The sequence below is a fragment of the Prosopis cineraria genome, unplaced genomic scaffold, assembly GCF_029017545.1.
Source record: "Prosopis cineraria cultivar Desert tree isolate PC_DT_omini unplaced genomic scaffold, ASM2901754v1 PC3, whole genome shotgun sequence".
In the NCBI taxonomy this organism is placed as follows: Eukaryota; Viridiplantae; Streptophyta; class Magnoliopsida; order Fabales; family Fabaceae; genus Prosopis; species Prosopis cineraria.
This window is the reverse complement of record NW_026555334.1, coordinates 24,959,291-25,031,379: the sequence shown is the minus strand read 5'-3', so window position 1 is coordinate 25,031,379 and position 72,089 is coordinate 24,959,291. Positions and strand designations below refer to the sequence as shown.

At 34.1% G+C, this 72,089-nt stretch overlaps 7 protein-coding genes across 9 annotated transcripts in view; 5 read left to right on the top strand and 2 right to left on the bottom strand.

Annotated features, from left to right (window-relative positions):
* Positions 1–14,727: 14,727 nt before the first annotated feature.
* Positions 14,728–17,202, top strand: LOC129304600 (uncharacterized). Its single transcript, XM_054944311.1, has 2 exons — positions 14,728–15,629; positions 16,567–17,202. Exons 1-2 carry the CDS (start codon positions 15,044–15,046, stop codon positions 17,190–17,192), a joined length of 1,212 nt encoding a protein of 403 aa, XP_054800286.1. The 5' UTR covers positions 14,728–15,043; the 3' UTR covers positions 17,193–17,202.
* Positions 17,202–19,506, top strand: LOC129304601 (uncharacterized). Its single transcript, XM_054944313.1, has 3 exons — positions 17,202–18,037; positions 18,731–19,084; positions 19,176–19,506. Exons 1-3 carry the CDS (start codon positions 17,414–17,416, stop codon positions 19,188–19,190), a joined length of 993 nt encoding a protein of 330 aa, XP_054800288.1. The 5' UTR covers positions 17,202–17,413; the 3' UTR covers positions 19,191–19,506.
* Positions 19,507–21,535: 2,029 nt separating this feature from the next.
* LOC129305884 (cellulose synthase A catalytic subunit 8 [UDP-forming]) lies at positions 21,536–27,759 on the top strand. Its single transcript, XM_054946056.1, has 13 exons — positions 21,536–21,875; positions 22,260–22,336; positions 22,469–22,520; positions 22,614–22,761; positions 23,147–23,413; positions 23,712–24,057; positions 24,327–24,464; positions 24,981–25,106; positions 25,194–25,406; positions 25,786–26,023; positions 26,116–26,315; positions 26,435–26,788; positions 26,888–27,759. The coding sequence occupies exons 1-13, from the start codon at positions 21,698–21,700 to the stop codon at positions 27,473–27,475; spliced, it is 2,925 nt and encodes a 974-aa protein (XP_054802031.1). The 5' UTR covers positions 21,536–21,697; the 3' UTR covers positions 27,476–27,759.
* Positions 27,760–32,712: 4,953 nt separating this feature from the next.
* Positions 32,713–34,570, top strand: LOC129306548 (receptor-like protein 51). The gene has a single exon (XM_054947205.1). It carries the CDS (start codon positions 32,851–32,853, stop codon positions 34,147–34,149), a length of 1,299 nt encoding a protein of 432 aa, XP_054803180.1. The 5' UTR covers positions 32,713–32,850; the 3' UTR covers positions 34,150–34,570.
* Positions 34,571–36,483: 1,913 nt separating this feature from the next.
* LOC129304403 (pentatricopeptide repeat-containing protein DOT4, chloroplastic) lies at positions 36,484–39,934 on the bottom strand. Its single transcript, XM_054944040.1, has one exon. It carries the CDS (start codon positions 39,826–39,828, stop codon positions 37,192–37,194), a length of 2,637 nt encoding a protein of 878 aa, XP_054800015.1. The 5' UTR covers positions 39,829–39,934; the 3' UTR covers positions 36,484–37,191.
* Positions 39,935–60,483: 20,549 nt separating this feature from the next.
* On the top strand, positions 60,484–61,810 carry LOC129306836 (uncharacterized). 2 transcript variants are annotated; one of them, XM_054947594.1, is made up of 3 exons: positions 60,484–60,634; positions 60,802–61,143; positions 61,224–61,810. In XM_054947594.1, exons 1-3 carry the CDS (start codon positions 60,532–60,534, stop codon positions 61,529–61,531), a joined length of 753 nt encoding a protein of 250 aa, XP_054803569.1. In that variant the 5' UTR covers positions 60,484–60,531; the 3' UTR covers positions 61,532–61,810. The 2 variants fall into 2 exon arrangements, with proteins under 2 accessions (XP_054803569.1, XP_054803570.1); XM_054947595.1 differs by having other exon boundaries at positions 60,495–60,634; positions 60,785–61,143.
* Positions 61,811–68,801: 6,991 nt separating this feature from the next.
* The window catches only part of LOC129306119 (uncharacterized), a 5,172-nt gene continuing 1,884 nt past the window's right edge, over positions 68,802–72,089 (bottom strand). Inside the window, exon 2 of one of the 2 annotated variants that reach the window (XM_054946496.1) lies at positions 68,802–69,537. In XM_054946496.1, coding sequence (XP_054802471.1) covers positions 69,315–69,537 — 223 coding nt within the window. In that variant the 3' untranslated portion in view covers positions 68,802–69,314. Of the gene's footprint in view, positions 71,310–72,089 lie in introns of both variants that reach the window. The other variant, XM_054946497.1, reaches the window with a different exon arrangement.

The following is a 72,089-nucleotide window of genomic DNA, read 5'->3' as shown; positions in this document are numbered from 1 at the left end:
AACGTGAGAGGGAGAGAGAGATAGGGAAAAAATAATATAAAAATGTGATTGTGGGTTCTACAATTATATTAAAAAAATTATAGATTTAAATTTAATTATTCAAATCTTTGGGCCATTGGTTGCAATTTTCACAAATTGCTCAATTTCCCTTTTTGCCTTAACTGATGCGCGTGGTTTCCTTTATACATAAGGGGACATTTTCTCTTCTCACATCTAATTGATGTAGGACCTAAAAAAAACAAGTCTTCCACCTCTTTTTTTTTCTTTGGGTTACTCACACACAAAAAAAATTATTTATATATTCTAAATCTTAAAATTATATCTTAACTAAATATTTCTTATATAATTTTAAACCTAAATTTTTAATTCATAATTAAATACCTAACCATATTATTATTTTCAAATAACCTCAAATAATATAAATTCCTATTATTATTATTATTTTTAATCTGAAACCTAAATTCTACAATTTTTTTATTATCTAAAAGTCAAGATGTTACAAGTGGCTTTGTAATATCCAATAAATAAATTTGAATTTGAAATAAAAAAAGACAAAGCATGAGATAAATCCTATTCTAGAGGAGCATCTGGATGCATTGAAGCAATAGTTGAATGAGGATCCTTAAGAACTCTACTAGACCTGACATTCTACAAAATAATATAAAAAGTCTATTAATAAAGTACTCTAACATATTTTACAAAAGACATCAAACATGACAAATTTGATGTGATATAAACCTTATTTCTTTGTCTGTCAACAACTTTTGACTTTTCTCTTGCTTGCACTAAGGTATGTTCTTGAATTACTTCTTTAACTAAAGTTTGTGATGCATTTATAGAACCCCCTGTAAGGAAAAATGTGTAAATAAAAGTAAAAAATACTATATATAATTGTTGGTGAGAAATTAAGGTGTAATATTTTACTTATCTTTTTCTCTTAACTTTAACCAGAGCTCTTTGACAACTCCTTTTATTGTGTCCCAACCATTCACAATTAGCACACTTGACAGATGATAACCTTTATCTTGCATTTGATGGTATGCTATCATCTTTTTCTCTTCTACTAATTCTAGGCCTCCTTGGGGGAATATCTATTTCTTCCACCATACTTAACTTTGGTAAGGGTTAATTGTACCAAAATATGCGACCATGTAATTTGTTTTGCTATAATAAGCATCACAATAGTCTTCTACTTTTTCCTTTATATATGCAATGGCAGCTGCACCATGTTTGCAAGGCAACCTACTATGTTGCCATGCTTTGCACTCACAAGTATGAGAATTTAAGTTCACACGAAATCTTGTAAACTCATCATATACCTCAAACAAATTATTGCCAACTATCTGTACTTTACAATGTCTCCCATCTTGCATGATCTTATTTATTTCATCCATAATTTTCCAAGATGCTGCAAAATGAAACTTCTTGTAAAATCTCATCATGATTTTTGACCTTAACCCATATAGTAAATTTAATACATTCATATTTCTCGAGTCATTTAAAAAATTCAAAAACATTATCAATGACAATTGGACTTTTGCAACTCTCATGAAATGTATGTCAAATCCAACTATTTAAGGGAATATACATCAAATCAAATAAGGGTACACCTTATCATCATGTCTTCTCAAATTTTTCCATCACTTTCTTGAAACTAAATTCATTTAAAGCTTTAACAGCTGTCTAAAAAAGTTTTCATAAGACAAGTAAAGGAACTTTAGCCTTAAAATTATTAAATAAATGCCTACCACAATGTCTATGCCAGGAATTTGGAAAAAAGTTTGCAGCCGCTTGTGTCAATTCCTACATCCAACAAAGACAAAATCACATAAATATACAATCATAGCACATGATGGATGATAAATATATATAATTTTAAAAATAAAAATTATCACCTTTTGCTTGTCACTCATAATTATATAATAGTTGTCCCCCATTGCATCATTCAAGTATATCAAGAAAAAACTCCAAGATTCCTTAGACTCTACCTCAACCATTGCATATGCTAATGGGAATAGTCTATTATTTTCATCAAGTGAGAATGCATATAGCAACATACCTCTATATGGACCTTTTAAGTAGCAACCATCTAACCTTAAAAAAAAAAAACAAGAAGAAGCCTACAACCTTTCAAAAAGCCATCTCTACAAGCAGCCAAGCATACAAAAATTCTTTTAAAAGTAGGGCTTTCTTCAAATGAGAACCTATCATGATAACTTAATTTCACTATACTTCCCCTATTTTTTTTCAATAATAATTTTGCATATTTTGGTATCTCCTCGTAACTTGCAACATGAGAGCCTTCACAATCTTCTCTTCCTTTTTTTCTTGCCCTATATAGCTACATTTGATTAGCCTTAACTCCATATATGGTAATCAATTTATTATCCATCAATTCATAGCTCATATTAGAATTGGTATTCAAAGATCCTTTCAATTTATCTACTATCTAAGTAGATGTGGCATTAGGTTGATTAGTTATTCTTATATAAATGTGACTAGATTCATATGTCTTTATCATAAAAGTTACACCAACTAGGGTGGGAGAAGCATGGATTCTCCAAGGATAATCATTTGAAGCGCAAATAATAGTCACTCTTGCTTTCTCATTTTTTACTCTAATTATGTCAAAATTCTCTTGAATTACATAATCCCTCAAAACACTCCTAAGCTCATTCACATCGATAAACAACAAATATCTTTCTAGATGCACTTTTTCATTTAACATCATACTTAAATCTTTTTCCCTTAACATTCTTAACAATGTCAAGGATTTGAGACTTTTTTGCATCACTGTCACTTGTAGAAATTTCAATACCATTAATGTCAATTTCAGGATCACTACCTTCATTATTCTCTACATTATTCCAAATACAATCATCAACAATCTATTCACTCTCTTCATTGTCTACTACTGCATGATCATCATAATCCTCTTTAGTATCAATAAACAATTTATCAATAGGAGGCTAACTTTTATCTTAATTATCAATATCTTCAACATAAGTTATATTATCCTACATTGAATGGAAATTTTTAAGTTAAAATAAAATAAAATCAAACTTAGGTGTGTGTATATGTGCATAAGATTTTCAAAGATAAATCATACTGCTTTATCATTATCAAAATAAATAGGTCAAGCACCACTGATCTCATATTTGATCAAAATCTTGTCTAATTGATTATCAATATCCATTAATTGATATCATATGCATATTGGCCAATGACTCGTGACCAAAAAGAGGTAGGGAGTATAAAAAGTTTCACTCACCATGCCTTATGAAAACCAAAGCAACATTTAATTAACATAATGCTCAATGCTTATTAACTAACAATGGAGGCAATAATGTTCAACGAAGGCAGACATGCTCAGTGCACTTATCAAGTGATAGTCTCCTTCCTCCCCTCTCTCTCATAAAGCGCTCAAAAACCTAACTCGCTGACTTAAGAGAAAGGGAAAAGAGTATGAAAATATTTGATAGGCACCTTCTTCTCTTACATTGTTTCTGCTGCCTTCATGGAGTCTTAAGTTTTTCTTCCTCAGTTACTTTTTTTCTTCTTCTCTATAATGAAATTTATAATGCTCTCCTTGACATTATCAGGACAACACACTTACACACCTTGTAATAACCAAAATTAAATAAAATTTCAAGAAAAAGTTATCACAACCCAAGAGTTTAAAAGGTAATTAGTTTAAAACAATGGGATCCCAATAAAATCCTTTTAAAAATATTGTTTGAGTTTAAACTATGATTTACAATCAATCAAATATGATCACAGAAGCATGTAAATTATTAACATCTAAAAATAAGATAATAAAATTTAAAATTTTTTTAGAATCTGGCCTATCCGCCATGACACAAGCCACACTCACCATGGTGGATGGCATAGAGGGACGAATCCCTCATCGAGCATTATGCTGCAATACAACTACTATGTGCCACAACGTGCATCCAGATGACAGCACTTCGAACTTCCAAAGCGTGCTATTTTGCCATCCAACGTCCTATTTGAGCAGTCTAAGTATCCACATGAAACTCTTCGAGCCCTCTAGCTAATGACATTGGTCTCATGCTCAAATAATCGTTTGTTAAAAAGATGGACACTTAAATTCAAAATGGTTTATTTTTACCTCAAAACACATTCAAAGGTGTCCAACTCATAATACCAAATGACATTAGTTCTAGAATCACTTTGACCATCTCAAATAGACCACACACATCATATCAAGCCAATCATATCACATAAATAAATAATCATACTCAAAATGAACACCAAACTCTTAATTCATAACAACACAAGGGGTTGTAATAAACTTAACACAAATATTATTTTGGTCACTTTCACAGATAATCACCACAATTATATCATTTATAATTGTATATTGGCCAAACACACACATTTAATCATAATAATATCAATCTTAAGCCAAGATACACACCCATTTCACATATTCTCATATAAGTGATAACAAAATCATGAAATGCTCCTAAGTTTGCATAATATTATGGCATATTTGTACAAACTTAGAAAAAAAAAAGAAGAAAAAGAAGAGCTATACAACAATGCTCTTCACTCTACAGTTGCCCCTTCCTTCTCCTTACCCCTACTAAAACCTTTACCTGTAAAATATAACCACAGGATGAGATAAACATCTCAATAACAGAATAATTCACTACTTATTAATTAACATGCACAACCACATAGGAGTAAAGCTTTTAAGCACTAAAACATACTTTTAGCATATTATAACATAACCTTTTTCATAAACACAAGTCGTTTACTACTAGCATAATCATTCTACCATCCTCCTCCATATCACCCCAATTAAAACTATAAACTCTTGGACCAAATACACATTTACAATGGCCCAAGCTCACCTTCAATGATAGGATCACCCAGTTAAAGGTATTCTATCCCACTATTGAACAATGTCTCCTCCTATTACACACGAATCGAGGTGTTGTTATTCCAATACTGCATCACTGATGCTAAGGAGCATCACTCTTCAACATCGTATCCTACATGGATACTAAGGAGACTTTCTCCAACATCATGCCTCACTAAGCACTAAGGAGATACATTCCATATAGACTTCCACTACTCATTCCTATAGGTGAACTTTCACCCCTTAACATAATCATGCTCACACTTATCATATATAAAATACACACACACACACACACACATTTTACATTCCTCAAGCAATCTATATAAAATTTTCACCATTTTCACTGTTTGCAAATAAATTTACATACACAAAATTACATTTCATAATATGCAAGGTTATCAAATCTCAAGTAACAAATTAATGTATCTACTCACAAACAGTTAAGCAATATAATCAAATAGTGTAAATTATTCCGTTACGTCAACCATTTATCACACAAAAGGATTACTGTGGCTCAACGTTAGCTCCACACATTCTATATGCATGACAAAACTCAAGTAACACTCAATCTACACAATGAAGTGACAATTGTCAATTATCACTCTAGATAAATCCTGAATTCACTAGGTTCTAAGTACCCATAACACTCAAATTCCTTATCTAATAATATCAACTATTTTCAAACACTTTAACCATATTATTAAATATCCCAACATACCAAAATTACCATCCAATTATCCACATTGTCCAAAAATTCTCAAATTATGCCTAAGATTCATCCAAATCCTTAATAAAAATTTTAAACCACCATAAAACTTATAAACCTAGGGTTAAAGGCTTGATTTAACTCCTCAAGATCTTAAATAAATTAATGGATTCAGTCTAAACCTAAAGAAACCGTGATCAAAGACTCAACCATAGCCAAAAGCATGAGAAATTCACATGGAGGGAGACGAAGAGGTGTAGAGAGCTTACCCAATGACAAATCTTGCCCTAAATGCATTCAAAAGGGTCCAAAGATCGTGCCCTATTAGTCACAAGCTCCTCTTGCGTTCACCCTTTCCTTTCTTTTGATTTTTAGTCTGGTTTACGAATCTAATAAGTACAGATTTTACATATATGCCGAGACGCATGGCACAAAGAATCCCTTATCAATTTAAACCTTCCTCCATGTCATGGCCCGTTTAAACTTTAATCTAGCCTTCTTCTAAGACTATTTAAAGATTCAAAAACTATTAGTCTTCCCAAAAATACTATCAAGTAATAAGTTATCTAAATTGACCAAAATACCTTTGAAAACACTTATAATTTCTAATTTAAAAACTTAAGATGTTGCAAAATTCATGGAACTATCAAAATAATGATTTAGGGATTTATTAAGGTAAGAAGTAAATTAGTAAATATAAGTTATTTTAATATAAATTTTACTTTAAAATTAAGTTTTTAGAATATTCCCAACGGAGTTAACAAATTGAACTAAATTGTATGTTTTCAAAATAGAGGGAAGGTTCATGTACTTAAATCAAAAAAAGAAGGGTAGTTAGACTATTTTACTTATAAACTTAGAACATCACAATTAGGATATTACAGACAGGGTCGGGTTGGAATAGGTACAAGGTTGAACACCCTTAATTATATATATCAATAAAATTTATTAAATAGAGTTTAAAATATTAACTTTTGTATAAGCTCTCAAAAAATACCCTTTATTAATAAGAAAGGAGGAGATAGAAATATATTTAAATGATAAAATAAAGGCAGGTAATATTAAAATACCCATCATCAAATGAAACTTTTTTTTTCCCTTCAAAATATAAAAACACCAAATTATCTTTAAAATATCTTATCAAGTAGGATGGAGTGGTAGACGTGACACTGGTGACTATAAATTATCAAATTAAATTTAAACAACGAATAATCTATTGGTAAAGCATGTTTTTAAGAAAAGGTCCCAATGGATTCGGTGGGAATTGTCCATTCTCCATTATCTTGACCAAAAGGAAAAGGTAAAAAAGAAAAGAAAAGAATATCAATGAAATATTAAAAAAAAATTGATTAGGACTCTAGACAAATCACATAACTAAAACATTTGTTAGTTTGTCAACATCTAATGTTAGAATTTTTTTTTAAATTAAATTATTTTTAGGGTTCTTTACTGATATTGTCCCCAAGACAAAAAACAAAAACCCAAACAATGGGTAACTTGGCACAACCAGAAGCAACGTCCAAATCACAAACAGTTTTTCAAGGTACTTAGCCACTTAGTAGATATTTGTGACAGGATTGGACCACCCATGACGGCCTCACACGCATAGATATCTGCCATCTGCGATGTAATAGATAGTAGATAAGATGAAATATCATCATAATTCAATTTAATAGTTTCCAAATTTCAAATTGGTTCTTATATACCTCAGAGGTGGCATAACCCTGCTTCTCATTGATTCCGCAGGCGCGTACTTTCCCCGGTATTTAAGCAGAGCACCGCCGTTGCCATCGCTTCACGTTGCAAGTGTGAAGAAATGATACTGGTGACGGTGATAGCGGAGCTGCTAGCGGAGTACACGGCGTTGCTGTCGACGGCGGCAGAGCAGTTCTTCCACTCCGCTCCCCTCCCCAGACGCGTTCGTTTTCTCATCCTCCGTCGCCTTCCTCGCCCTCGCTACATTCCACCTCCTTCTCCCAATTAGCTCCGATCACGAAGCTCCCCTGCGATCCCCCCCCTTCTCTCGCTCTGCATCATTTTCCTGTATATACATATGTACGTCGTTTCAATTTCGCTCTCATATTTTTGTCTGTATTGATCATTTGATCTGTATGATGAGTGACAAGGGAGAACTCGAGTTCGAAATTCCTTGAGTTCGAGCTTTGTGGAATCCATGAGGGTGGGGACCAGAGGGCGTGACCAGCGTGTCTGTTCTCATTTTAAATTTATCGTTAATTTGTTTAAACTTCAATTAACCCCCTTAGCTGTTTTAATTATTATTGTTATTATTTTATTATGGCTGTTCTTATTAATTATTATATTCTATTCAAAAATTGTTTTTAGCTGATTTAGGATTTAAGTTTCTACTGAAATTTATTTGTGGATATTTTATCTAGATATTTATAGGTATTATTGACAAAACTGGCGCAACAGTCCTGATTTAGACATCTGATCAGAGATTCAACTGGCGGGACTTGTCAATTTGCGATAATTTTTTCTTGACAAGAGACAATTATTTGTTTTATCTATTTATTCATTTATATTCACCACTTTTTTTACATCTTGAAAATCGAGCATATAATCTTCTCATTAGAGCTGGTAAAATTAAAAAAAAAAAATCTTCTCATTAGAGGAGGGTTGTCAAAGCTAATGGACTACAAAACCTCGGCTCAATTTGCGATAAGAATTTTAGAAGAAAAGGAAGTTTGGACATAATTGTCAACCAGAATAGACACTTCTCGATTAAAACCTCGCTAGCTGCGCCATTACCACAAGCAAAGATGAGGAAAGGAAGTTAAAAATTTCGTAATATCTCTAACATTAACATGAACTACACTAGGGTTTTTTTTTTAAAAAAAAAAAACGCCATTGCGCACATCTCAACTTTTTTAAAATATATATATATATATATATATATACTCTTTTAAATTCTTAATATAAAGCAAATTTAATTATTTTTACATTTATTAAAAAATAACAGTTATATCTTTAAAATTATTAAAAAAATGTGTTAGTTTTTAATTTTACTGTTCTTGGAAATTAGTAACCATTAGAAATTATTGTTTAGAAATTTAAATAATAACAAGCAAACAAGAGATAAAATTAAAAAGAAACATCAGTTGCTAGAACTTTATATTAATGATTAAAAAAATCTTTTAAAATTTACTCCATGTTAAAGATTGGAGGGTCTATTTATCTTTTTATATTTATCCTTATTAAACACCTTACAATAAATATAAAGTCATTATTAATAAAGACACTTTAAAAAAAAATAATAATTATACTTTAAAAAATTAAAAATATTTTATATTTTTTAATATCTAACTCATTAAAAAATATAAATTGAAAGGAGAATTTTATATTCATATACTAATCATCAAACACTCATCATATTTTCTTTCTTTAAAAAAATCTCTATCTCTATTCTTTGTAAATGTTGGGCTTTCGCGGTAGTTCTACTGTGACGGCGGCACAAGTGATTAAACCACCACCTTGACATAATGTGGGCCCTCCAGGAATCCACGTGGAGGTGTGGCCCACATGCCACATAATGCTTCCATTATGACGTTGTAAATTTTAATTTTACAAAAATAATAATAATTTTTTTAAAATATATAAATAATAATTTGATCATTTAAAATATTATAATTTTTTAAAAAAATTTTTAAAATTTTTCTGTCATTAATAAATTTATATAAATTATTAAATTATCTTTATTAAAAATAAATAATTTACAACTTTCTTTTTTGTATTCACAATTTTTTTCTTAAATTTGTAACAATGTAATAGTAAATCACAACTTTATATGTTAAATTTCTTATTTGTTATTGCATTATTGTTAATATAAGAAGTAAAGTTGTAAATTATTTATTTTTAATAAGAATAATTTAATAATTTAGATAAATTTATTAATAGTATAAAAGTTTCCTAAAATTTTAAACGAATTATGATATTTTAAGGAATTAAATAATTATTTATATATTTTATAAAAATTTTATTATCATTTTTTCTTTAACTTTTATATAATAAAAGAACATATAAAGCTCCAATTAAAAAAGGAGCCCGGATATTCTACTGAAAAATAGGTGAAAAATTTAGAGCCTATAATTAAAATAGCATGCATGAAACCTATGGTAAAATAAAAGAAAATTTATATGGGCTAACAAACTCTAAAATAATTTGTACCAAAAACAAATAGTTGTTCATATTCTTATTAGCAAAAGGATAGCATTTTTATATGCACTGGTAAACCAATATTTTAAGAACTAAATTAGACAATAGGCCAGAAAAGTTAACGGCTTGATTCTCATTGTTTAACAATATATTCTTACAATTTAAAAGAAACAAATTCTAACATAAGATATATCTTTTGGATTTTTAGTTTTCCTGAATATAACAATTTATATATTAATAAATTGTTATTATATTTGATTATAAATGGAATAACAAATTTTAAAATAAAATAAATTATTTAACTTTATTTTTTAATCACATATATGTTGGAAATAGTATATAGTTATTTTTTATTATTATAATTATTTATTTTTATGGTTCTGTGTCTGATAGAATTATTTGTTAGTTGAGTTGAATTAAAAAATAAAAGAAAAGATGTCATTGAATTTTTTTAAAATAAAATTTCATACCGTATTTGAGCTCATTAAAATAGCTTTTCCACATTGTTTTAATCTCCTAGAAATATGAGGGTTAACATGGAGTTGGCTTTTTTCTATTTTTCACTTTTTTCACTTTCTCTTCATTCCTCATCTCAACCAAGGCTTTAAAAATCAAACCGAATTGGTCAATTTAACCATGAACCGGTCACTAGTCCAATTTTGTTGGAGTAGGTAAATCGGGATACTACGGAATTGGTCAACAACCTATGAACCAATCAAAGAATTAGAAAAACTGTAAAAAGCAATGGCTTAAATGAGTTGATCGGATTCACATTATATTAATTTTTTTCCCTTCCTCCAGCATCAAAACGACATAGTTTTGATTTCTTTTTTAAATTTTTATAATTTAATGACTAAAATAAGGAAGTATTGCCCTAGCCCAACTTGCTCTACCTGTTCTCTGTTTAATTTTCACTTCCAGTTCCAAATTCAAATCTTCAACTCTTCCCTTCGTCCTCTTTAACGCACAACCACATGCATTTTTCATTGGGATTTTCTTTATTCCGACAGACGGCAAATGCATCTCTAAGCTTGGCACCCTTGTCGGACGTGTTCTTCGTCCCATTTCTGAAGTAAGAAGTTTGATCTCGTCTCATTTCTAAAGTCTAATCTATGTTCTCTATCAGTCCATCTTCATCTCTTTCCTCAAGGTTGAGTACCCAAGTCATCTCTGAAGTCTGAATCCACACTCTCTAAGTTCAACTCGTCATCATCTTTGAGTCAGTGAGTCCATGCTCTCCAGATCCAACTTGCTTGAATTTGCCTTAGCTTATCCTGATTAGTCTCAAATTGTTACTTGAATCCTAAATTGCATATTTATTCTTTTGTTTTTGTGATTGTCTGAAATTGTTACTTATCTTGAATTCATTTTTGTTACTTAAATCCTGAATTACCTTATATAGAGTCCCTTCTTCCATTTTTATGGTTGACTATTTTTATTTAATGATTTTAATTTTTGTTTGTTTGAATTTAAAGTTTTGATTTAAGATCATGGATGTTGGTGGCCTTGAAAATAATGACACTCCCACACCTAGGCCCACTCCCACACCAAATCCTATACCTATGTCAAATACCCCTCTACTCATAATGTTAATGCTATTGGAGGGACTAGTATTGGTAGTTTATTAGAGAAACAATCAAAAGCTGGCTTTACCTATGGGAAGACTGATCATACTTGGGAATATGTAGCCTTAAGAAAAGAAGGGGATACTGCTATTTATACATGCTTGCGTTGTTCAAGTGAATATAAAGGGGGTGGCATAAATAGATTGAAGTTGCATCTAGCTGGTATGAGTAGTCAAGTTGTTTCTTATAAAAAAGTTCCTCATGATATACGCGATTGAATGATCTAGTCTTTAAGGGAGATTTCAAGAAAAAGGAAGATGGATGGTATTGAGGAAAATTATGGTGATATTATTGACTTACAAAAAGTAGTTGATGTTGATTTCAATCCTCCTCCAAATATAGCTCCTCTAGCTCAAGATAAAAGGAAGGCTTCTACAAGTGTTGTAAAGAGACAAGCTTATGTGCAGTTGGCAATTACTTTGCCCCAAGAACAACTCCTGGTGCACAACCAGGTATTAAAAGTGTTTTGTCAACTAAAGAAACATAGCATAAAGCAAAAATTGCTATTTTTGAGCGGTTTGTTATCAACTGCATTCCTTTCAATACATTGAATTGTCCATTCTTTCAAAAAAATATATTTCTAATTGCTGTTATAGGATCTGGATTTAAAGGCCCTACTGCTTATGATATGAGAGTGAATTTATTAGGGGATTTGAAACAATAATGTCATTTAATTGTTGATGCTCATCAAAGCAGATAGGAAAGTAATGGTTGCACATTAATGGCTAATGGTTAGACTGATGTTAAGCAACATACATTAATAAAATTTTTAATTCATTCTATAAAAGGTATAGTGTTTGTGAAGTTTGTTGATGCTTCAAATCTAGTGAAAGATGCCAAGACATTATTTCAGCTATTTAGTGAAATAATAGAGTGGATTGGCCTTAAAAATATTGTTCATGTAGTGATTGATAATGCAGCCAACTATATAGCATGTGGTCAACTAATTCATGAGAAATATAAGCATATTTATTAGTCATCTTGTGCTGCACATTGCTTGAATCTCATCTTGAAAGACATTGCAAGTTTGCCTCAAGTGTTACACCTTGCACCCAAGGCATCAAAGGTTACTATTTTTGTATACAATCATACTGTCTTTTTGTCATGGCTTAGAAAAAGATAAGGTTGGAGGGAGATTGTGTGTCTAAGAGCAATTAAATTTGCTACCACCTTCATTACTTTATAAATCATCCATAAGCACAAAAATGACTTGCAAGCTTTAGTGGTTGATAGACATTTTGTTGATCACAAGTTGTCAAAGATAGTAGCAAGACATAATTTTGCTAATATTGTCTTGGATAATAGATTATGGAATGAGTGTTATGACATTGTGGTGCTTGTTGGTCCCCTCATTTAGTTACTAAGAATTGTTGATAGAGATGTAAAGTCTTCTCTTGGTTATGTCTATGAAGGCATGATGAGGGCAAAACATGGAATCAAAAGTTTTTTGTAACAACAATTCTTATAAGTATAAGCCTTACATAGACATCCTTAAAGTTTGATAGGATAAGCACTTAAAGACTAGTCTTCATGCAGCGGCATATTTTTTGAATCCAGCATTCATATATGATTCTTCCTTTCATCTTAAAAGAAAGCTCACAGATGCTATACTTGATTTGTTTGGGGTGTATAGCTTTGATAATTATGTTCATTTATGGGAACAATTGAGTTTGTACAAAAATCATGATGGTTCTTTTGCTCGAGATCACTTAGGTCAAGTGGTAAAAAAATTATCACCTTGTAAGTTGTATACTTTTATTACTTTTAATTATTAATTATAATTTGAAATTATAAGTAAAATAGCTACTTTTTTGTTGCAGATGAAAGGTGGTCATTTGTTGGAGATGATACTCCACAATTGCAACAAGTTGCAATTCGTGTACTTTAGCCAAACTTCATCATCTTCAGGATGTGAGCATAATTAGAGCTTGTTCGAATGTATTCACACAAAAAGAAGAAACATATTAGATCATCAGTGCCTAAATGATCTAGTTTTTACTAATTACAACTTGAGGTTGCAGCATAGGTAGTATTTTATGTGTGTGTGTGTGTGTGTGTAAATGATCTAGTTTTAATTTATGTTTTATTGAAAATTAAATAATATCTAACTTCTTTCTTGTTTACTTAATAGGTCACAGTTGAAGGAAAAAAATTATGATCCTATTGATTATGCATCTATTAACAAACCTCACTTTTGGATAGCTGAAGAACAACCTGCTCCCGAGTTTAATGAAGCAGATTGTGATGCTTTGCTGCGTGGAGAGAATCCACAACCTCTTATTGCTATTAGGGATGATGAAGGTTATTTTTGAAAGAATGATAGTTAAGAACTTAAGATTGATTTCTCTTATTTATAATAGATAATGAACATATGAATGCTACATCTTCTCCACCTTTGTTTGATGATGTTGGATTTAGAGCTCAATCTAATCCTAAAGCTGCTATCTTAGATTTTCTTCCTACTATAGTTGCTAATGACTTAGCAACCAAAGAACTTGACTTGAATGAGTTTATGGTGATGACTAATTTTCTTGGTTCGACGGGTTTCACTTAAGACTTGGGAAGAATGTAATAATTATGGAGTGGACTTGTGTGCACGGATGTTGGATGATTTTCCCTTTGATGTTGGATTGTTATATTTATGAATTTGGCTATTATATTGTGGATTAAACTTACATGCAAGGATGTTGTATGATTTTCCCTTTGATGTTGGATTGTTATATTTTGGGTTTGGCTATTATATTATTGATTTGATATTAATATTTTGTGATCTTTTAATTTTAAATGATGTTTTTATGCTTATATAGATATTTAATTAATAGTTTTTAAATATATATTATTCAAAATATATTAATTTATTATTGACCGATTCAACCATGGTTTGATCCCAGTTTGACATTAAATTGTGAATTGCTATCTTGACTGGTTCGATGACCGATTCGGTTTTTAAAACCTTGATCTCAACTATCACATTTTTTTTAAAATTGTTAAAATTTAATATTTTACAAAATTAAATTGTTTATTTTTAATTATAATCTTAAATCTTGAATTTCCAGTTTAGATAAAATTAATTATATCTTAAATTTATTTATTATTTCTTATACATTTAATTTTTAATAATAATTAAAAAATAAAAAAATTAATTTTATAAAATATTAAATTTTAATTATTTAAAATAAATTTAAAAGTTGAGATAAAAAATGAAGAGAAAATAAAGAGAGAAAAAAATGAGAAGAAACCAGCTCCAGCTGATCTACGTCCGCGAGGGACGTAAATTATTGTTAATTTGAAAAAGCTATGCCTATATCTCCCTTTCCGGGCTCTTTCCCAGGAAAAGCAATCAGCCAATCCATCCATTTCCCTTTCTCCCTTGTATTTTTTTTTTTTTCCTGGGAAAGCTACCACGACAGGAAAAAAGAAGCCTTGGCGAGGAAGCTAGACTTCACCAAAGTCAAGGACCGAAGGGCCAGTTAGAGCAATAGACATCGCCGTTGTTCTTGCATAGCAAATTCTGTACCTATTCCACCTTTTTCTTATTGTTATCGTCTTCCTCCATTTCTTCTTGTTTCGATACTTTGGGACTTGGGTAACCGAGTATTCTGCTCGCTTCCACATTCTGGAAAAAAGAGAAAAAAGAAAAAATCGAAGATGAGTCGTAGCAAAACAGAAGCGTCATTATCATCGACGACACGTTTGTCAGCATCTGCCAAACCCTTTACGCTCAATCGCTGCACCCAACAACCCACTTTGAAACTGCCGGTTCATTTGAGCCAAGAACCTGCGCTGTACTCGCCCGATCACCTTGGCACCGACCCTTTTGGTTCTTTGCTTGATTCATTTCCTAAATTCAACTTAGGTGCGAAGGGTAACCCAGTACTTTCTTCTCCTTTGGGTGACTCTGGGTTTGCCCAAGAGGCTGCTGCTGCTGCTACTTTTCCTGCTGAACCTGTTTCTCAGACTCAAGCCAACGGGGAGTCCCTTTCGCAGCATCCTTTGATGGATTTTCAAGGAAATGATGACTTTGTTGTGCTTAACGAGTCAGACTTTGATGTGCTCAACGAGTTTTCATTGCCCTTGCTCGAATACTGTTCAAACATTACTGGTTTAGGCTCTGCCACATGTGCTGATTACGAACTCAATCATGGGAAGCAAGGAAAGGATTATCATGAGGGTTTGTTAGGCACAGGACATGATGGTGGCGATTCAGCTCCTAATGGGAGCATTCGTCTAAAAGGTCATTATTCTGGGCGACAAAGCTTCTTCTACTTAGAGCTCTGTTTTTTTAATTAATTTTATTACGTTATTTCATCTTATATATAGTAACAAACGTTCTCTCGTCTTGTTGGTTTTTTCCTCGTTTGAGTCCAATATCTGCAATTTATCCAACCTTTTAATTTTTTTTTTTCCGGGGGCAAAGCAATACTTGATTTCATGGTGATATGGCTTTTGTTCTTGGGCATTAATGTGATATTACAAAGTTTTCAGTGGATTATATTTGATAGGCGTGACATTCATTGAGGATGCTAACTCCTGATCAAATTAAATTTTTTAAGATCAGTTATAACTTTTAAGGCTCGAATATTCAAGTTAGGAGCACGTACCTTAATTATAAGAGGTGGGGAGGGATTTCCACGAGAAATAGAGATGCACGCTTGCTTCCATGCATAGCTTTCTTCTTGAAACTATTTGGAAAGCCAAGTACAGTCATGAATATGTTTATTGCTGTGGTAAACTGCTACAAATAAAATGAAGAAATGTTTGGTCTTTTAACTTCTGGCAGAATTGGTTTAGGCTCTTAGCTTAGGTAGATCCTTATCTTTGTCATTTCTGATGTTCCATTCCATCCAGTGTCTTTGGTTATTCACTAAATAGAGAAACTTAAATCGTTTCTGCTGCCAACGGCATTGAAAGTCTGCTATGATCAATGATTGGCCTTTGATCTCTGCTTGAGTATGATGTTGCATTTTGAATAGTTTTCAATTGATGTTTCAGTTTGAATTTTAGATAAATTTTGACTACCAGGACACATTAGTTGATGAGACAACATGGAATGATATGTACAAGTCTGCATGCTGTTGATGGTTTGAATCTCTGTCAAGAAGCTTCTGACAGTATTTTCAGTAAAGGCAATGACTTAACTTTGGTTAAAGAAATTTTATCCAATTCTGCAGGCAAAATGCTGGGTGGTGCCAAATCAAGCCCTGTTCTAACAGCAGATAGTGATGATTCTCCAATCATATTTTCAACATCAGATATGTCCTCTGCTGCAAAGTTGAATAATGTTTCTCATAGTCAAGGCCGTCATACATCTTCAGGGGTAGCACGGAGTGTTTTTATTTCAAGTGGAGCTTCAGATGGACAACACTTCTCAGATGTTTCTTCTTCTAGAAGCAATGTTGCTTTTGACTCGATGAGAAGTCTTCCTGCAGAAATACATGGATCATCAAGTCAATGTTCAGTTCTTTTGCCTTTTGATTCGTCAAGGAATATCGATCTCTTGACAGGTAGTTGGGGTACTGTTGATGACAAGGGCCTTTCTAGTTCTATCATATCTGGTGTAAAGGACTCTTTTGTCATATTAAAAGCTGATGGGACAGGAACTGATGATGGTGACACGGAGAAGCCTAAGAAGATTGGCAAGTCTCTCTCTTGTGATGCTAGAGATTACTCAACAAGTACCACAAATCAGGTCATGCTAAAGTCTGATGGTTGCAATAGGGGTGTTTGCATTCAAACTTCCAAAAGTGTAGGTGATAGTGACTCTGATTTGGATTCTCCTTGTTGGAAGGAAAATTGACTTCTTCTCAATCTCCTCCAGAAATTTTAGGATCAGCACAAACGAATGACTCTGAGAAGGATATCAGAAAATGTAATACTTTGAATCCGTTGGCACCTCAGTTCTTTCCTGGAAATGCTGAAGGAAGTTGTCTTGGCGGTAAAAGGGTTAAAGATGATTTTTTATCTTCCAAATCCAGTGCGCCTTTATCTGTTGACTCGTTGCCAGGAGAGAACAGACAAATGAAAACTGTTATGGCAGACACACATCCTGTAGAATTGAAGGGAGTTGAGCTTCTACATTCTAATAACATGAATGAAAGTGTGAAGGCGGTTAACTTTGTCAGTGATCCAAAATGTAGCTTTTTACTAAATTCTACCTGCATGGCTCAGCCTACCCATCCCGTTACTGTAGAAAGTTTCTCAACAAAGGAAAAACCAATAGTGGCTGCTGGCGATGTTGAAGGCTGTTCAAAGGAAACTAAACATGATATGACCAAGGAGTCAACAAGAGGTTCCTTCCCTGTCAAGTATCATTCTCCAACTCCAAGTTCATCTTCATCTCAAGCTGGTGTTGTTACTAATCTTTTTGAAACCCATCAGGGTGTATCCGAGTCTTTGATTGATTCTCCAAAACTTGACGTTAAGACAATGGTTAATGCAATGCTTGTTCTTTCAGAGTTGCTTGTACAATCTTGTGTTCACAGATTGGATTCATGTAAACAACATGATTATGATACAATCCAGCACATAATCAATAACCTCAACGAGTTTAGTGCAGTTTACAGTGGCCAAATGATTTCTGCAGTTCAATCCACTCAAACAGGCAGTCCTAATCTTCTTGATAGGTCATTAGAGCTTCCCAAGGTATGTCAGATCACAAGCATCTTTGATTTTAACCTGTCGTGAAATTTTTGTAATCATGTTTCTTCAATAATGATTTCACAAATATGGGGGTTAATTATTAATGATATTATTGGTTGTATACTTGATGTAAAACACACACACTCACATTGATTTGAACAGAATAGGATGAGGAAGAAGAAACAGGATCAGAGAGTGAGAGGTGAAGGGGGAGCGAAACAGAGGGGAGAGATGACAGAAAACAGAGAAAGCAGGGAAGTGGAGAGGAACGCAGAACTGATAGATAGGAGAATAGAAGGGGAGAGACGCAGGGCTGAGAAACATTCACAAAATTCAGCAATTCATTCCAACTCTCTAAGAACTTCCTTACATGTGCTGCATGGTGGCTTTTTATAGAAGCCACAATTAAGGTTTCCTTCTTATGAAGGAAACATAAAATGAAATAAAATATAAGCTTGAGGTTTCCTTCCCTATAAGGAAAGCTCAACTTGCAGATTTAAAATTTATAAAGAGTAAAAAAAACAAAAGCAGGTCAGGTTTCCTTCCTTAGAAGGAAACTTACAAAATACTAAATAATGCAAAAACAATTATTTCTTTCTGAAATAACATTTGCCATATTTTCTATCAATACTTATGTCTTGGGTCAATTGTATTCCATTGTGTTTTGTTATTTATACTTGTGCGTGTGTTTGCTAGCATTCAAGAAAGGGAATTGAGGAAGCAAGTACTGAGACCTCCGCTATTCCAAAAAAGCTTCATACTCAGGATGATAATGGGGGGCAAAACAATATTTCTCAAGTGATTGCTGAGAGAGGTCAATATTCTTTGGCATCAAGCAGTGATGTGGCCGCTGAGAAAGGCAACGAAATTGTTCAGGTTATCAGGAGAAATCTTGGCAAAAATCTGGATGTTGAGGAGCACTTGCACCCACAGGCTTTGCTGTATAAAAATTTATGGCTTGATGCTGAAGCCGCAATGTGTCACATGAGACGGAAAATTTATCTTAGGCTTATGGAAACTGGGATGGATGTAAATCACACAGACCTTGCGGTAAACTTTTCATGTTAAGCTAATCATTACGTTCCATGTTAGGCTTTGTAACAGGCTTACTAATTTATGTGGATGCCTCTATGAAATCCAGGACTTGTGGAGATGACATATTTACATAGCCTTGTTTGCGACACAATTGGAGGCTGCACTTGTAACTACAAATTGGTTGTCTGAAGTGCAGTCTGTACATATGCATGGTACATTAGATCTGGTTTTCGTTGCTGCTCCTTGTACAAAAGCAGCTGATTCATGAGGCTGTAGCTGTAGTTGCACATCAGTAATTGGACTTGCACTCCCTACTTATCCTCTATTCACTGTTCTGGGTTGAGTTGCTGCTCCTTGAACAAAAGCAAGTGATTCATGTGGTTGTAAGCAACATATCTTGAATGCATTTAAAGAAGAAATGTCACCTTGCAAATTCATATGACCTCTTGTCATTATATAGACAAACCTGTCGAGGCCTTGTTTTTTGGTTGCAACCGCCACCGTGGTTAATTTTTCTGAGGTTTTACTCCATAGTTTCATTCAGACCAGGAAAACATAGAATTTAAGTTCAAATATCTAATGTTTGCAAGTAAAAGAGTAAAAGGATAAAACTTTTCCTTGAAAATCAAGATTGATTTTACTGATTTCTTTCAAGGGCATGCTTATTATGCAAGAATGGCAATGGTGGGAAAATTCAACAGGAAAATGACACTGCATGAGTGTGAAATATAATGAAGAAACTTGGGAATTTTTAAGCCTGAGACTGGTAGGGAAGCTGATTTGACGTTAGAGCTGTTTAGAAATATCAAATTAGGCCCTCAGTTGAATTTTCTTGCTGGCGTATAAGCAATTATCCAAGCGAAATATTAGATGTAAAAATATAAGCCAACCTATATAGATGAGAAAAATATAAGTTTGGTTGGATTTAACTTATTTTGATAAGTTAAAAAAAATTTCAACCCAATTTAACCCTTAAAAGTTGACGGGTTAAATTGGTTAACTTGCTAATTCATTTATATATTTTTTTAAATTTTAAAAAAATATAAATAAATAATGAGTTTTAATTTGATATTCCTTTATGATTTATTGTAAATATGTTAAAATATTAATTTATAATGTTTATATAAAATATATGAATTAAACCAACTTAGTTTATATCCACAAAAATTTTTTCTTTTTTCTTTTTAAATTTTTTTAAAAATAATGAGTTAAATAAGACAATCCCAACTCATTAAGATTAAATCATATAGTTTGGTCTGAGGTTGCAAAAAACTCATTTTTAATTAGATTATTTTTTTTCCCAATCTAACCCCACCCAACCGTTATGAATGGTTATTTGAACAAACTCATAATTTCACCCATATTCCTGTCTCTACAAAAAACGACAGTGACGCCGAAAATCGAGACAAAACCTCTTGGAGAGGAAGTGGCATACTTATCATTATAAGTTGTAGGTCACATTTTATAATGAAATTACCAATAGATTTGAAACTGAAAATGAGATTCATTTCACTTCTATATTTGAATGGGGTTATACTGTCGATTCAGTTTTAATTCTTCCCCAAGATGTCACTGAATTATGGATTTAGGAATGCGATCATATTATTAAGAGGGGCGGGAAATGATTTTTTTTAAAAAAAAATTAGTAATTCGTAAATTTCATGAAATTTTTCTTTTTGAAAAAGAGAGAGAAAATTTTATTTTTATAAAAAATAATAAAATAAAGAAAATATTAAAAATGAAAATTAAACCTCTTGTTTTGATCGAGAGAGAGAGAGAGAGTTTTTTTTTTCTCTTCTTTATTTCATCCATTTATAATTTTTTGATCTGAATATTTGATTAATCATAATAAACGGACGCTCTCATTTAAAAAAAAACACAAATTAAACAAGGATTAAAAAAAAGGAGTTAGGGGTTTATAATGTGCCTTCCTTTAATATCTCTTATAATATCCAACTTTTTGATTTCATTTATTTTTTCTTTGAATTATTAGTTTTTACATTAAATAAAAGACATTTTAATATTTTAAAGTTTTGAAATAGTAAAATTTTGTATTTTTTTATGATTTTTCAAATATAAAAGGATTTAATTGTGATATTTTTCTTTTAAAAATACAAAGTTTCATTATTTTGTGATATCAATATATTAAAATGTTTCTTATTTTATATAGAAGTAATGATTTAAGGAAAAAATGAAATTGAAAAGTTGAAACATTAAAAAAAAATTAGAGAGCTAGATGGTTTATAATTTATATTATAATTTTAAAAAAATAATTCGGTCATGCTTGGTTGCTGGCCAGTGGCGGGGGTTCATCTGTGGACTTGTTTCAAAGCCTTGTTAGTTAGAGATGTAGCCCGCCCAACTGAAGCCTTCCTTACACTTCCCGCAAAATTTTGAATTTTTTTCATCCAATCTCCCAAACGGACGTTGCTTCTGATCTTTCCCTCTCTGCCTCCGCCTCGTGCCTTTGTGTGCGAATCAAACAATGACGTCTACCCTCCAACCTCCGAAAACGAACCTCCCTGAGCCCCTTTCTTATAAAATCATCAGAAATGAAAATGAGATTGAGACGCAGAGTGACCAGTTCTGGCTGGGAGGCTCAGATTTTGAGGTCCTTGAACGCCGAAGATGATGCAATCTGGGGTTCCCCTCTGCAACACTTGTGGGGAACAAGTGGGTTTTGATTCCAATGGCGAGGTCTTTGTGGCCTGTCATGATTGCAGTTTCCCAATTTGCAAAGCTTGTTTTGATTTTGAAATCAATGAGGGTCGCAGAGTCTGTTTGAGATGTGGAACTCCCTATCAAGGTAATCCTATTGCCTGTCTATTGTGTTCTAGAGTTTGTCTTTCACTCTGTGGGTTTGTTATTAGCTTTGTACTCCCTTCAATATTGATTCTTGATGCCATACTCCCTTGAGACTGAACTGAATGAGGGATTTTAACCCTCCTTTAATATTAAGATATACTATTAATCGACCTAATATTCATTTGTTAAAATGAGACCAGGAGAAGTCTTATGACATTGTTGATTTTTCTGCACATCAGTTGTTTTTTTTTTTTTTTGAAGGATTTCTTTTCTTCAATAATGCAAAAGTCATTCTAAAAACGGCAGCTTTCCTCCTTTTATCACCGTCTTTTTATTATATATTGTGAAATATCCTTCTGAAATTCCTTTTTCGTGATTTTGATAGGGGAAAAAATAGATCATGAAGAGACAGAGGTTTTGGGGAATCGATCCACAATGGCCTCCCAACTGAGTAATTCCCAGGTATTGACTTGCTTGGAGAGTAAGAAGAATCTTGAGGCAAAACAAGAAATCTAAAATTACATTCATATCGTTTTGGAATATAGAATGGTTGGTGTTCACATTTGCATTCACATCACACCTTGAATTGTGCAGGATGTTGGACTTCATGCTAGGCACGTCAGTACTGTGTCAACAGTGGATAGTGGTAAAAAGAGATATAACATAATGCACATTGTTTGGTACAAATTTGTTTAGGACGGAGTTATTGATCATCATACGAGCTTGGTTTTTCTTGCAGACTTAGTTGATGAGTATGGGAATCCCATTTGGAAAAATAGAGTTGAAAGCTGGAAGGAAAAGGATAAGAAGAAGAAGAAGAAAAAGGAGGCACCTAAGGCTGAACATGGACCCCCAATTCCACAAGAGCAGCAGATGGAAGAAAAACAGTGAGTGATATCAGTATTCAGTAATGGAACAATTCTGCCATAGTGTCTAACGAATGAGCATAATGGATTTTTTCACGGAAAAAACAAAATTTCCAGATCTCAACTAGAGAGCAAATCACCCTTGTGTACAGAAAATGTTATTTTTCTTGTTATTTTACAATATTAGACTGGTACTAAGAATCGCAAACAGTAGCTGCTAACAATAAACAATATATGTTCTACTGGGCGTGGTTTTTAATGGTTTACTTTTTCATCATGTTGTTACTGCTAAAACTGTGAGCCCAATTCTGAATTTTTCTTTCATACATTAATGTGTGTGTTCCTCGAGTTAGAAATATGTAATGTTTTTCTTTATTTAAACTAACCTTGCTGATTTGTTATGAAGGTCCTCAGATGCTAATGAGCCACTTTCAGAAGTTATTCCAATCCCAAAAACCAGACTCTCACCATACAGGACTGTAATTATTCTGCGTCTAATAATTCTGGGTCTTTTCTTCCATTATCGAGTTACAAATCCCGTGGATAGTGCTTATGGTCTTTGGATGACATCAATTATCTGTGAGATCTGGTTTGCATTTTCCTGGGTGTTAGATCAGTTCCCTAAATGGTCTCCCATCAATAGGGAAACTTACATTGACAGACTGTCTGCAAGGTAAAAGCACAAACATTTGTTCACATCGTGCTTTACGAGTTGAGGGTGGATTGAATATGAAAACCATTTTATACTAGAATGTATTTAATCAGAGTTTTGATATAAACCATGCTTGCTAGTTTTTGAAATGATATCATTTCAATATTGTTTGATTTCAGAAGCAATATGAAGAGTTTTTTTTTTTTTGGTTGAAAAAAGTAATTAAATGTACTTTTATCTTCTTTTTAATGTTGCAAATAGAGTTTATGTTGAATCTGTGTTTAAGATAGTAATGCTCACTGCTATAATGATTTTCCAGGTATGAAAAAGAGGGAGCACCTTCTGAGCTTGCTGCTGTGGATTTCTTTGTCAGTACAGTTGATCCTATGAAAGAGCCGCCATTGATTACAGCTAATACAGTGCTATCTATCCTTGCGGTTGACTACCCTGTAGATAAAGTATCCTGTTATGTATCAGATGATGGTGCTGCAATGCTGACATTTGAATCTCTGGTGGAGACAGCTGATTTTGCAAGGAAATGGGTTCCGTTCTGCAAAAAGTATGCTATTGAACCAAGAGCACCTGAGTTTTACTTCTCTCAGAAAATTGACTATCTGAAGGACAAAGTGCAGCCTTCTTTTGTGAAAGAGCGAAGAGCAATGAAAGTAAGCATCTGGAGCTTCCTTGATCCCAGTCATCTGTAGTTTGTGAAATTCTACACAAAAATTACTAACATTTCGTATTATATATAAATTTTGTCTTATATATGTAAAGAAAAGTAGATGTAGAGTAGGAGCACTTTGTGTAGAACTTCATGAATTTTAGATAATCTAGATTCAGCTTCCTTATCTACGAGTTCCGACACACAAAATATATGGTCTCATGGTCTGCTTCTTATATCGTCCTCTTCTTAATTACTTTTCAATTCTTTCAGAGAGACTATGAAGAGTTTAAAGTTAGAGTTAATGCTCTGGTATCAAAGGCTCAAAAGACACCAGAGGAAGGCTGGACTATGGGTGATGGAACACCTTGGCCTGGAAACAACCCACGTGATCACCCTGGCATGATTCAGGTAAATGTCTTTTCTAGGTATAATTTAATCTCAGTGCCATAGGCACAATCAGCTGCCTAATCTATGCTTGTAACTTAAAATCTCTAGAAAGGAGCAAATGTGCAGGAGTCTATGAAACTAACTGCATTAACCAAAATTTCCCCTTTTCTTGGCATATGCTCAAAATTTCATTTAGCAGTCCGTCAAGTTCATTAATTTCTGTCTTAGAGTTCCCTTCTTCAGTTTCTACAAGATTTCTTGTTGGCTTTTCTTGGATCCACATTGATTGTTCCATTCAAAACTTCAGATATCATGTACTTATCATTTGAGTAACTATGCGTCTTTCTTGTTCCCACCAAAGAGAAGAGTACTTTTGAATGCTTCTTGCTGGATGTCTTTTAGGGTTTCTTAAGATCCACTTGTATTATTGATCAATTATGTCCAACTACATGCTAGAACTTTATTTGCTTCTCATAGGCTGGCATTCACTCAACAAAAACTGAAATGTTAAGATAAACTTCCATTCATCATTTTCAGGTATTCCTTGGAAGCAGTGGAGCCCTTGACATAGAAGGCAACATACTTCCTAGGCTAGTATATGTTTCCAGAGAGAAGAGACCAGGCTACCAGCATCACAAGAAAGCTGGTGCTGAAAATGCACTGGTACGGCTAGAAACTTCTACATATATAGTAATTCAAATGATCATATCAAGATTTTATAATTCTTGATGCTCATCTGGATTCATGCAGGTGAGAGTGTCTGCAGTTCTTACAAACGCTCCCTACATTCTCAACCTTGACTGTGACCATTATGTTAATAATAGCAAGGCTATTCGTGAAGCAATGTGTTTTCTGATGGATCCAGTAGTTGGTCATGATTTGTGCTACGTCCAGTTTCCCCAGAGATTTGATGGCATTGATCGTAGTGATCGATATGCCAATCGCAACACAGTATTCTTTGATGTATGTTTTAAACTAAGGATTCTACCTCCTTGACTAATAAGCACCCATGTCAGTACCTTCTGCATAGGAACTCATTGATATTTGGGATGTGGCCAGAGTCCATTCATAAAAAAAGTATTGAAATCACCCTGCCTTGTCAGGATTCCCTAGCAATTTTAAAAAAGTATTGAAATTACCCTGCCTTATCATGATTCCCTGGCAATTTTCTGCACCTAAAACCAGATTGTAGCCTCGTACATAAAATTAATCTGGTGATGCATGTGTGTGATAGCTCCTTAATGAGCTTTTATGTGAAAATCATGGAGATGACAATTACCTTATTATATTGATGGATCGTGAGTTTTGTGAATTTTAATAGTCTATTAATTATCCTTTGCAGGTTAACATGAAAGGTCTTGATGGCATTCAAGGACCAGTGTATGTGGGAACCGGATGTGTTTTCAATCGGCAAGCACTTTATGGCTATAGCCCACCTTCAATGCCTAACTTACCAAAATCTTCTTCATACTGCTGTTGCTGCCCCTCCAAGAAGCCTGCCAAAGATATCTCAGAGGTTTATAAAGATGCAAAACGGCAAGAACTTGAAGCTGCCATTTTTAATCTCAGGGAGATTGAAAGTAAGTCTGGTTAATTTTGTCAATCAGATTTACTCCTATATCTGATTCTTTCATGCTTAATATTCTTCTGGAATGTTTCTTTTTTCCCTCAGATTATGATGAGTACGAGAGGTCAATGCTAATTTCACAGATGAGCTTCGAGAAAACATTTGGCTTGTCTTCTGTTTTCATTGAATCCACCCTTATGGAGAATGGAGGAGTGCCTGACACTGTGAACCCCTCCACACTGATCAAGGAGGCCATTCATGTAATAAGCTGTGGCTACGAGGAGAAGACTGAATGGGGAAAAGAGGTTAGGCAAATGCTGATTTAGTAAATCATGTTTCAAGTTAAATACTTTCTTCAGTGTGATATTTCCAATTCCAAGATCCATCTTTTACTCAAATTATAAAGTTTCTCCTGTCATGTTAGATTGGTTGGATTTACGGTTCAGTCACAGAGGATATCTTAACAGGCTTCAAAATGCACTGTCGAGGATGGAGGTCAGTTTATTGCATGCCCTTGAGGCCTGCATTCAAAGGATCAGCACCCATCAACCTGTCTGATCGGTTGCACCAAGTTCTCCGGTGGGCACTCGGATCAGTTGAAATTTTCCTTAGCAGACACTGCCCTCTCTGGTATGGTTTCGCTGGAGGCCGCCTCAAATGGCTGCAGAGAATGGCTTACATAAACACCATTGTTTACCCATTCACATCCCTCCCTCTCGTTGCCTATTGCTCTCTGCCAGCAATTTGCCTTCTCACAGGGAAATTTATCATCCCAACGGTAATTCACAACTTTCCTTCTCTTTAGTATTATCAGCATATCATCAACCCAAAAGGCAATGTATATAGCTAAAGATTTATTCTTCATGATTTCATACAGCTTTCCAACCTCGCCAGTGCACTCTTTCTTGGTCTTTTCCTCTCCATTATAGCAACCAGTGTGCTTGAGCTGCGATGGAGTGGTGTCAGCATCGAAGACTTGTGGAGAAACGAGCAGTTCTGGGTTATTGGAGGAGTTTCTGCACATTTGTTTGCTGTGTTTCAAGGATTCCTGAAGATGCTGGCTGGGGTTGATACAAACTTCACAGTCACTGCCAAAGCAGCAGATGATACAGAGTTTGGTGAACTGTACATAGTGAAGTGGACAACAGTCTTGATTCCTCCAACGACCCTTATTGTGGTAAACTTGGTCGGTGTAGTTGCTGGCTTCTCCGATGCTCTTAGTGGAGGATATGAGTCTTGGGGACCACTCTTTGGGAAGGTGTTCTTCGCTTTCTGGGTTATTTTCCATCTCTACCCATTCCTCAAGGGTCTCATGGGTCGCCAGAATCGGACTCCAACCATTGTTATTCTATGGTCAGTGCTTTTGGCCTCTGTCTTCTCTCTTGTTTGGGTCAAGATTAACCCTTTTGTCAACAGACCTGACAGTGCAGCCATCTCCCAGGCCTGCGTTTCTATAGATTGTTGAATTAATACTACAAATGAAGCTTGGCAGGCAAAATTTTGAGACCGAAGCTGTGCTAATTTTGTTGTCTTCAAGCATTGGACATACAATCCTGTGTCATATACTGTATGGAGATCGAGTATTGGCTTGAGTATATTATACCACTGTGAAAAATGAAAATAGTTTGTTTGAGTATAGAAATTGAAATTTGAATAATAGAGATAAAAATGATTGACACACATGTAGCTAGCTGTCCACTTTTCTTAAATTCCATGACTTTAGTTTGCATCATATTATAGTTCCTCGGACCTGTTTGTGCCAACATATCATATTGCTTAGCCTCTCATGCATTTTTTTGCCGGGAATAATGAGCCATTTGCTTTTCTGTGGGCTGTCTTAAAGTTTTTGAGAAATTTATCCTTTTTTTGGGGTAGGAAAAACAGTTTATAGCACTTCACTGCATAAAATAAGGATGAGGAGGTGAAATCAAAAGTTAATTTAAGGATGGTAGTTTATGCTAGGGAAAAAGAACTTGTAAATCCTTTTCATGAAGAAGGAAAGGAAATCAGAATTACCATGAAGAAGAAAATCTTCTTTCGTCCTTTGAACAACTTTTAATTTCAAACGAGTGACGAAATTTTCAGGATCCATAATATAGTAGCTATGGATGCATATATAGGGAAGGGAGTAAGAAAAACGTAAATCACAGGGGTTTGATATGGAATTGGAGTAACTATGACGGGTATTTAATTATTATATGTGCCTTTGTAAAAAGAAGAACAAATAAAGCAAGAAGGAAACGTAAGAGTAAGGAAACAAAAATGCCAAATATTATTCACATGAAATAAGAAACTAAGAAAGAAAGAGAGAGATTACATTCGACTTCTTTTACTTGATCTAGCTACTATTTCCTATTGTCCTTGTTGTGTCTTCAATAGTCAACTTTGGTGGTTATCCTCCTTTTTCCTTTGCCTTGGTTTTCTTTTCTTTTTTTTTTTTTCGGGGGAGGGGGGGCATAAGTATGGTGGTTATCATTTATCAATATACTGCAATGAATCGACAAATGTTTGGTTATTAAATATTTAACTCATAATTCATAATATTATGAATTCAAATTCTACTATTAATTAAGAAAATTGTTAGTAAGTGATTTGTATATATTTTTATGAGTATTCTTTAAATTTAGAGGTATATTCTGATCATGATAAATATTTTAAATTTGACTCACCAAACTTTTTTAATACAAAAATATTGGGCAATTGAGTAAATTGGCTCTTAAACTACAAGTCTAGAAACTTGCGAGGCCCTAGGCTCATCTTTTGTGCAACATTTTTTTTTAATTTTGAAAACAATATAATTTGATTGTTGTCATTAGCAAAAATTACATTTAACATTTAGTTAACTAGAAAAAAACGTCAAAAATTTTATAAAATGAGAAAATTTCTTGGTCCTTTTATGTAAGTTCTTGGTTTTTTTTGTCTATAAATTTTAGGTTATTTATTGTATTTTTTGGATTTTTTGCATAATTTTTTAGATTCATTTATGTTATTTTTTAAACAACTAACAGTCAAAATTAATTTTTATTAATGATAAGAGTCATATTATATAATTTTTAAAAGTTAAAGAGCAAAAAATGAATTCAAAATCCAAATACTTTTAGACATACTGCCTCCATCTTTATATATAAGAGGCTTTCTAAAACTTTTTTTTTATCTTTGAATATAAGATATTATTAGTATATTTTTAATGATTGAACTATTATATCCTTGTTAAATTGAAAAGAAAAAAAAGTATTATCATTAATTTACTTTTAAAAAAATTCATTTTTTTTACAATTTACAATAATTAAAAATAAAATTGAAATATTACTGTACTTTTAATTAGATAATTAATTTTTATTAATTTTCATAATTTAGTTAACAAATCTTATATATATTGGAGTATAGTTTAAGCTTAATTTACTCATTTATCAAAAAAAAAAAAAATAGCTGACAATGATTAAAGGTTGGAATTTAGAGCTGGATGTTGCTCAAGTCCAGCTTTTAAACATTTAAATATCTTCCTCCTATGTTTCTTTTCGCCTCCTCCTACGTATGAAATCAATCTTTTGAACAACCACATGCCTTTTAAAATATTAACCTCTGTTGCAGCACCACATGACCACATACATTTTGTCTTGTTTCATTAATAATACGTTTTTTTTCTTAAATTAATTCTTCGGTCATCTATATGATTGTATACTTTGTTTATCTGTTTCATTATATTTATATTATCGTTGTGTTGATTGATTATGTAAGAAGTAAATCAAATTTATTACTTCCTCTATTTAAAAATATAAGTTATTTGTAACTGAATCTCATCCTAATAAAGTATAATTACCTATTTTCAAATTAATCTTATCTTTTCATAATTATTTCTATTAAATACCCTACAATAAATATTAAGTCATTCATTAATGGGCACACTTTTAAAAAAAATGCAATAATTATACCTCAAAAGCCTAAAATGTTTTATATTTTTGAACATATAACTTCTCAAAAAATACCTTATTTTTTTAAATGGAGGGAGTATTAATTACTTTTTATACAATTATCCATTAGATCAAGGATAAAACTACATTGAGAGCAAAGCTCTCCTAATAAATTTTTAATTGATAAGTAAGTTGATATTGCAGAAATTAAACATGACAGTCCATATGTTTAATCAAACATTTTGTGTGTGCCAACAATCAAACATTTTTATTTATGTTAATTATTATATTATAATGAGAGTATTTTAATATTGAACATACCACATGGATTATACAAGGGAAATAACAATATGAAATTTTTATCAAAAACTATTTTTTATCATTTAAACATTATTGAAATATGCTCATAGATATTAGGAGAATAAAAACATATGTTTGCATGAAACTCAATAAAATGAGCAAAAAAAAAAAAGTTTTTTTAAATAAAAAGTCACATAAAGGGTGAGAAGAACTACATTGTTCATATGGCATATGGAGTTTTTTTTTTTTTTGAAGGATGATGTTACTTAATTTTAATTTTTGAAAATATTTTTAATTTTTCATTTGCCCCAATGAAAAAAAAATGGTCTTGAAATAGGTAAAGCGACAAGTGGTCAACATATGCTTGGATAGGCATCGTTTAATTAGAAGGCAATACCATGTGAAGTCTTAAATTTTCAAAACATTAAAACAAGGTAATCCTGCCAGGTCCATTTAAATAAAAATTTGGTAAGCTAAACTGCAGTGTTGCCCTTGATTAATTATAACAAAGTTCAGGTTAGATATGATTCTAAGGGCCAGGAAATCACGTTAAACAAAAAGGTGATGCCCTTAAAGCAACATCACTTGGACCTTTCAAACCTCAAATTTAAAGAGCGATTTTGTCGTATTCAAATGAAATTAGAGTATTTAATTATAGCCCTAAATGATATTTTTGCTCCTTATCTATCTACTCAATTTTAAACTTGCACGTAATGCAATTTCTTTCCTTAACTTTTAAAAATGATATGTTAAATACTGTGTCATTAAAGTTAATTTTAACTTATAGTTGACACAAAAATTACAAAAAATAACCTCAAAATTATAAAAAATACCCAAAAATTATATATAAGTACCCTAGATAAAAATTAATATACATTAAGTCTTCCAAATTACATCTAAATATTAGGATACAATTATTGTTTCTTAGTCATATAAAATATCAAAATATGATTTTGACCAACCAGCAATTACTCTATTACAAATGCTGGTAAAAATACCAATAAATAATTAAAAAATGTTATATTTCTTCTAAAAATATCATATGAAAATATGCACAATTTAATATATATGATAATTTAAATTTTATTATTATTTACATGTCTTCACAAAAAATTTACAAATTAACTTTTGAGATTTAAATATTTTTTAGAAATTTACAATTTAATTAGTATATCTTATCTTTATAAACGAACATGTTTTTTTTTTTTTACACCAACTTTAAATTTTTGAAGAAAGGCTTATAAATTTTGAAGAAAGGCTTATAAATTATCACACTATTTAATAACATTCATTAATATTAATTGTTTTGTAAGATACTTTTTTTGGACAAATGTTTTATAGAATACTTATTTATAATTTTTGGGTTATTTTTTGTAATTTTTTGTTAGCTAATAATTAAAGTTAACTTTTTTAATATAAGAATGTGCAATGTGTCATTTTTAAATATTGAAGGAACAATTATATCATAAGATATCACTCAATTTTGAATGCATAATTGACAAGTGAAAATATCTTTAACCCTTATTTATAGATGATATGAAAATGACTTTTTCTTCCCCCCCTTTGACAAAGCTATATGATAGATAGTTATGTGAAAACCAAATCGAACCGAATGGTTTAATCACTACCCGTCAAACAAAATGATTTGGTCTAATCAATTAAACCAATTTAGCATTTAGATTGGATTGAGCTGGCTATTTTAAGAGAATTGGAGTTGACCTGAAAACTGGAGTAGGTCAATCGGATCCAAAACCAAAAAAATTAAATAACAAAAAAAAGAAAACCTAAGCTAAGTTGATGCGATTTTTTTCTCTAATCTCTAGTTTTATTCTATATTCTCTTCTCTAATTTATGATCTCTCCTCCACAACCCATGCTTAATCTCTAATCCATCCTTCAACCTTTGCCTTTAGTTTTAGCGATCCAATCTTTATTATCTAAATTGAAAACTCATGAGTCATGATATAACGTTATGTCTCCAACTTTAACATTTTACGTTAAAATCGCAAGCTTATACTAACATGTCTCCACCCCCAACTTCAGCGATTCAGACATTTAGTTTTTGACATTAAAATCCCAAGCACTATCAGCAAATTAATATTTTATTTATATATTTATATATATAAACATTATTTTTATTTAATTTTTATGTTATCGATTTAACTATTAATTTAATCCGTTGAATCATAAGAATTACAATTTGTTATTTTTTTTAGTTTAACTTCGGATCCAACCTTTAAAACATTGATGATAGATTTGAATTTTGTTAAACTTAGAAGAAAATTTGGTCAAAAAAAAACTAAGAAGAAAATTAAAAAAAAAACTTTTTGCCTTTACATAAATTCAAACTCGAATCTATATTAGTAATACGAAAGTGATATTTGATATTTACGTATCAAAAAGGAGCAAGATGTTCCCAACTTGTGTTGGGCACTTACACTGGCTCCTGGGTTGGTGTTGTGTTGTCTTAGTCTGACACATTCACAGTATAGGGATACAAATACAGTGCCAATACCCTCTCTACCCCTCCGTCTCCATTTCTCATTGACCTTTTCCCTTTCCCTACCGTTGTCCTGTGTGCTTCTTCCACCCTATCATTCTCTCTCTGCTTTGCTTCTGATCTCTGAGCTATGACACCTCCGGCGCCGTCTCTTTTCATCCTCCTCCTCCTCCTCCTCTTCCCCGTCATTATCACCTCCGCAACTCTACCTCCCTCTCCCACTCCGTCTCCCACTTCCTCTCCTTCTCATTCATCTCCTTCCTCTTCTCCTTCTTCTCCTTCTCCTTCTTCTTCCTCTTCCTCTCTCGACCCTAAGCAGCTCAGAGCACTCCAATCCCTCAACATCCCTACCTCCAAGGACCCTTGCTCCCACAATGCCACTCTCTGCGACTCCTCCAAACCCTTCCGCCACATCATCTCTCTCCGTCTCTCTAACTGCTCCTCCTACGTTGCTCTGTCCTACACCGCCCTCAAATCCCTCTCCACTCTTCAGTCTCTTCAGCTCCTCAACTGCCCCGTCACTCCCATTCGTTTCCCTCCTGAACTTATCGCCTCTCTTCGCTCCTTCACATGCGTCAAGAGCCTCCACAAGGTCTCTGGCGTCTGGCTCTCTCGCCTTGAGAACCTCACCGATCTCACCGTCTCCGATGTCCAGGTCAAGACTTCCGGTCCTTATGTTATACTTGGACGCATGAACAAGCTCAGGTCTCTCACCGTTTCCCGCGCCAATCTCACTGGTAACCTCCCCAAGTACATCCATTCAAATCTTACACATATCGATTTCTCTGGTAATCAGCTCAAAGGAAGCATACCCGCTTCCATTACCATGTTGGACGGTCTGGAATTCTTGAATCTCTCGTCCAATGCGCTCCATGGTGAGATACCTGCTTCTATGGGAAACTTGATTTCCCTTAAAAACCTTTCCCTGGCTTCAAATTCGTTCTCAGGGCCTATCCCGGGCTCAATATCGGCTATACCAGGTTTGGTTCACATGGATCTGAGTTCAAACCAGCTCAATGGGACGATTCCCAGTTTCATTTCACATATGAGGAACCTCAAGTATTTGAATCTGGCTAACAATAACCTTCGCGGGGTCATGCCTTTCAACTCGAGTTTTATCAAGAAATTGACGGTGCTCAAGCTTAGTGGCAACAGCAATCTGTGCTATAATCATACGGTCCTGTCTTCGAAGACGAAGCTTGGCATTGCTCCTTGTGATAAATATGGAATGCCCATGTCTCCTCCACCAGCAAAGGAGTCCTCTGCGGATGATAGCAGTGATTACAGTGACAGTGACGAGGATGATAATAGCCGCAAGAAAGAGCATCACCATGGCCCAAACAAGGTCGTTCTTGGTGTGGCGATTGCTCTTTCTTCCATTGTCTTTCTGATTATTTTCTTAATCCTCTGCTCAAAATGTTGTCGGTGAAGAAATTTAGGGTTCCTCGCTTTATAGTTTAGATTAGGACAATCGATAATTTATGTGGATCATTATTTGATATTTTTATTATACGCTGGAGGGTGTGTCCTGAGAAGAGAATTTGAAAGGGAAGATGAGAGGTGATTGTCAAAGCAAAGAAGGGAAAAAAAAGACATTGATCAATTCTTTTGGGTGGGTGTAAGAGTAGTGTTCAATAAAAGATGAAGATAAAAAATGTGAGTAACCATTAAGTTAGCTTTCTATTTTTAGCTGCTTAGATCAATTGCTTGTGCATTGCATGAAGTTTACTTTGAATTCCACGCCCTGTCACTGTATCATTTTCTGTTTTGGTCAAAAGGGAGAGGTATTGCGTGTAATATCTTGAAAGATAAATTTTACTTGTGCTATATGAGCTTTGATTTTTCACTCATTTCAGTTTCAGTGTGTCTTTTTTTTTCCCCCCCTTTTCTTGAATTGCGCTGCAGCGTTTAATCTTTCTCCTCTTTAATTTTGGTCATATATTTAGCTTTGCTGGAATTACATTGTGTTTATTTATGTTCTACACAAGCCGTAGAAGAAGAGTAGGCCATATGCAGCTTATACCAAATGGGAAGTCTGTCCTGCCATTCTTTTCATATGAGGCTTTGGTCTCCTTTGATTGTCAATTTAACATCCAAAATTTAAACCTAGGAATCGTTTTCATTTGTATGTCCAATATCTGCCTTTCTAATTGCCCTTGAAACCTTGGTTTTTGTTTTCGTTTTCATTCAGCGACGTTAGCCTTGTTAATCATAGTTGATGATTTGATTTGCTGAATGAAAGCATCATAATGAAAGCTTTTGGGTATGGATGTCTGGTTCGATAAAATGGTTCATACTATGATGTTGGATAACTACAGCAGTTGTCTCTTCTACACTTATTAGGAACCTAAATTAGCTTTCATTCAATTCTGTTCAAATCAGCTCAAATGAACTGCTGCATCTATGAACAAGCATTCGCCAAATATTCTGACCTTGTCCATAGGGAGCACTGTTCTTTACAAATTCTTCTGGTTCAAAATTGAACACACAGTTTCTGATGTTGTTCTGTTATCTGTTCTTTTGTTGTCTGTAGTCATTTTCAATGGCCATAATAAAAAGGTTTCAATCATCCACAAATAATGTTAGGCAATAATATGTCAATTCGAGAAGAGGAGAAGAAAGTTGGTAGAAGTGATGTGACTTTGATGTGTGTGTTAGGCATTACATTCGTGACCACTTAAAATATTATTTATTTGTTTCAATATCTATCTCCTGATTCTGGCAATATCCATAATTTCTGATTCAAATCATAATATGCCTCTTTATACCATTTGTCCACGTCAATCTTATAAACAAGACTCCTCCTTACATCTCCATTTCTTTTAATTGAGTTCTGATTAATATCACCTGTATATATAGTGACATCATATCTCCCAGCCAACAATTACATTTTTTCTTTTCGGGAACTTGGTGTTGTTTTATGAATCGGTGAAATAAATGTTCCTAATTTTTGGGCCAGTAAAGATGCTGCATGTGAATCAGAAAATTGCAAGTTCGGGTGGGTTGTATTCAGACAGTTTGCAGGTGGATTTCTTAAAGTTCATAAACATTAGAGCTGTCCAACTAATATTTTCTATATCCATTCAGATTCCTTCGTTATAATCTTTTACTTTGCATTGATGAACTTGGTTGTCATCATCTATCTACCTTCCTTAATCAACTGTCCATCCTGACTTGTTATTATATTAATTAATCCCAGTCTAAAGACAACAAAATTAAGTCTCCTGGCAATTGGCATGAGGCTACCTGACGCTGATCTTCAAGGATGCGTTTGGAAATTGAGAGAAATAAAGAAAAAGAAAAAAGTAAAGAGAGAGAGAGAGAGATGAGTGGGTTGTAGTTGAAGATTTCTCTGATTAGGACATGCTGGAGGTCCAGGGTTGGTGGATGTGGCGAATGATGATTACTCTACGGCGTTGCAAGGCGTGATGGTTGTAAGTACATGGTAATTAGATTCTTAGGGGCAAAAAGCAATTATTGGATAAAATTTAATGGTCGAGTTGACTTGGGCAGTATCAATTCATTGAGAATATCTTTTTTTTTTTTTTAATTTTTGACAAAATAATGCAACTAAGCTAACCACATCCACACTGAGTGGACAGCTAAAATTTATACCATAAGCATTTCCTTAACACAGAGAGAGAGGAGGGAAACCACATTGGATTTCAGAAAACTCTGTTTTTTGAAGTTTCATGTAACTTTTTGCAGTTTCACTCCGATGTGCATTTTATTAAGAAATTACTGGACAAAAAATGTTTTGTCCAAAAACCTGAGAAGGTATAGGGATAGGTTTACAAAGAAGGAAAACAAGAATTTGTAATGGTCATCCAACTTTTTTATCATCCTGGTATGAGAAGAAAATAAGGAAAGAAAAGTAAAAAAAAAAACCAAAAAAAAAAAAGAAAAAGACATTAGTGGATTAAAGGGATTAACCATTAGTGGCCTGTGAGGAAGCGGTTATATTTCCTATTAAACACACACACACACACACACACACAAAATATGGACGTGGCTGTGAAAAGTTCATAATGCACAGCTTTTTGCTTATAAGATGCCCTTGACATGTACAAAATCAGGTGGCTCATTCAGAGAACCTCTTGCGTGGCTTCCACATGCTATTATAACCCTGCTTCAAACTCAAGGCGCTGCGCCAAAATGCAATTTCCCAGTATTGCAATAGCACTTGTTTAACCATGTTTAAGTTGATTCCCCTGTCAAGATCGATAAGCATGGTCGCGTATCAGATGGAAATCAGAATCTGAAGGCAAACTGAGACTTCCATAAAATTATAATGCTCCCCCACTGTGAATCTGTCAGAGGCTTTTTCCAGTGGAAGTTAGATGGATCATCCATGATTGACAGAACATAGTACATTCCCATTTCCAACACAAGTATAGGACATGTAACATGCCTCTAATTCTACATATGTATGGCCATCCTTAACTCCTCTAAATTGAATGCCTCCATTGATTCACCAGAAACCTCTGCAAGAGCAGATACCTTCTTTAAAATGGTGAAACCGATTAGAATCTCTTAAGACAATCTCCCTCTTGGTTGTCTTGGACATGAACTTGGCCATCTCATGGCAGTCACCACAAACTCGTAGATTCTTGGTAACCCTAATTGTCTTTCCAGGTGGTAAATTTAATATACCAAATGCCATGGCTAATTTCTCACTGTGCCCACATAGAGCCACTTCTTTCTCCATATCATTTGCATTTATCAAGGCATACTTCATATTTGGAGAATACCCTTCATTCTTCATTTTTATTCTGAGTTTCTTCAGCAGTGAGTCTATCCTTTTAGCTTGAGGGTGTGAAGCATTCCCAGCGACAAAAATATTAAATTTTCCCTTGACCTCTATCCAACTACACCCCGGACTCTTTTTAAGTCCCTTTTTACCAATCCTCTCCCTCAACTTTTTCACTTTTTCCCATTTTTCTGCCTCTGCGTAGATGTTAGCTAGAAGAACATAATATCCTGTGTTCTCTGGTTCTAGCTCAAAAACACGCTCTGCAGCTTTTTCTGCTAGATCCACATCATGATGAATCCTGCATCCACAAAGCAAAGCACCCCAAATAGTAGCGTCTGGTTTAATTGGCATTTTCTCAATGAACTTATATGCCTCAGATAGTTTTCCAGTACGAGCGAGGAGATCCACCATGCATGCATAGTGTTCCAACTTGGGCTCAACATTGCACTCACATTCCATGGAATTGAAAAATTTCCATCCTTCGTTTAGTAATCCAGAATGACTACAAGCATAAAGTATGGAAGTGAAGGATATCTCATCTGGTTCAATACCTGAACTCCTCATCTCTTTAAAGGTAGCAATTGCTTCATTTCCAAACCCGTGCATGCCATAGCCAGCAATCATAACAGTCCACGATATTAGATCCTTTTCAGGAATCTTGTGGAAGAGCAATTGTGCAAGAACCAGTGACCCACACTTCACATACATATCAAGAAGTGCATTGGAAACATGAGGATCAGAAGAATATCCATTTCTCAAGATGTGCCCGTGTATCTCTTTGCCTCTCTCAAGAGCTGCTAGGCTTCCACAAGCTGGAAGGACACAAGCCATCGTAATGCTATCAGGTCTTGATTCTGTTTGCATATCAGCGAAAAGTCTAAGAGCTTCATTGGGAAGACTATTTTTTGAGTAACCTCCAATCATGGTGTTCCACGAAACAATGTCCTTAAGTGGAATTTCAGAAAAGACCATATGAGCTTCCTCCATGCTTCCACATTTTGCATACATATCCATTAGAGCATTAGAGAGAGAGAGGTTGAAGCCCATGTTCTTTCTGATGTATTTGTGTACTTCCCTACCTTTTTCTAATGAGCTGCTACAAGCACAAGCATGAAGAATGCTTGTCAACGTATAACTGTCTGGCTTAACATGTTCACTTTCCATTTCATTGAATAACCGAATAGCATCATCATTTAAGCCTCCTCGCACATAAGCAGCTATCATTGAAGTCCATGAGACAACAGTTTTTTGACCCATTTTTTTGAAAACTTGAATCGCATCATCTAAATCACCACATTTTGAATACATGTCTAGTAAAGTATTGCTAAACATGATTTCCCTATCAAAACACGATTTTGCCCCATAACCATGAAGGGCTCTACCTAATGAAAGTTCACCAATATTTGCACAAGCTACTAGAACGTTAACCAATGTAGCCAAATCCACGTTAACCCTTGAAATCAGCATCTGAATGAAAACCTCGAGTGCATTTTCGGATAAACCGTTCTGAACAAATCCACTTATCATAGAGTTCCATGAGATAACATCTCGGTCATCCAATTCATCAAACAACTTGTGTGCACTCTCAACTCCCCCGCATTTAAAGTAAGCCGCAATAAGAGAGTTAGCCACAATATTATGAGAACCAAGGCCCAATTTATAAACATAGCCATGTGCCGTTTCACAATCTCCTACCTGTCCCAAAGCAGCAAGACACTTCATAATACAAGAAAATGTATGAGAATTCCCTTCAATGCCCAGGTTCTGCATTTTCTTAAACAGATATATACTCTCCCGATGTTTGCCGATTTTTGCGTGTTCATACATCATAAGGTTCCAGAGAAAAACCTTATCATTAAGGATCTGATCGAAGATCCGTCTCCCTTCTCTTAAATCTCCACAGTTCACATACATGAAAACTAGTTTTGCACCTAAAATCCCTTCAATTACAATGCCATTGGAAGAGATAATCGAATGAACCCGTTTACCATCTTGCAAAGACTTACGCTTAGCACACAGCTGCAAAATAGAACAATAAGTCTCCAATTCAATCTCGGATTTTGCTGACCTACCGACTAAATCTACGGCACTTTTGAGATCACCCACTTTGCAGAATTCGCAAATTTTGGCATTCACATCCATGTTCGTGACGTCTGCGGTCTTCACAAGCAGGGCAGAGGGACCAACACTCGTACGAGAAACCTCGAAATTTGAATAGACCAGACATGGTCTTGAAGATTGTCCGAATAAAATGAAACAATTTGGAGATTCCGCGCAGATTACCTTATTTTTAGGGCTTTCATAATAGGATAGGGAAGTGCCAAAGTTTGGCAAGCTCTTAGTCATGGTCAGCATTGCTTTGTTCCTAGGTCTGGGAAGAGAGCGAAGGCAAATTACACTGCATGTTACAGACGAAACGATAAACCAACGACATGAAGCAGCTGATTATATTTCAATTTTACTGTCATTTAATAATATGGCAAAATTAATTTGCAGCCCTTCTGACAGAGCCCCGAAGGAACGAGCCCATATAGGCCTCGCTATTAAGAGTTCAAACCTATTAAGTTCAATTATTTTAAAATTGATTATTTTTTAAAGTTTGATTTTTATTCTATGGATTTAAGGTTTGGCAGTAAGTTCTTGTTACTTTATTCTACTTTTTTTTTTTTTTTTGGAAAACCATTTTGATAGTACTCAACAACTTATCGTTTCCCTCCATTTTTAATTTGGCATCTCTACTATTTTTGCTTTTATTTCCCTCCTCTATGTTTCATCCATTAGATGCGTTAAACCCTCTGCGTTTGGAAATCACTCGAGGGTCTTATGGAACACAAAAAACGTTAACTTTAAAGCCAGGAAAATTCGAAGGCAACTAGTGCTAAGGTCATCTTTCACCAAAGAGCATCCTTCATCAGAGAGCTTCGACTTGATCTTCATTCAATAGAGGGCAAGAGGGAAATTAAAGATCTCAATTCCCCATAGAGAGTGGATGCAGACATTAGGGATCTGAGTTCTACAAAAAGCAACTGGACAATTCAATTTCATCTTCATATGATAGGGTTCAAATAGCTCCTTAATAGTTTCTTCGTATAGGTTCATTCGAAATACATACTTGCCTTGATTCGTCTGTTATAGAACGCCCAATGTCCAAACTACATCTTTGTCTGAATAGTTGCTTTGATTCAAATAGGGACAATATAGTAATGTGCCGCTTGGTTGGGACATAGTGGTTAATTTCATCTTTAGTATTATTTTTCTAGTACATCAAATGAAGAAGGGCAAAAGTGTAAAAATGTCTTCAAACCTTTTTTTTTTAAAGAACGTCTAGTATCCTAAAATTTTTTTTTTAAAAAATAATTTTGTCTTGAAACTCTCCAAAATGATGCAATATTGCCCTGCCATTAAATTTGATTAATATTGATTGCTAAATAATTTTTTTGACCAACTAAGGTACATGTGTCATGTTGAGTTGGATAGTTGATTAATAAAAAATAAAAAAAATAAATCAGACATGGGAGCTATCGCCACCAAATCTCAAAACCATTATTCACCACCTCTATATGACTGTCACCATTGCTAGAAAATTTAGATCAAAGAACATACACTAGCTTAGAAATCTTGCTCATCTCTGTAAATCTGCTCATAAAAAGATTTGGTTTTTAGCACCAACTCATAAATCAAAAGCAAAATAAAGTGTCCTAAATAACAAATCAATAGCCCATAAAGGAAGAAAATAGACAAAGAAGTTGTTCCTCGAAGGAAAGCTCTTCCTATGGTTCAAAAACAAATATCTAGAGCAATTGAGACTCAAATTTAGACCCAAATTCATCCATAAAAAGAAGCAAGGTGATAACAAAGTGATAACAAATATCGTACCCAAAATCTTAAAATGAGAACCAAAGTGATAACAAACTCTAAACTTAAATATGGACTTCAAATTCAATGAATAACAAAAAGAAACGTCGAACTAGTGATAATGAAGTTTTAGGTGAGAATCTGAAGTGATCTAAAATTTTTGACTCCAAATCGAATTTACCCAATAAATGATAACCTTGAATGCTTGAGAATCAACAACAATGCCATCTTCCTTCAATGATGTGTGAGAGTCAACAACGACACCATCCAAAAGCTTGATTCAATTCGAGGAATTTTAGTTGAAGATTTAAGGATTCAAGGTAGCCCTTAGTTGGAGATTCTCCTTCCCTCAACAATTCCATCCAAGCTTGATTGAAGATTTAGGAATTTTAACTTGATTCAATTTAGGGATTAGATCATCAGATTCTCTTCATCAAGGTTATGTATCATTGACAAGGTCAAAGGCTTTTTCACCCTTGATGTCTTAGATAAGGTTTCCTTCTTCAAGGATGGCAACGAAGTGTCTGAGGTTTTAAGCAATGGAGGTCTTTATTGATAGTAGGAGGGGACGCTCACAAGAGAAGAAGAAGAAGCAAGAAAAGACGATTGAAGAAAGCAAGAGGCCACATGTTTCTTTTTTAAATATTTTCAAAAGCAAGGTGTCTGCCACTTGTAAGTCAAGTCAAACAAACAAGAATAAATGGTCAACCCTGATACTATATGAAACTAAAGGAAAAGTTCCAAAGCATCTTTGCCTTTTTATCCAATGAAAAAATGGACCCTAAAACGAAAATATTTGTTAAAAATATATGTTACTTCTGCCACAAACTTTTGCTTTTCAATAAGGAATTAAAAACTATACAAATAAGATAAGTGCAAGTTTCTTCAATAGTATCTCTTCACAGGTAACTTTGTCATTTCATAACAAGGTTATGATGTTCTGTGATGCCCACAAAAATTAAGAGACACCGTAAATGTTCAGGTCGCAATTGAAGCTAGCGGTAAATCAAGGTCGATCTCTTAAGAAATTAATTAAAATGGTGATTAGGCATTAAACTTTTAAATTCATTCACGTTAAGCTAATAAAACTAGAGATTCATTTTAGAATAATTAAAATGAAAATATTAAAATTGATTAATTAGAATAACTTTCAATCCACAAACAACTCAAGTCAACAACAACAACAACAACAAGCCTTTATCCCACTAGGTGGGGTCGGCTACATGGATTGCAAGACGCCATTGTACTCTATCATTTATTAAGCTTTTAGGAATATTATTAATTAAGAGATCGCGTTCAACAACTTCCAAGAGTGTTCTCTTAGGCCTTCCTCTACCTCTCTTAATCAGACTCAAAGTTATATGTTCCACTCTTCTCACTGGTGCCTCCTTGGTCTTCTTTGTACATGCCCAAACCATCTCAACCGATTTTCTACCATTTTTTCCTCAATAGGTGCCACCCTAACTTTTTCGCGTACGCGCTCATTTCGAATTTTATCTTTACGTGTATGTCCGCACATCCATCGTAACATTCTCATATCTGCTATTCCAACTTTATGTTCTTGCTGTCCCGTTAGAGCCCATCATTCACTACTATATAACATTGCCAGTCTGATAGCAGTGCGATAAAACTTTCCTTTAAGTTTATTAGGTACCTTACGATCACAAATAACTCCTTTAGCTTTTCTCCAATTAAACCACCCAGCTTGAATTCTATGTGAAATATCTCCACTGATTTCGCCATCATTTTGAATAATGGCTCCCAAATATCTAAACAACTCAAGTCGACCAAGAGAAAAATATTCTAGAGTCCTAACCCATGAGTTTTGATAATCTGAGAATCTAAATTAATCCAAAATATCTTCTGATTACTAAGAATCCTAATTAATTCAATTAAAGAAAATTATTACCTTAATTAATTAATTGCATTAGAAACCCTAACCCATGAGAATTACCTAGGTCCATTAGATACATTCTTATTCTAATAGAAAATTAGTTAAACTAATCTTAGGCTACTAGTTCTCAAAGTCTAGTTTAAGTCTCCTCTTTCAAGATTCAACCCAAATGCCCAAATCTCACCTAGTGGTGGCCAATCACTAAACAAAAACAAAATAGCTCAAGAACAAGTAATCAAAACTTCATTTCTCAACAACTAAATGGTAAATCCAAGGTTATTTAAGCAAATAGGTTTATAGTCCTCTAAAACAAGAAGATTTAGCTACACAGAGATGAAATGAAAACTGTAACAGCACAAACAAAATTTGAATCTATCAACATAAAGGAAAAGAAGGGAAAACACTGAAAAACTAAGATAGAATGAAGATTTTCTCCACTTCTTCTTGATCCCAAGCTTCCAAGACTTCTCCTCTTGCTCTCTTAGGGTTTTCTCCAGTTGTAATAGCTGAAAGGTGCCTCCTCCAATCCAGAAAGGCGAGTTATGTAGGTTAATTTTGCACAAAAAATGAAACTGTGTGTTTTTGCATTTTTATCTGGTGCCATGTCACTAGTAAGCAATTCTGAAAATTCTGACAGTGCACAGGAACTTTTGCTTTTATTTTGTGGACTAAAAAGCACTTTTTTCTTATCTTCTTTCTCGTTCTTACTTTGATGTAGACATACCCTACCTATCCATAATTAATAAATATGAGTATAATATTTACTTACTTTAATTTTTATCATTTTAAACAATTTCCTTAAAAATATTAAAATAAATCCACATGAAGAACTTAATTAATTTTTCTTTATAAAAGTAAGAAAGTGTTTCTTTTTTCCATTGATGACTCTCAAAATATAACAAAAAACATATTAATTATAATACAAAATAGGGAGTCATCATTCTGTCATCATGCAAAACTTGTGCATATGTGAAATCTTATAATTGAAATGGAATATAACTTTGGCATAGTTTTTGTCTTTTTGAAGTGTTTGCTATCAACTTTTCTATCAAAATCTTGTTTCTTCAATACATGATTTTTTTCTCAAAAAAAAAAAGAAATATGTATAGGTTAAGTTTCCATTGACCAACTAAATACTTAGCAAAGGAACTGTGCTTAATTTTGCCTCAATATACTGTTTCTTAAGAATTAATTCTAGTGCAACAAGTTTTCTCATAGTTTCACTTCAATTTGTAGTGTTTGTGCACTTTGGAATTGTTCTAACTGTAATGTCGTGGTCTAATAGGTACTCAAATTTGAATTTAAATTCATCTCCATTTGTGAAGCTACCTAAGCTAGTTCCTAGAGGAAAGATAATTCTAATGCAGACTTTTGGTGGTTATGGATATGTAGTTCTTTCTGACTTGCTTGAGAACTTTCAGGGCCTTTAAAAGATTTAAATTCAAAGCCTTGAATTATTACATGCATTGTTGTAATTTTCTTTCTCCATTTCTTCTTGGTTTAAAGCCTTGAATTATTACATACATTGTTGTAATTGCCATCCTATTAGTCTTGGTATATAGAATAGAATAGAATGAAGTTGTATGTAATGAGATTATATTTCTTCGAACATATTTAATGTAGTTGATTGATTAAATTTGGATTCCTGACTTCTCCGCATCTATCATTAGTGTGCAATGACTCTTGAAACTACCAAGAAGAGAATGAAGAAGACAAAGATAAATTGAAACAAGAGAATGAAAGCATGGAAGAAGAGAAACAACATTTGAAGGAAGACAAAGAGCACCTCAAAGAAGAGAATGAGAGCACAGAATGAAGAGAACTTGAAGAGCTTGAAGACTATTGTTTATGAGGTAATGTAACGAAGTTTTATGGCTAAGTTTAAAAGTAGAGGAATGTAATGAAATTGCATAGGTAAACTACTTTGTCTTCTAGTATTTTTTATACTGAAAGTAGTTGAATATAAAGTGGGTAAATATACCATTGTTTTTATAATTTATGAAACCATTATCATGGAATCAAGATGAGCTTTGGTGTTACTCTCTTTTGTCACTTTTGTTGTCATTTTCTTCTTTTTATTGCTGCTATATAATTCCTTGTTTGTCATTGTTGTTGTCACTTAATAAATAAATAAATAAATAAATATATATATATATATATATATGTTTTACCTATTAGTGCCACACAAAAGTTGCTGGTGATGTGCAAAATGCATTAAAAATCTTGCAGTTATATTGTTAAACTTGCTATCACTTAAGCAATTTGCTGCCATGGGATCCATTCTGTTAGTAGAAATAATATATTTTTGCTGTCATGATATTATATGTTTGTAGAGGTAGGGATTAAAATGCTAGGACTACATTTTGAATGTAAAGAAAGGGAGAATAATAAAAGATCCCACTCATGAACTACAAAGTAATGCTCAATACAATTTGAAATCATTTAATAAACCTCATAAAATAAAACCATAAAAAGCCTAAAGATCTAAAAGAGCACTTGGATTGTAATACATCTAGTAAGCTATTTCCAAAAAAATACCAAAATAAAATAAGGTTAAAATAACAATTTGTCCCTAATGTTTTTTCTAAGGCATACATATTATCCTAAAGTATTTAAAGGCACAATAATACCTCGATGTTTTTAAAAAAAAAACCGTACAAGTTTGCTCTGCCGTGATTGAGCTGTTACTTTAACCATTTCACCGTCAATTTTGTATTAGTAGCTACGTCACTTGCCACATTTGATATGGTTATTTAAAAAAATTTAAAAAAAATTAAAACATCTTTCTTCATAATCTCTCTCCCACTTTCAGATCTAAATGCTAATAAGAGGCAAACATTAATCGTACAACATCCAATAAATTGAAAAAAAAAATTAACAAGATTCCAGAAAAATGAGCACATTCAATCCTAGAAACCTAAAGTAGACTTGTATTCAAAAAGTGAGAAATCAAGAAAACAATAAGTTTAACATAACAACAAGCCATTGAAAATCTAAATCCTAAAAAACAGCTTTAATCAATACTAATAAGCCAAAATGAGCAGAACCATAAAGGAAGTAATGAAGAAAGAATTGGATTAGTTATAAGAAATTTGGGAGCTTTAAGTTATATCTACTTTGGTGAAAGAACTAAGGTAGTTACCTATTAATCTCTATTAGAACTCTCTACTCTCCTACTCTCTCTCCCCCCTCATTTGCTTAAGCTTCTTCTATTGATGCTGAAGGGAAAATACAACAACAAGTAGACAACTTTATTTTGGGTTCATATAAATTTGAGAGAAAGCAAGTGGGAAAAAAGTGGGTTCTTCATAGGAAAGAAATGAAATTAATTGAACTGAAGAAGAATCAGTGCCTTCATAGATAGGGAATAAAGGAAAAAATGCAAAGAAAGAACTGGTCCTATTTAGCTTCGTCTATACGGACACAACAAATACCTAGGGGCTATAGTCGACTATGCCTCTGGCCACAGTTTTCTACTTCAAGTTCATTCGTTCCACACAAACCTTAGTTTTCCCTTAGCGTCATCATCTCTCCAACTAATCCCAATTAGCACGCACACAAAGATTTCCTACCTCTTTTAGCTATCGTCGCTAGTCATCACCTTTGCTATATAGTCTAGTGGTCCTATGTGTTGAAGTAAGCCAATTAGACTTAGTCGTGATTTTGTACTCTTATAGGACCATAATGAAGGTAGAAAGAGTGATGCTAACTCATCAAAATCTAAATTTAAAGGACTTAGGAAATCTAAAGGCAAAGAGGCTGAAGAAGAATGGGTAAAGAAGGAATGAAATAATCTAGAGAAAATATTATGATGTGGATACTAGGTAGATGGACATATAAGATATGGCACGCCAGATAAGAGATTGATGAATAAAGCACTAGTCTTAATAGTCAAAGTAATGGTTCAGTCAAGACAAGGCAGATTTGTGTGATTTTGAAAAATGTCTACAAAATCTCCAAGTTAGACTAACAAGGTTACCTTTACTAATCCTCTTTAAACACCAAACATCAATATAATTATTAGATTTTTCAATTTACACAAATAAGACCCTAAGTTTTTAAAGTTTTCTCAAAACTAACAACTCATCTTTACAAGTATAAATCAGAGTTAAATTAGTATGTGGAAACATAGGACCTTGATAAAAGTAAAAACACTTGAATAAAAGTTAAAAATAGTCATTCAATGTAACAGAGGGGCATGAATTGTGGCTTGACACACATGTACCACAACCTGTGTGCTTTTGTGCCATGTGTGCTGTTCAGGCACCATGTACTACGATGCATTGCATGGTTTTAATAGCAATATTGTTGTTAAATGATAGCAACTGAGGCAAACTTTTGACACATTTCATTTCTCCGTCTAATGTCTGATTGAAGCGAACTAAGTATCTATAGAGAGCTTTCTCCTAACTTTAACTAATGGCTTTGATTTCACAATCAAATTATTTCTCAATTAAAAGTTGGACACTCATTTTAAAAATTCACCTTTTTTTACAATTTACATATAACTTGAGTGCCAAAACTTACACTAAAAGCTAAAAGTTACAAACACTACTCAAACCACACTCAATGGATCGAAATGGACCTATACAATATACCACATCACTAACATACGACATAAACACATCATTGTTCAACCCCTTAATCACAAAAATAGAAAGACCTCCAATCACAACTTTTATCAATTAATCATTATAATTCAAGTGCCATATACAACTCTTACTCTATAGATCTCAAAATCAGTACATATGCACCATAGGGCCCAAAACACACAATATAGTTTAACAAAACATATTGTGCAAGTATGACACAGTCATGAATTCTCCCTAGTTGGCAACATCATTAGAACTATACATATAACAAAACCAGAGTAAATGAGGCCTATTAATTTTAGAATCATAGTCATAGGCCTCAATTTGTTTTCCTCATTCGTGTCTTGATGAGCTAGTTCTTGTAATATTAAAGATAATGAAGTGAGTACAACTACTCAGTAATTAAGGTCCCTCTAACTTATAGTAATACATGTTAATCAATTTAAATGTAAGTGGTAAGCATATCATATTCGAATCATTTAACACATTCAAGAGCACAATTCAAAATTCACATTCATAATAACACATGCTCATGAGATAAGGGTTTTATAATATAATTTCATATAAAAATGAGACTAATCACATGATTTGTTTTACTAGGGTCACAATACAAACAATCATTTACCCTTTTATCACTATATGCATAACCACACCTCCTTTATATCCTCCTAATGCCTCTAATACTAAACTATGGGCTATAACACATTAGGATCATATATAAACTAGGACTACCCTAGCCAAACACACGTTAGAGGTTATTTAACCAAGGTTTCTCAACTTACTTATAGGTCATAATTTTTCTTATTTCTCATACTATGAGATGTCATTCTCCTTAGACTAACTTCTTTATTAAACAAGTGGATAACTAGCTTGGTTTGAATCCCTCTTTGAATGTAATGTCATTACCAAACACACAGAACACCAAACACGGACAATGTTATAACAACTAAGATTACCTTAATCCCATTAATAGTTATCATAACCCAAATGTTAAAGAATATTTGAGAAAAATAGGATCTTAAGAAAACCCTTTTTAAGATCGTTTGAGCTCAAACTATAGTTTAAAACCAAGTAAAATAATAGAAACATAGGAAATTCATCATGCTATAAAAATAATAGACGACATAATATTTTTAGCCACATAGGTATAGTGCATTGTGGCATAATGCATTGTTTGCCGTAAAAAACTGCACAGAGGGAAATGCCCCTCTTTATTCGCGATAGCTCTCCGGGCCAACTTCTAAAGCATGCCATTTTACCGTCCGATATCCAATTCAAGTGATTCATGTGTCCACACTAGCTCTTAGAGCCACCTAGCTATTGGCACTGGTCCCATACCCAAACATTGATCCAAAAGAGCTATGGACACCCAAACCTAAACTGGTTTATTTTCATTAATAAATTACAAACAAGGTGCCCAAACCTCCAAACCAAGTGCCAATCATTGTAGAACCACTTGGACCAACTCAAATGGATCAAAACAACCTATTCAAACATTCAAATCACAACTACAATAGTCCAGACAAGATTTGACACCTAAAACCCTAATTTCAACGTAAATTTCACTAGGGGTAATAATTTCTCATAAATAATCCAATGGCCAATCTATCACATAAATCAATACAAAACTAACACTTGTACTAATGTCTCGACCTCTCACAGCTATTACAACACAGATACACAAACCCAGGCTGAGATATCCACGGTTCACAATAGAATTCATGCAAGTGCATTACAAAACCATATATATCCTAAGTTGGCATATGCATTCAATATTCATTATAAACCAAAATAAATGAAAGGACTATACAACTTAAAGCCAGTCCTCTCAATGCTCAGTTGCACCTTCCTTTCCCTTGCCCCTATCAAAACCTTCACATGAAAAATGTAACTACAAGGTGAGTTGAGAACTCAATACCTAAATAGTCTAAGCAACTACTCGTGTGTGAGAACAGTTTGTACGTATGTGAAGTAGCATAGTAAATCATATAACATGTCTCATAAATCCAAACATATGATTATAATATGATATGCATGATTAACACATCACATTATATCCTCTTTATGTCTTTCAACTGAATCTGTGGGTTGAAAATTCAATAAGACCAAGTCTATGTGACTAGACTAGCCCCAAGCTCACCATTAATAGGAGGTAGCCTCGACCACGAGTGCCTTTGCCTACTATGAACCACAAATTTTCCTTGTTCATAAATACTAGGGGTGTCGATGCCTAATCTACCACTTGTAGTACTAGGACTTCCAAACAATGTAATACTGAGCACCAGGGCCCCCACGACATCAGTGTACTATATGAATTTTCAAACAATGTCCAGACAACATACTAAAGTGAACTCCCACCCTCTTACAATGATCATGCCAACATGCTTAATGCATTCAGTATATACTTATAACATATCAATAATCACAAATGCTCCATTCCACATATACCAAAGAATTTCGCAAGTAGTTATACATAAAAATAGCATTTACACTTCAAATACTAAAATATTAAAATAACTTTTCATTTCACTTCACATAACTTCACAATCATAATTTCATATTATTATTAGGCTAGTATCAAACCAAAACATTACTTTTAAATCAAACACACTGCTATCTAAATACACAAAAAGAAAGATTAGACAATCCAGTTACCTTAACTCTTTTGTCACTAAAAGGGTTACCGTGGTTAACTAACGACTCCACACGCGTCCATTGGCACCACAATACTAGATCAAAGGTTAATCTATACAATTAAATCCTTAATTGTCAAATTCCTACACTAATCACCTCATTTTATAATATAACTAAGGTACCTATTATGCTTAAAACCTCAATTTAGCCCTAACAATCCTTCCAACACATTACATTAACCCTATTCAACATCCTAACACATAAACAACACCATTATATTACCCACATTATCCTTTATCTTCTAATTTCTACCTAGGGTCTGTCCAAAACCTAACTAATAACTCTAAATCACTATATAATCCATAAATCTAGATTTACAGGCTTGATTTAACTCCTAAAGGCCTTAACTAAGGTAATTCCATTACGTAAGAAAACATAAAATCAAAGCCCCACAATACCTAAATCATCAAAAAGTTTAATATAGGGAGAAGGAGAAGTGTAGGAAGCTTACCCAAAGCTAAATCTTGCTCTAAATGCTTCCAAAGTAGTCCAAAGGTCAAGCCTTAGTAGCCTTAAGAGTCACCTCCAATGCTCTCTCAATACCTTTCTTTCTTTCTTTGGTTTTCCATTTGATCACGTATCTGATATACGCAATGTGCATGCACCGCAATGCATAGCATAGAGAACTCCACACATATTTTGAATCTCTCTCCATGCCATGGCCTGCTCGTACTCTGATCTAACCCTCTTTTAAGGCTATTTAAGGATCCATGAGCTACATTAGTCTCCCTAAAACATTATTAACCAAAAATTTACTTAATTTTGTCTAAAATACCCTTATAAACATTGAAAATTCTTGAAGTTGAAATCCATGATGTTATATTGAACCAGTGTGATAGTCCCTCATTAAATAAGTGGAATAATGAATATATTAAATCCATGCAAACCATCGAGCTCCAATGATAGCCTTACAATGTAGGTTTTTATCTCTTACTCTTCATCTTAGGTGAACTCCCACCTCTCATGATCATGTGATGCAAAGCAATGCAACATTTCAAGGCATGCAATTACTCATTGTTCAAGCATGCATAATATCATCATCATTATACTCATCTCATAACTGAATATCACATTAACACATAAAATTGACTCATTGAACTCCACGCTACTTTACCTTATTAAACTCCTCAACTACATATTTTGTTGAACTCCACAAAATCACATCATTGAACTCTAAAGGAAAAACACATCATTAAACTTTACAAGATCATTATGGCAGATTTTCAAGTAACTCATGACACACTTGCATTTCATTCAATTTCACACATTTCAATTGTCAAGACTAACTTAGTAAATCAATTAACACATAAAAGCATAAGAAAGAATTCTCCCATTTATCTCAAATCTTTAAGAGGTTAAAGGTTTTACCTCTCAAATACATACTCTTAAAGCTTTCACGAAACTTGAATGATGCCAAATATTCTCACTCCATAATTAATCACAATATAATTCATCAATATCTCTTTTTAGATAAATTGTACTATTAACTCAAACACTTCTTCACTCCTAAGATTTAATCTCTTCTCATTTAAGGGTACCCTTTAGGCTTCTTAACTTCCTTTAGCTCACATTAACCTCATTGAATTCTTAAATAACTATTAATGGAGTCATATTGCCCCAACCACCTCATTAATGGTGGATTTTTATTCATTTATGGCCCCAACCAACCAAAAACACTTGGAGTAAAAAATGTTAGGTTTAGATAGCTCAATCAACTTTCATTAACTCTATTTAGGTCAATAGGTTCAGATCCATAGCCTTTATGGACCTAAAATTATTTTTCTCAACCAAATCCTAACTTCCTAACTAGAGAAAATGGAAGAGAATGAGATATTCAAGCTTTAAGAACGTGTTGAAAGCTCTAAAACACTCTCAATGCTTTAATTCTTCAAACCCTGGTGGAGCTCTTTCATTCCTCCTTCGCTTCTCTATTGTTTCTCTTAGTTTTTTACCAATTTTTGCATATAAATTCTACAGATTTATCACTGTGCACTATGACACCTATCCCCACATGCCGTTGCATATGACATAAAGAAGGTCTTCTTCTTCAGATGGTATTGTGAGCTGCAACATCTTGTGCACACACCACAGCATATGGCAAAGAGCCATTTCTTTTTTGTTTTTCTCACTTTTTCATGTCTGGATAACCTGACTTCACTTCAGATTCAATCCTAAGACTGAAACCACAATCTAAAACACCTGTTAGCTCTCTATAACCATATACCACATTAATTTACATAATTAATCTAATTTATTCATCTAATTAGGGTTCATTCTCTAGGATGTTACAACGTTAAGTTGTTATTGCACTTTTAAATACTTTTAGATACTAGTTGTGCCTTAGGAAAGACATCAAGGGTAGATTTGTATTTTAACCTAATAAAATACTCAAGTCTAAAAAGAGAACAACCACAAAGTACTACTTGGGTGGCTATTTTCACATTGTGAGTTAGATATAGGTTGTAAGCTATATCTAGTCTATGAAATTGCATTTAGAGCATGTGCTTTACGACAAGTTCTTTGATTATGTCCCTTTTTCCCACAAAGCTTACACTTAAGGCTTGTGTTGATTCTTTTAAGCTTGTTTCAAGGTGGTGGCTCATCTTTCTCCCTTTTATGATTCTTTATTAGCCTATCAAGACTCTTATGGTATCTCATAGGATCAATTGGCTTTAAATTTATTCTAACCCACATATCTTTCCCATTTATAGGCTGTAATACAGGAGAATAGCATTCAATATACTTCTCAGAGTCAAATAATCATTGTAACTTCCTTGAGGTTAAACCGTAAATTAACTCCAATAACATAATTATCCGAGGTGTTAAAGAGAAATTTACAAAAATTATTTCATAGGAATCCCAATTTGCCATTTCAAATCACAAACATAAATTGAACAACTCCAAATTAGAGTTATAAAAACAAAGTGAAAACTTGAAAATCAATTGGGACCCAAATCATGAATTTTAAAGCTCAAAAACCATTTTCATGTAGAAAAGGACATATGCGCTGTGGCTTACGTCTCGTGCGCCATGGCTTGTCTTCTCTATGCCATGTGCCGTGACGTGAGGTGCCATGCGCCACAACGCATTGCACGAAATTTGATAGATTCAGTACTGTCATTTGACAGCACAATGAGCAAACTTCTGACACATCCTAAATCTCCATCCGACGTTCAATTGAGGTGGTTTCGGTGTCTACACGGAGCTTTCTCCTAGCTCTTACTAATGACACCAGTTTCATACTCAAATACATTATCTGTCAAAAGTTGGAAACTAAAACCCATTTTGGCACATTTTCACAAAGTTTTCCAAATGGGGTGTCCCAACTTAAACACACATGCCAATAGCTTACACCAACCCTCTAACCACACTTAATGGACTCTGGCGGACTTGTGCAACACACTACACGCAATCAAACATACTTATTTCATAAAATTACTACTCAACCCCAAATTTCACCAAAATATAAAAGGGGAGGAAAAGTTACACAAATAATCATTTCATTCATATTTCTCAAAAATATAAATGTTTATACTTACACGAGTATTTTGGCCCTATCCATGAGTTCACAACAAAAAATTACTAACTCAAGGCACAAAATACACTAGTTAACATACAAAATTATGCAAGTAGTGCATCAATCATGACAATTGTCCCTAGTTGGCAATTACATTAACAAATACACATGAAAACAACTAAAGGGGGCATAAAGAAGATTTACTTCACAGATCCTAAGCCTCTGTATGTTTTCCCTGACTTGAATCCAATGAGTTAGGTCCTAAAAATATTAAGAATTGAGGAGTGAGTACAACCACTTAGTAACCAAGTTTCACTTAACCTTTACAGTTACATATTAATTGTAAATAGATGCAATTAGGCACATAAATAGATATTTCACATAGCATTAGGCTATAGTTCACAAAACTAACAACCATGTGATCAAGCTTGCCCCAAAACACCATATCATGTTATTTTACAAAAATATAACATAGGGTCACAAAAATAACAACTATACGCCCTTAACATGTGCCAAATCACAAAAGTAACAATCATGTGACCTGTCTTATATGCATGATCATATGCCACCTTTATAACCTCCTGTTACCTCTGACATGAAACCGATGGCTATCACGAGGTTACGTCCTTTACGGACTAATCCAACCTTTCACTTGTGAGGAGCTATCAGGCCAGGGTTAACTCACTCACTTATATAGTCTGGTTTCCCCCAATACTAACAACCATGAGATTTCGTACCCTTAATCTAGCCTCCTCATGAACTAATGGAGACTAGTTAGGTTCGAGTCCATCGTAAAACAAGTGGGACAGTCCTGAATCAATCATGAGACAAGGGCTACCTCCTGATTCCAACAGTCAGTGCTAAGGCTAGTTCCTGATTCCAACAGTCACTGCCAATATACCATGTGAATTTCAACCAAGCTACTCCTCTCTTTGGGCAAACTCTTGCCAATGATCATATTATGCATATTTCACACATAATATACATTTTAACAATCATTTCTCAAACAATGAATTCACATAACACATATGCTCATAATTAATTCATATTTCATCATAATTCTCCACCCATAGTAAAAAATCACAAGTAATTTTATAAAACATCAAGGGTGGTAGAATCAAGGTTTTCTTTCCCAAAACCATTTAACAATCAATCATTTGCCAATATGCATCATCAAATTAACCATAAATCACATTTTACAATGCAATTAACATACAACTATAAAAATTAAGTTTTCCCTAGTTATCTCAAACCTTTAAGAGGTCAAAGGTTTACCCCTCACTATATCAACTTTTCAAAGCTTTAACGAGCTTGAATGGTGCCAAAATGAATCTCTATTCATCCAAACCACAAGAACATCATCACCAACTAGCTCTTGAAACTTTATCAACATAAACTCCACATACACTACTATGTCATCACATAATTACTACCTACTCATACCCAAAGAGCTTATTAAGTTTCATTAATGCACATTATCATTAATGACACCTCAAACCTTCATTAATGCACATTAACCTCTTTCAACTACCTCATAAATGCCAATTTTGAATATTAAATGCACCCATGGACCATCCACTTCATCAATGTAGTGTTTTAATATATTAAATTACTCCCATTAATCTCATTTTAACCAATGAAATCAGACCCATATTCCCATGGACCAAAAATTCATCTCCCAACTCAAACCCTACCATAAATAATCATAAATGAGGGAGGAAAGGGAAGCAGAAAGCACCATAATCTTACCTTAGGTGTTTGGGAGCTTTAATCTATCAACAATGGGACCAAAAGTCATGCCCTAGCAAAGCCAAAACCAAGCTCTTTATTTTCCTCCTCTTTCTCTCTTCTGTTTTCATGCAGAGACGAATCAGATATATCTTATTTTTAACTGTGCGCTGCGGCGCACGATGCCCTTTGCTGCGACGCATGGCACAGAGGAGCCCGTTACGTTTAAATTGTGTCCGTGCACCGTGGCGTGTGGCACAAAACACAGCTCTTTACTTTTTCATCCTCTTTCCTTGCCCGGGTGGCCCGCCATCAATCCGGACCCACTTTTAGGGCTGAAATATAACAATTATGTCAAGTTAAGCCCCTCTAGCTACACAGCTCATTAACTCACCAACTACCCTAATTAAGTTAACAAATCAAGGTTAAAATTTTCTGGATGTTACAATCATCAACATAGTCTTGAGGATCTTCTCGCTTGGCATAGATACAAGAAACAACATGCATGCAAGACATTACACAATATTGTTAAAATTGACTATGATAACCCTGAAAATATGAATGGCCTAAACCAATACCTATATGGAATTTCATTTAATTGCCACCAACTACATTCACAACTATTGACTTTAAGCTCAACAAAGAATAAATAAGAGTTACAAGATGCTTCAAACATGTCATTTCTGACCTCTATTGCTCACATTTTCAAGATTCTTCAACCTCTTTATCAAGCCTTTTATAAGGTTGGGGACACACTCTTCTCTTGCCATGATACTTTTCTACTTTGGCACAATTTTATGCAAATCTTGTTATCAAATAGACCCAAATCCAATCAAGTAGACTAATAATTGGAAGTTTACTTGCCTCTAATAGTCTACCATCAAAGGAATCTAATATGTTATTCATAATCATATCACATTTTGAGTACTGAAAAGTATGACTTGGTCTAACAAGAAGGTTTAAAAGACATCAAGTGATCATGCTCATCCTTAAAGACATTTGTTAACTGCCTCATTTGTTCTTCCCATGCTCTCTTGTAAGTGGCCTTTGTTACACATATAACTAGATCTCTGATAATAGTTCCACCACTATAACTTGACTTTATGTTGGCAGACTAATGCCTCACATAATATATATGTTCAGTACCTTCAAGCAAGTGTTCAAATGTTTGAACTAAACCCTAAAAATGGAACACATAATTAGTAACATCAATTCAAAGAACCACATGGAATTTAAAAATTCAAATAAATACCTTTTTCTGGTATGAGATGAATACCTTTTACAGGAACCACGTCCAAGAATCCCTATTCTTGCTTTCAACCATAATCATAACAAATGGAATATATTGATTGTTGGAATCATGAAATATAGCCACTAACAATATACCTCCAAATTAACCCTTCAAAAAACATCCATTCAACCCAATGATAGACCTACAAGCTAACTTAAAACTTCATTTCACTGGTTCAAGATATTGATATAATCTCCTAAATATAAGTGGGCAATCTACATATGGCCTATCAGTAACAAGACAAAATGTTGAATTTGATATTCTTTTTTTAATTTCATTACAAAAGTCCCTCAACATATGATACTCTTCTTTATGATCTCCCACAATTATTTCCCTTGCAAGTTTCCTAGCCCTATATGCCTTGTTAATTAATGGTCAGGCCATATAGCCTTTACTTGTTGCTGAAATCACATTTGCCAATTTCATATTTTTGCTCACCTTTACATGAGGTACTATCTTTTTTGAAACCATCTTTGATGAAGCCAACCTTAAAGCAAATGTTACTCCACAATTATATTTTGAGTTGTATGTTTTGAACTGATATGTTAAGGAGTCACCAACTTTACTAGCAAAGATCAACAAACCACATTTCTTCTTACATATAATCTAACATATATGGCTTTCATTTCTCAAAAACTTAATATCATATCCATGGATGAGACAATAACTAGCACCAGGAATAAGGACCAAACTTGACGGGCAGGCCATTTAAGCCCATTTTTATAAGGGTTTGGGCTTGAAAAAATGTTATTTTTTGAGGGAAACCAAGCTTTAAAGCCAAGCCCTGATAGGCCTTGAAAAAATAGGCTCGGACTTGGACTCGAGTAACTCTTTTAGGCCCTTTTTCATGTTAACTCTAAAAAAATAAAATATATTTATTTTTAAATTGAATTTAAACTTTAAAATATAGGTTTACACTTTAAGATTTAATTTTTTATTATTTATTTTAAATTTTTTGATGTTATAATTTATATTTTAAAAATAGATAAAATGTTATAATTGAAATTTTTAATTTTAAAAAAATTCAAAAAATAAAAAAAATAATATAGGAACAATCTGCACGTTGTACAAATATAGGATCAATCTTTGAACACTCAAATTGGTTTCCCAAGACATTAAAACAACTGCCACAGCCTTGTCCAGCATCATCAACATCAATAAAACATTGAAAATAATCATCCCCCAATTCTCTCATTACTATCATCAAATTCATCAAACAAATAATCATCAGGTAAACTCTCGTCCTTACTTCCTGTTTTTGATGCATTATATGGTTTCGTATTATAACCTAAATAAAACAAAGATATAAACAACAGAACAAGGTAGCAACAAAACGAAATCACATAAGAAAAAACACAAAAGAGGAAGATAGCTCAAAGAAGACACATACAAGCCAATGTTTTAAAAGTTAGACCGAATGTTGAATAAGAAAAGTCAGCGGTTCTTAGTTTTTATGGTCTAATTGATTAGACTAGCAGTTGGACCAATGATGTAATAATTAAATAACAATAATATTAAATGTCTATGTAAAAGAAATATGAGAAAAAATCTATATTATGTTAATAAAATGAAATAATATGACCGTAAATTAATAATATTATAAATTATAATTTTATAATTTTTCAAATATAGTTAGGCCTTAGTTAAATTAGACATAATTAAACATAAAAGTATCTATAGTTGCACCTATAACTATCTTATTTTATAACATCTTTATAAAAAATTAGTTTTAAATCTTATTTTATATATTTAAATTGTCCAAAAATAAAGTTTCTTTTTTAGTAGGATCTAACTTTTAAATTTTTTTATTTTTTTTAAATTAAGCTTTTATTAATAATATGTTTAAAATCGTTCAGTTTTTTGAAAACCACTTCAATTCCGGTTCAACTTTGATTTTTGACTTAATAGTAGTTCAACTCCAATTCAATCTAGCCCAATCATAAACACATTTTTTTATCCAAACCAAGCCATTAACGGCTCCGGTCGATAGTTTGATCGTCTGACTCAATTTGATTTTTAAATTATTAGTACAAACACATGTGCACTGGAACAAAGAGTATAATAGAAACACGGCCAAGAGTGGAAGACAAACCTATTTTTGAATTTTAGAATCAAATGGAAGTAGCGGAGAGTGATCAAAGTCGACACTCAATGTAACAGAGCATGGCATTGGAAGCCTAATGTAGAGTGATCAAAATTGAACTTTTTTTCAAAGAGAACAGAGGATGCAAAGAAAGCAAAGGGGGTTGGACGCTACCTTCAAAAACCATCGTGTGTTTTTGTTTGTTATAGGGTTCAGAGTTAACGCCGTTTGTGTCTCGTAAGCTCCTCAAGTGATTTCCAAATGTAAAAAAGCCAAAAAGGTAACGCATATAACAGATGAAATATAAAGGATGGAAAGAAAGCAAAAATAACATAGGTACCAAATTAAAGATTGAAGGAAACTAAAAGTAACATCAAAATGGTTTTCCCTTTTTTTATATATTAATTTTTAAAATACAAATTATAAAATTTAAAAATTAAAAATGAATAATAGAAATTATAATTTTAAAATGTAAACATATATTCTAAAATTTAAAATCAATTTAAAAATTAAATTTTTTTTTTATTTTTTACATGTTAAAATAAAAAAGACTTCCTGAGTCTAAGCCCGTTTTTAGGGCCTATTAGGCCAAGATTCACATCCCTATGTTTCTGAAAAAAAAAAAAAAGCTATTTTCAAGTGTGAATATTTATAAAAACGAGTTAAAATGGGTTGTCCATTAAGCTTGGTACTTATTTTCCGACTTTACCTTTTAGTTATCATTGATTTTAAATTAAGTTTCTATAATTTATTTTGTTTGGATCAAGTTCTTGTGATTTGATTAATTAAATAAATTAATCCTTAAAAATTAAAATTATTAAAGAATAATCAATTTTTCAAAACAAAAAAACTTTTTGTTGGTAAAAAAAACCAAAAACACTTTTAAAATTTATTGAAAAATTGATTTAACACTTTAAGCTAAAAATATAAAACAAAAATTTTATTTAATATAATTTTTAAATTTTTATTATTTTTTATGAAAATGCTATTTCAAAAACATAACCTAATTATTTAAATTTTGAATTATAAAAGTTATCTAATTAATTTTAAATTTATATAATATCTCAATAAAAATACAAAAGTTCTTAATTAAAATAATAAAAAATTTAAGGATTTTAACCTATAGGGATTTAATCTAACAATAACTATTTAATTAAAGTAAAATAAATTATAAATACCCAATTTAAAATTAAGAAAGCCTAAGTATTTCCCAATCATAATATTGTAAATTGTAAAATAAACATAAAGCGCGTGGTTACACGGGACACTAGAAATTGTGGACCAGCAATTTTGGGAGGAAGGAAGGGAACAAAACTTTTAAAATATAAGAAATGGAACAATGATCTGTGATGGTAATTCATTTGTATGTTGGAGACATGAGAATCTGAAAACTTCCAAGGAATCATGTACGCGGCTGTTTTCGGTTCCCAACCTGTCCTTCGCTATCCCACGTTTGCCCTCTTCAGCAAACAGTGGTATTTAGGAAAATCTTCTCTTGCGCTGAAAGGTATTGATAATCTTCCTTTCCAATTTGCTTGATTCCTGAAAAGTTTTCCATTTTCAACACCAATCTGAAGGATATTCAAGTTTTCTAAATTGTCGCTGAGTGCCCAAAAATGCTTGGATGAGAGACTGAGAGGATCATTGTTTGATGCAGCTTGTTAAATTTGGCAGAGTTTTCACCATTGATGCCCCTGGAGGGTTTAAATCAGTTTAGCTTCTCAAACATAAGGTGTCATGCGGACAAAAGGGAAAAGGACCAAAAGAGAAACAAGCAGGTCTCTGCAAGAACTGAAAAGGGAGATCAAAACCAGAGACCTGGAAGAGCATTTGATGGTAATAGATCCAAGTCACCTGACCAGCAAGAGATAATTGCTCTGCTCAGACGGATACAGTTGTCCATATCAAAGGCTGACTCACAAGGCACCCCAAAAAGAAATTCTCCTCCACACAAGGATAAATCCTCAGTTGAAGCAATTCTGGATGTTCTTCGAGACTCAGGAAAGCAAGTGAAAGGTAATTCTCGGTGTTTGTATCCATGGAAATCATTAGTGTGTGGTTTGTTTTCCTTTGCATTGTGATTTTTCATTCTGCAGACAAAGTTTCAAAGGAGAGCACAGAAAAGGAAGCTCTCAAGACAGAACCAAGCTCTACTTTGACGAGACTGCCATCAAACTCTGTAAGGAAATCGCCTATTCCATCGATTCCAGCACCAAGAGGAAGAGTTCTCGAGCTAGAAGATGAATCATCCGCAGCTAGTGGTGTGGAAGACAAGCAAGGCCAATCTGACAGAACACTGGAGAGAATGAAACTTCCAGAGCTAAAAGAACTAGCCAAGTCCAAAAAAATCAAAGGTTACTCTAAACTCAAGAAACGTGAACTCATCCAAGTACTAGGGTCCTAGATAGCATAGCAGTCCTCCTGATCCTGACTGTCAAGAAGCCAGATTGTTGATTTGAACTTTAAAACAAAATTTGATTTTTTGTTATTAATGACACCTTACATAGTTATGGTTGAAAAAAGTTGGCTCAGAAGAGAAATCAAACTTGCAAGTCCCTGTCATCCAAAAATTTTACCTGTGTTTTTTTTTTTTTTGGTCAGAATTTTATCTCTGTACTTGATGCAACAAGATGGTTCATTCTAGCTCTACCTACGGAGTAATATTTCATTATAGTTGATCTCACGTATTTGTGTCGTTAAACGAGAGAGAATCTGTTTTTGAGCTTTAGTAAAGCTTATCTGATTGTTCAATTGAACTTTTGAAAAGATGATAATGACTTTTACCCAAAAAAGAAAAAAAGAAAAGATGATAACGACTATTGGGGCTTGGAGTCATAAAATTCTGGACGGCAAAAGGTGTATAATCTATAATGTATCTGTTATGTATGGGGCAGATGGGCCTTTTCTTGCAGTTTAAAGCAGTCTTCATTGTTCACAGCTAACAATAAAGCTAAACAAGAAACAGAAGATTTCGCTTCTCTGACTTGCTAATTGTGCCATGACTTCAAGACGGAAAGACTACTGGAAAATTCCACCGGACATTGCCCAACTTAACCCATATGATGCCTCTTCCCCTTCTTGCCAGCTTGAACAACCAAAGGACAACGTTAAGCGCACGCTAGACGTTAGGTCTCTTGTCAAGAAACAATCGCTCAACCCACCAAAGTAACAAGATTGAGAATCAAAAAAGATCAAGGGTAATGAGATCGTTCTCTATGGTTCCATCATTCCGGCAAATCATTATGATCATCTTCCTCCCTTGCAAAAGGGTGTAGAAACCTATGGTAACGCAGGGAACTCTGACCCTCAAGCTCTCAAGTTTGATGTAGGAGCCATTGCCCACCCTAGTAGTTATAAGGAAACCCTCACCGGACAACTAAAGTCTCAGGCCACTACTGAAGCAAGCAAACATGATGAGGAATGGTGGGATAACTACCCAACAGCCCCCTTTCTTACCTCGAACGACCCTAAGGCTCCACAAGATTTTCATGCTGAAATCTCTTAGATTAATGGAGTCCGTTTTCCCAAGTTCTCCTCTAGAAGGGCACTGGAGAGGCTGTGCAAACCTTGGGGCCACTCACTATATGTTAAACTTCTAGATCAATATTTTGGTTGTCAAGCTTTGGAAAATAGATTGCAGACACTATGGGCCAAAACTAGCACTATTGAAGTGATAGATCAAAGTAATGAATTCTTTTTGGTTAAATTTTCTACAGGTGAGGATTATAACCTTGCCCTAATTGAAGGCCCCTGGATGATCAAAGACTCTTATCTCATACTCCATCCATGGGTTCTCAAGTTCAATCTTGCTACAACTCAAATTAATACGGTGGGAGTTTGGCTTCAAAAACCCTATTTTCCTTTTGAATACTGCAATGAGATAATACTTACATTCATAGGCAACACGATTGGATCTATTATTAAGGTAGACCTTAATACTTCTCTATACACTAGAGGAACTTATGCACATTTTTGTGTGTAGGTCAATCTCACCAAGCCCCTAGTCCCCTCCATAGAAGTTAATGGTGATACCTATCCCCTTAAGTATGAAAGTTTGTCCCTTCTATGCACAAGGTGCAGAAAGTATGGGCATCATGCAAAAAATTGCCAGTCGAGAGCTAAGGCTTCTCTGGTGAACCCTCAACCTACCACCTCTAGCAATGTCAACCCCACCGGTAGGGTTTTGCCTACTAATCAATCTTTTACCTAGAACGTAGTGCAAAAAAGGAGACATCAGAGAACTTTCAAGAACAAGGAAAGTAATCCTCAACCCAATGTTGTATCAAGATCAAGGTATGAGTCCTTAGCAAATTTGGGAGAGGATTTCAACAACTCTTTCTCTGAGTATGCTGACCTAATTCTTGACATTCTTACTGTCCCCCTTAAGTTTCCACTTCTTCGCCATTTCTACCACCTGAGGCATGATAACCTGATCCCATTACTACTAAAAAGCAAAAAAGTCATTATGTGCCTTCCCAAAGTCAACCATTCATTTCCTTTATTTCCCTTACCACCCGGTCTCGCCCTCCTTCACCTAGGCCCATTTTGTCTCCTATGCCCACTTCATCCTTACTCCATTCACACCACTACCATTCCACCCCTCTACCCCTAATTCCATTAAATCTCGAACCCACCTTAGCTCTGGCCCAAGTCTCTCCTTCCTTCCCTTCACCCTTCGGCCCACCCAACCCTTTATTTAAGCCTAATGATACAGTGGTCAATCTTGCTAATGATAACCCCATGTCATCTTTTATGCCCCTTACGATTTCAGGCTCTAAGGCCTTAGATGATGATGGTAATGAGATTGATAGGTTTGAAGACCCATTAAAAGTTATGGATCAAACTGTGGATCTCTCTTAATCCTATCCTATTTTATGGATAATATTCTTTCTTAGAATGTCAAGGGGGCATGCTCCTCAACTTTTCAAAAATATTGTTCTTGCTTGCTTAAAAGAAGCAAAGTGGATTTTATAGCTCTCATGGAAACTCATTGCTCTCACTTAAAGTCCTTTACTTTTCTATAGACCTTGGACTTCTCTAATTTATTTTTTAGCCCAAGTATAGGGAATTCTAGTGGAATAGCTATTGCATGGAATAACTCCAACATGCCCTTCACTGTATTAGAAAGTTCCCATTACTTCATCTATAGCCATGTGGGCAACCCCACCGCTCCAACCCTCCTAATCACAACAGTCTACAAAATCCCCCGCTCAAACTTACAGGAAGTCCTTTGGTTTGACCTCAAATGAATTGCTGCAATCTCTACTATCCCTTGGGCTATTATCAGTGATTTCAATGAAATTCTCTCTATGGTTGAAAAGGTAGGAGGAGCACCAATTAACATTCGCTGCTACAATAACTTTGCTAGTTGTATCTCAAGTTATGGGCTGACTAACTTAGGTTTCATTAGACCTTTATTCACATAGAAGAGCCCTATACTTTCTAAGTATAGTCATATCTATGAACGCTTAGATCATGATCTTGATAACTCTACCCTTCTTCAATCTTACATAATTGTCAAGTTGAAGTGCTCTCTCTAATTTCTTGCTTCGATCACAATCCTCTTTTGTTTAAGCTCAACTCATCTTCACATCTATTAAGAACCCACAAGCCTTTCCATTTTAAAGCTTGTTAGGTTTCTTAAGCAAATTTTATGTAAGTTCTCAAAGATTCTTGGAATTCATCCCTCCTTCTTAATGAGGCTTTGGATAGATTATGCATGTCCCTTACTTCTTGGAAGCATTCATCAGGATATCTTTCAAAAGAAAATAGTTCGTCTAGCCCATCTCAAAGGTATACAATCCTCTACTTCCTATCCAAATTTTGATTATCTAACTACTCTTAAAGCTATTTTTAGAAAGAACTAGACTTAATCCTAAACCATGAAAAGCTCTTTTGGTTTTAGCGTTCTTAAGCCCAATGGATTGAATAAGGTGATTGTAACACCCATTACTATCATCTAAAGGCACAAAGGTAGAAATTACATCTCAGCTCTCAAAGACTTGTTGGATTAATGGATATTAGATGAAGAAGCTCTACAATCTCATGTGCTAGATTTCTTTCAATCCTTATACTGTCATACCTCTTCTCATATACCACTAAGACCTACCCATTACTCTTTTCCAATCATCAACTCTAAAGTTATTGATTCCTTTCATCTAATGCCTACTGTTATGGAGATCAAGAATGTTATGTTTGCCAAGGGTAGTTTCAAAGCCCTGAGGCCAGATGGTTTTCCCCTTTCTTTTACAAGTCTTGTTGGCCCATTATTAGTCCCTCCTTAATTAAGTTAATACAAGATTTTTTTGTCTCCCCCTATTATGGCCTAGCTTAATCAGACATATATCGCACTTATCCCTAAATGCGACCAGCCTTCACTCATCTCCTAATTTCGATCAATATCCTTGTGTAATGTCTCTTACAAATGTTTGATGAAAATTCTAGCTACTAGAGTTAAGGAGGCATATAGACACCCTTATTTCTCCTTTTCAAACAAGGTTCATTCCTAGGAGTTGTATCTATGAGAATATTACCCTAGCTCAAGAAATTGATCACTTCATGAGGAAAGGCTTCAGTAGGAATGGATTTTGTGCAATTAAAATTGATCTAGAGAAAGGTTTTGACCGCCTTGACTGGACCTTCATAAGTGACACCCTTACTCATGCTAGTTTCAGTTATGCTTTTAGGAATTTTGTTATGTCATGCCTTACTACAAGCTCCTTCAATATCATATGGAATAGTATACCTACTGGTTCTTTTAAGCCATTGAGAGGTATTCGCCAAGGAGACCCTTTGTCTCCTTACCTTTTCGTCCTTTGCATGGATAAGCTCTTACATCTTATCATGAAGAATGTTGATTGTGGGGATTGGACTCTAATCAAGTTATCTCTTCATAGTCCTGGCATCTCTCATCTTATGCTTGCTGATGATCTTTTTCTCTTTAGTAAAACTAGTATTGAGCAAATCAATTGTATGAAGAATAGCCTCCAAACTTTCTATTTAACTTATGGTCAGAAGATTAGCTCTAAAAAATCTTCAATCTACTTCTCTAAAAATGTCTCAGGACATAGCAGAGCACTGCTTGCCTAACATTGAGGATTCAAAATTTCTACCAACTTAAGACCTACCTCAATTTTTCGCTTAATACTTGACCTTCCAAAATTGACACTTTTGATTACTTGATTAGCAAGGTTCACTCATACCTTGCCACTTAGAAATCTAATTGCCTCTATATGACTGGTCGAATTACTCTAGCTCGCTCTATCTTAAGTGTTATACCTCTATACCCTATGCAAGTGTCTTACATCCTGCATTTTGTCTGCCATAAGATTGAGCAGTTGTGACACAATTTTATTTGAGGTAGCTCTAATACCACCCGCAAACCACACTTAGTGAGCTAAAAGCAAATTTACAAACCCAAATCTCATGGTGGTCTTAATTTCAGAAGCCTTACTGTAATGAATGATGCATGTGGTGCTAAATTAACTTGGTTTATCTCCTCTAGGGAATTTGCCTTATGGTGTACTATTTTGAGGAGCAAATACCTTATCCCCATATCTCATTCACCACCCTTGGCTGCAAAACCACATGATTTGCCTCCACGGAAATTTATATGCCAATAATATCCTCTTGTGGTTGCTAGTTCTTGATGGTCAATTCATGATGGCCATAGTGCTAGACTCCTTGAAGATGCTTGGGTTAAAGATTCATTATTTCTTTCAAATCACTGTCTTCATCCCCTTCCCCATTAGGTTCAACATAGCACTATCACTCATTGGTGCACCTCGTTTAGGCACTAAGATACAGATCTTCTCCACTCTTGCTTTGCTGATCATTGGGTTAGGTGAATCGTTTTACTGCAACCACCTAGCTCTGGTTATGGGCTAGACACAAGATGCTAGTTAGGAAGTCCTTATGGTTTATTCACTATTTCCTCTGCCTATTCCCGAATTAAGGGACTCCCTCGGCCCCCTCCCGATCCCACCTAAAATCTTATGTGGAAGTAGAAGGGTGTTGAGCATATTCGTGTTTTCATGTGGCTTGCCCTTCAAGATAGGCTTCTTACTGATAAGTGAAGAAGTTTTTGAAACCTGGGTTGTCCTTTGTGCCCCCACTACCCCTCAAGCACAGAATCCATCCTTCACATACTTCAGGACTGCCCTCTTATTGCTCAACTTTGGTTTAGAATGATTAAATCACATTGGTGCAATCGTTTTTTCTCGTGATTTACATGATTGGTTCTCTATCAATCTCTTGAAAACGGCTAGTCAGTCGACTAATGTAACTTGGGCACAATTTTGGGGGTATACTATATGGTAGCTTTAGAAGGGGCATTGCTGTCATGTTTTTTACTCCAATTTTTCAATACCAAGACATTTGCTTAACCACCTTAGGAACAATGTTTCTTTGTATGTGGGCATACCTGACAACTCCCCTCTACTTGGGCAACATCTATGGCTTCACTCATTACGCTCCTAGCAACCCCCTCCAGTAGTTGGATCAAATTAAATTGTGATGGCTCAATCTCGCCGGATCTTTTTACAGCCGATTGTGGGGGTGTTTTTTGCAACCGTATAGGTCATTGGCTTGCAAGGTACCACCTCGACCCTGCCACTTCATCTATCATTTTGGCTAAAGCCCAAAGCATTCTTACAGGACTCAGCATTGCTTGAGACAAGGGCTATCGGAAATTCATTGTTGACTCCAAACATGTCTTAAACCTTATTCGCTGCAAGAAAATTACAACAATTGCTCCCATCGACTAGTATCTCAGAGTTCTGTGACCTCACTCACCGGTGCTAGGAACTCAAATTTTCTTTTGTTCTACGTGAAGCTAACAGGGTGGCAGATTCTCTTGCCTAACGTGGCCTTCTATGTAATGTCTTCTGATGATGTTGCTCCTCTTTTTTTGGGAGACTTTGTTCGTCAGGATATTGCTCCCAATTGATGTTAGTGGAGTTTCCTCCACCTCTCTCTTTCAAAAAAAAAAAACAATGAAGCTACACATATAAAAAATGTAAAATATAATTTCAATTTTGTTCACACAAGGATCAAAAAAATACAGAAAATGATCCCAAAAATATTCTCATTTTTTTTTTGCAATTTTTTTAATCGACTCATTATTAAATTTAACATTTATTAATGATACTAACATTATTGTACTGTTTTAAAAAATTGATGAGAACATTACATCAAAGACAACTTTAGAATCCCCATGGTCCTTAACCTATAATTTATTTTAACCTTGTAATTTATTCTATTACAACCCTTGGTCTCTACAATGTATACAAAGTTAAAACTACACAAAAAGAACTGTTAGTTCAAGTTGGGGAACGTCAAGAACTTTTATCATTATTTTTTATTTGTTCGTGCAGTTTGAGATGAAAACAGATTATGTTTTTCTCATGCCAATTCTCACTTGCTTGTCTCATAGATGTCATTTACAATAGGAAACATGAAGGATTCCATTGCCCTGTGCCAATACGAGTATCCATTCAACTATAAATATATGGGAAATAGAGAAAAAGCTTCATTTCAGATCTCTTGATCACCTGTGACTAAAGCTTCAAAAGAAATAAAATATTCTCATCTCTTCCGGTATTAGTTAACTTTGAATATATCTTGTCGATTTTCCTCATAATATTCACAGGGAAAGAAATTTTGGGAATTTCCAATGTCACAATAAGAAATTGACATCTTTAATAACCAACACACGACGACAAAAACTTTTGAATTGTAGAAGCCATATGCTGTAACTGTCAAGAATGAAAATGAAAAGAAAGCAAGACAAACGAAAACGAGGATAAGCTCTTTTTCAGGGTTCTGAAACCTTCTGTTTTCCTAACTATCAAAGAAAAGCCATCATCTATAGCCCCATAAGTGTCGTACCTTCTTCATTTTTTTTAAATTAAAAAAAAAAACACGTTTCCAAATCAATACACCCAGAACACCACCCACGATCCAAAGAATGCAATAGGAAAACAATCTGGCAACAACTTATCAAGGTGGCAACTTCCTTCAACCGAAGCTTCACATCTTCAGAGCAGAGACTGAGAAGTGAGAAATATCAATTTGGAGGTGGTTAAGGATTAACATCCCACAAAGCATGCCCAGGAATCAACCACGCAACCACAGCATAGACAGGCTTGAAGAATTGATTAAGGGAAGTATAGAATGACTCCCCTGTCTCAGAACATATTTACACGGAAAAACCATGGCAGAACAAAAGCAATTACCAGGCACGCCATCAAGAAGTTACAAAATGGCTGTCCACGCCAGCATCCGCAGCACATGCCAGATGAGGAGGTGCTCCGGTTGTCAATGAATGTTCTCTCATTCCACTCTTCCATAAACCCATGATCAGCAACACCCGAAACATTTTTGGCAGTTTCACCACATATTTCACACAATCTGTGATTATGAAAGGTAGTTCAGTTATTCATTTATAACAGACTTGTATGAGTAAGATGAATCATTTTTCCTGGCCAGCAAGACAAATAATTAAGTCACTAACAGAGAGAGTGGGCGGGGGGGTTCTCAGTTTCAATAAACCTAATAACTGCTCCGCAAATGACGTGGGAATTAGGCCAGACTTGCAAATTACAAAGAAGAATAAAATCTAAGCAGCATGCATAGGATCTAGCAAATATTGAGTGCCACATTAACTGATCAGCTCATTAAATTGTACAAATAAAATGCTCGATTCCTCTTTAAGCACATAACAATAACTAATTTTTTTAAAAAAAGGAAAGCATAAGATGTACAGATTGTGGAAATGTTATCCATGAAAAACCTGTCTCAACTGTCTTTACATAAGAAAATGAAACAAATCAGAAAACAGTTAACAGGACACTGACGAAGCACTAGACTGAGAGCTAACCCAAAGAACTTCTCAAAACATCCATTCAACTAAAGGTTAGGATGTCCTAGGATATATGGCAAAACATACTATGCATAAAGCTGGAAACTAACTAAAATATATCATTTAAGACTTTGCTCTGGTGGAATTTAAATTAGTACTAGACGAGAGATTCGTGAGCAACAAGAAACACAGAATTTTGATAGTGAAATGTGCCAAATTCAGACCTAACCCAAACTGACTTTCAATATATCACAAAAACAGCAGCCTTATCACAACCGTAACATTCAATATATCACAGTTGAAAAGAGATCAAACTTGCAATCATTTCTCATAGTCATCTGTCTTTTCCTTTGGTGATTTCACACTGCCTTTTAACTGTTTTAGTAAAAGGAAATATACGCCTATCATCTAATTGGGCAATTGAAGTATACTCCTTCCGTTCAAAAATGTAAAATATTTTTAAACGAAATTCACCCCTCACTAAAGTAGTTATTATCTTCAAACTAACCATATCTTTTCATATTTACACCTATTTAATATGATGTTTCACCCTAAAATAAATATAAAATGATTTATTTAGTAGGGGTACTTTTGAAAAAAAGGCAATAATGATACTTTGAAATGCTAAAAATGCCTAACATTTTTTAACATCCAATCCTTCAAAAAATTACTTACATTTGTGAACAAAGGGAGTATAGTTAATTGTCCATGACCCTTGGTAATGAAGAATAGGAGGACAATATTATGGGACATTGAGGAAAAGCTGTTCTAGGTGCAGGAAACTGAGCTAGAGATATTTTGTTTTGGTCTTTATCTAACTTCTATTAGTTTATATACTTCTAATATATTTTCTTTTCTTTTCTTAACATCCTGCAACCCTCCCCCACCCCCATCCCCCCAAATAAACAAAAAGAGAAAAGCTCAGCAGTAGCGTAAATTTCAGGCCTCTTGTAGATAAGTTTATTTTGTCAGTTTTCTTTCCCTATTCTACCCCATCTCTCTCTCGCTTTCCCTTCCTCCTTCTTGTCCCCCCTTTTCACCTATTCTTCTGTCATTTTGGCATTACAGCTTGGTTCCACTTGTTCCAGTCACGCATGCCTCCGTCACTGGAAGTCACCAATCTTGCCAGAAACAACATCTGTGAGCACTGAAAATCACACTTCTGGCCACAGGATCAACCAGTTGACACCACTATCAGAGCTGCACCACTGAACACACACCATCCAAGGAAGCCTGTTGTTGAAAGAGCCTTATAACTTATTGTGGAACCCTCCAACTGCCCATCCAATAAATTTGTAGAACAGTTGAAAGTAAATGTAGGCTGCAAAGTTTATACTAAACAACGGTCAAAAGTCAAACATCAAGATGAAGAATGTCACATTCAGACACAAACAACTAAACTACTAACTTGGCAGAGTTAGTTATTCGAAATGTATTGAAGAACCTGTAGTTGTTAGCCATTGTCCTACTTAATGATCCAAGATGGATTATTCCATTGATTCAATACTTCAAAACTACAGGCCGAGTTTTATTCAATCAGGAAAGAGTGACAGAGGATAGGAAGAGAATAAAGGGAAATGATGGGAAGTTATGGAAAAGTATTCTATGTAAAGAAGACGCCAGTATGAATCAGTTTCTATTCAGAAGAGGAGGAGGAGGAAATATTTTAGTTTTACGCATCTCTAACTTTCATTTGTTTGTTTATTTATTTATTTATTCATTCTCTTTTCATATGTTTTGGGCTCCTTATAAACAACAGCCCAACAGTAATCCAAGTTTCAAACCAGTTGGAGATATCAATTTATTTTGTCATTTTTCTCTCCACCTCCTCCCTCTCTTCCTTCTCATCTATTGTTCTGCACCACACAGATAATCTGAACAAATTTGTGATTTCTTCAATGCACCAATTGGCAGTTAGTTTGATATTTTTTACATATTTAGATTAGATTTCACCATGCATTAATTGTTAAACTGACACAATTTCTCTCGCTCTAATGCAAAATAGCTACAAGCTACGCTATCTGATTCACAAATGATGAGTAATTTAATTCATTCTCAAAGTCAAGGTAAATTGCAGGCAGATGCAATAGCCACTGTTTGT

What these genes read in the sequence shown, in the direction of transcription:
- LOC129304600 (XM_054944311.1), top strand. Translation starts at nt 15,044, where the DNA reads ATGAGTCGTAGCAAAACAGAAGCGTCATTATCATCGACGACACGTTTG. An exon ending in TGGGAGCATTCGTCTAAAAG is followed by an intron (nt 15,630 to 16,566) that starts GTCATTATTCTG and finishes CCAATTCTGCAG; the next exon opens with GCAAAATGCTGGGTGGTGCC.
- LOC129304601 (XM_054944313.1), top strand. Translation starts at nt 17,414, where the DNA reads ATGAAAACTGTTATGGCAGACACACATCCTGTAGAATTGAAGGGAGTT. An exon ending in GGTCATTAGAGCTTCCCAAG is followed by an intron (nt 18,038 to 18,730) that starts GTATGTCAGATC and finishes TGTGTTTGCTAG; the next exon opens with CATTCAAGAAAGGGAATTGA.
- LOC129305884 (XM_054946056.1), top strand. Translation starts at nt 21,698, where the DNA reads ATGATGCAATCTGGGGTTCCCCTCTGCAACACTTGTGGGGAACAAGTG. An exon ending in AAGAGCGAAGAGCAATGAAA is followed by an intron (nt 24,058 to 24,326) that starts GTAAGCATCTGG and finishes CAATTCTTTCAG; the next exon opens with AGAGACTATGAAGAGTTTAA. An exon ending in TAATCTCAGGGAGATTGAAA is followed by an intron (nt 26,024 to 26,115) that starts GTAAGTCTGGTT and finishes TTTTTCCCTCAG; the next exon opens with ATTATGATGAGTACGAGAGG.
- LOC129306548 (XM_054947205.1), top strand. Translation starts at nt 32,851, where the DNA reads ATGACACCTCCGGCGCCGTCTCTTTTCATCCTCCTCCTCCTCCTCCTC.
- LOC129304403 (XM_054944040.1), bottom strand. Translation starts at nt 39,828, where the DNA reads ATGCTGACCATGACTAAGAGCTTGCCAAACTTTGGCACTTCCCTATCC.
- LOC129306836 (XM_054947594.1), top strand. Translation starts at nt 60,532, where the DNA reads ATGTACGCGGCTGTTTTCGGTTCCCAACCTGTCCTTCGCTATCCCACG. An exon ending in ATCTTCTCTTGCGCTGAAAG is followed by an intron (nt 60,635 to 60,801) that starts GTATTGATAATC and finishes TAAATTTGGCAG; the next exon opens with AGTTTTCACCATTGATGCCC. An exon ending in CTCAGGAAAGCAAGTGAAAG is followed by an intron (nt 61,144 to 61,223) that starts GTAATTCTCGGT and finishes TTCATTCTGCAG; the next exon opens with ACAAAGTTTCAAAGGAGAGC.